The 72,089-nt window shown below is 37.4% G+C and overlaps 4 protein-coding genes, 2 long non-coding RNA genes and 1 other non-coding gene across 18 annotated transcripts; 5 read left to right on the plus strand and 2 right to left on the minus strand.

The window, feature by feature from the left end:
• Window positions 1–2,986: 2,986 nt before the first annotated feature.
• On the plus strand, window positions 2,987–4,984 carry LOC110929587. Of its 9 annotated transcripts, none has more exons than XR_002587271.2 (6): window positions 2,987–3,523; window positions 3,642–3,702; window positions 3,784–4,085; window positions 4,170–4,273; window positions 4,378–4,512; window positions 4,617–4,984. It is a non-coding gene; the product is annotated as an uncharacterized LOC110929587 (long non-coding RNA). The 9 variants fall into 9 exon arrangements; XR_002587267.2 differs by having other exon boundaries at window positions 2,988–3,523; window positions 4,383–4,512; XR_002587265.2 differs by having other exon boundaries at window positions 3,784–4,273.
• Window positions 4,985–11,943: 6,959 nt separating this feature from the next.
• LOC110927964 lies at window positions 11,944–14,718 on the plus strand. The gene is made up of 3 exons (XR_002586036.2): window positions 11,944–12,073; window positions 13,071–13,157; window positions 14,331–14,718. It is a non-coding gene; the product is annotated as an uncharacterized LOC110927964 (long non-coding RNA).
• Window positions 14,719–15,778: 1,060 nt separating this feature from the next.
• LOC118490767 lies at window positions 15,779–15,977 on the minus strand. The gene has a single exon (XR_004890010.1). It is a non-coding gene; the product is annotated as a U2 spliceosomal RNA (small nuclear RNA).
• A 3,256-nt stretch (window positions 15,978–19,233) lies between these two features.
• On the plus strand, window positions 19,234–20,406 carry LOC110932001 (uncharacterized mitochondrial protein AtMg00810-like). Its single transcript, XM_022175369.1, has 2 exons — window positions 19,234–19,854; window positions 19,981–20,406. Exons 1-2 carry the CDS (start codon window positions 19,234–19,236, stop codon window positions 20,404–20,406), a joined length of 1,047 nt encoding a protein of 348 aa, XP_022031061.1.
• Window positions 20,407–28,597: 8,191 nt separating this feature from the next.
• Window positions 28,598–33,097, plus strand: LOC110929585 (pentatricopeptide repeat-containing protein At5g65560). 2 transcript variants are annotated; one of them, XM_022172742.2, is made up of 3 exons: window positions 28,598–31,644; window positions 31,733–31,796; window positions 32,603–33,097. In XM_022172742.2, the coding sequence occupies exon 1, from the start codon at window positions 28,840–28,842 to the stop codon at window positions 31,543–31,545; it is 2,706 nt and encodes a 901-aa protein (XP_022028434.1). In that variant the 5' UTR covers window positions 28,598–28,839; the 3' UTR covers window positions 31,546–31,644; window positions 31,733–31,796; window positions 32,603–33,097. The 2 variants fall into 2 exon arrangements, with proteins under 2 accessions (XP_022028434.1, XP_022028435.1); XM_022172743.2 differs by having other exon boundaries at window positions 31,736–31,796.
• A 4,770-nt stretch (window positions 33,098–37,867) lies between these two features.
• On the plus strand, window positions 37,868–42,849 carry LOC110929584 (heat shock protein 90-6, mitochondrial). Its single transcript, XM_022172741.2, has 20 exons — window positions 37,868–38,120; window positions 38,614–38,799; window positions 38,902–38,975; window positions 39,157–39,282; window positions 39,358–39,451; window positions 39,534–39,617; window positions 39,693–39,836; window positions 39,932–40,045; window positions 40,157–40,216; window positions 40,301–40,375; window positions 40,445–40,549; window positions 40,671–40,811; window positions 40,911–41,003; window positions 41,088–41,165; window positions 41,261–41,515; window positions 41,595–41,697; window positions 41,792–41,966; window positions 42,056–42,161; window positions 42,257–42,346; window positions 42,456–42,849. The coding sequence occupies exons 1-20, from the start codon at window positions 38,004–38,006 to the stop codon at window positions 42,648–42,650; spliced, it is 2,415 nt and encodes an 804-aa protein (XP_022028433.1). The 5' UTR covers window positions 37,868–38,003; the 3' UTR covers window positions 42,651–42,849.
• Window positions 42,850–43,449: 600 nt separating this feature from the next.
• LOC110929583 lies at window positions 43,450–46,569 on the minus strand. 3 transcript variants are annotated; one of them, XM_022172739.2, is made up of 3 exons: window positions 46,469–46,569; window positions 46,222–46,290; window positions 43,450–45,673 (listed from the first exon to the last, which is right to left on the minus strand). In XM_022172739.2, exon 3 carries the CDS (start codon window positions 45,656–45,658, stop codon window positions 43,805–43,807), a length of 1,854 nt encoding a protein of 617 aa, XP_022028431.1. In that variant the 5' UTR covers window positions 45,659–45,673; window positions 46,222–46,290; window positions 46,469–46,569; the 3' UTR covers window positions 43,450–43,804. The 3 variants fall into 3 exon arrangements, with proteins under 3 accessions (XP_022028431.1, XP_022028432.1, XP_022028430.1); XM_022172740.2 differs by having other exon boundaries at window positions 46,377–46,568; XM_022172738.2 differs by lacking the exon at window positions 46,469–46,569 and having other exon boundaries at window positions 46,222–46,367.
• Between the last annotated feature and the right edge of the window lie 25,520 nt (window positions 46,570–72,089).

Consider the following 72,089-nt stretch of genomic DNA (forward strand, 5'->3'; position numbering starts at 1 on the left):
GAGACTTACCGTCAACATACTGATGGGCCCCGCCCACCAACTATTCGGGTCTTTTGGCTTCCATTTTTTCTTTTATTTCCGCAAACATTCTACGATGTAAGCGCACCAGTCGCACTCTTCGAAGTTTGTATCAGCCGTTAGACGTTTCAAAATTTTGTCATTAATATATCCATTCATTTGTGACGTAGCCATCGTTTTCAGGAAAAAAAACATGAAATCAATGCGGAAGAACATCATGTCATCATAATTGTCTTGTTGGATCTCGTTGGATATTAAAGTTGGGGATACGTAAAAGCCTGGGGGTACCTAGCATGCTATCCCTTCAATAACGGGTGTAGTGTCTCCGTGGCTCAAGGTCCCCAAAGCTCAAACCTCCTTCACGAATACCTAACAGCTTGCCGATCAAAGATGCGGTGACAACCAGTTTGGTCTTTCCCATATTCAAAGTCAGATTATTAGCGTCAAATTGTTCAACAACATGATAGCCGAGCTTTTCAGGGATGCCGTCCATAACAAATCCCAGTAGACCACCTAAACCCATTTCCCTGATAGCTTCTTCCTGCCTCCGTGACATGCACGAAATTGCATTGTACAGCTGCTTTGGCGAGGAATGCGTCTTTAAGCTCGGTATTTCAATTGTTTATACAGCCTTTCGTCTCCTTTTGTACCCAGCAGACCCATCAGAAATAGTCACAGTCTCTTTACGTTCTTTATCGAAGACTGCGTGTCAAGAAATCGCTTTGGAATGTAGCTATCATCTTTCGAGTTTGACGACACATCGTCATCCATTTTGTTATATATCCTTCTCTTCTGTCAACCCTCATTCTCTACAACATTCGTGAAATCATCATTACGTATAACATACCAAATAATAAAAGCAAGATGTAACGGACCCTTATTTTTGTTACCTGAACTGAAGTATATCACTTTAGATGTCTCATCAATTCTCTGCTTCCCACGACTAGACCGGCGGGTGGTTGCAACCATGTTTCCTGTACATTAACCAGAACAACAAACCGTAATATATAATACCAATCTTACACTTAAAACGCCAATCAATCCAGCAAAAACATCAAATGTTTAATCCATTCAACACCTTCATCACATCAAACCCTAGAATCTGATATGCACCCACAAACAACCCCCTATTTTTGCAATAATAACACCCTTGTTTCCAATCAGACTAACAAAGACAGAGACATTAGTAACTATAGTAATAATAACACCTAACCTCTTTTTCACCAGTTGAACGTGGTGCAGCAGCGTTTTCCTCGGAAAAATTGACGATCCGCTTTCACTTGATCAACCGACGCGCCAATTTTTGTAGGTATGTACGTTGATCTGGTAGTAGGGGGTAGGTCGTAACAGGTGTTGTAGCTGCCTAGGAACTCGTCAACACCGGTTTACTCTGTCCGATTGGATTGGGTCTCATGTGATGGGGAAAACAAAACCGGATTTATGCTTCCAGATCATGTATAACTCACCGGGGAGAGGGAGGTAGTGTATGGGAGGGAAGGGGGGGGGGGAGAATTGACATCTGATATGCATGCAGAATGAAATTAATGACGATGTGAAATTTCCCTCATAGTAAATTACCAAAATGTCCTTTATTCAATATAAAACAAAAAGTCATTAATGAGGTTGAAATCATCACTTCTTTTTTGTGTCTTTTTATCTCAACCATTAACACAAAGTAGATCAATGGTCTCTATTGGTTCCTACGGTTCTCACAACTCCACGCGGCTATTAGGAATGCCCATGTAACCGACGCAAGGTCCAGGAAGTGAAGTTTTTCATCCGAGGAGCCAAGTGTGAAATATGTCTTGTGTTTGCCTTGACCCCGCGAGCGACCTAGGTTACACCTGTTTGGTCGGCACAAGATTGGAAAAGCTACCAAATTAGTCTGTTAAGGGTATGGTCTCGCGCATGACCTGCTTGGTCGGCGCTGGATTTGAAACCATACCCCTTCAGTTACATATTTTTTTGCTAGAACTTTGTTTATCTCAAGGTATAGTTAAGTGTCACGGAGTTAGTCCTTCAACTCGCGTGCGGCTCTTAGTCACCGTGCTAAGATCAGCCTTGACATCAACCTTGCAACTCGATTCAAATGACTTGAACAAAGGAACAAAGAGTGTGAGCAAAGAGAACACTTAGATTGCTTTTAGAGAACTCTTACAAGGGAACTTTGATACAACTTAGAAGGTGATTTACAAATGAGCCAACATCACCTATTTATACTAGTTGCTTATGGATCTAGATTATTCCTAATCTAGATATTTCTAAGTATAAAATATACAAATATCTAAGATATTTACATGGATTAATCTAGAATGGTTAAGGAAAAATATCCAAATATCTTGGATATTTTCCTAAGAAATCTCACTACAAAAAAATGCCATTTAATGGCACACACTTTTAACGGCATTTAGTTTTTGCCACTAATTAAGGTTTTTAGTGGCACTTTACATATGCCATATTTGTTTGACTCACACCATTAGTGGTATTTAACTTTTATTCCACCAAACTAGGTTTTTGGTGACACTTTACTTACGCCATATTTGTTAGGGATTTTCATGGCCCAGTTTTGACATTGTTTAGGTCAAACTTTGAACTAAACCGTTAACAATGACTAAATCGAACCATTGAAAGATAACCGGACCGTTTCTAATGGTTGGCTCCGATTTGGTTTCATTGTTTACCTTTTAAGTTTCTAATGTTTATTGTTTTACAAATTTAGTAGAGCAAGGAAGTCCTGATGAAAAGTATAGTATTTGCCTTCATTTGAAACCAGGTCACCCCAATATTACATGTTATTGAAGCGTACCTATTTCGATGGCCATAAATAATATTTATAACAACTATTAAAAGAATAAAACCGTAACTTAGGTTTCTTTTGCGCATTAAAAAATACCAATTATATATATATATATATATGGTTCCCATTAAGTCTAACCACCATCCAAATCAATATCCACCGTCGGATCATGCTGAGATAAAATCTCAGCCGTTTAAACTCCCAAAAATAACCGCTCTAATGGCGGTTCAGGGCGGTTATTTACGGTTTCTCAGCTGGTGGTTTTACTCCACGTTTTTTCTGCCCATGATCTCTGCATGTCGGTGGTTATCTCCCCATTATCTCCCATCTAGCGCACCCACTCTCCCTCTCTCTCTCTCTGTAAGTTTCACCTACAATAATGGTATAATGGGCAGTTTCACTCTCTCTCCTATTCATGAGCAATTAGAGAGAGTTTGTTTTTCTCTTAAATAACTCATCTAATTCCCCATTTTCAAATTCGCAGACCCTCATCCTATTTCCTCCCTCACGTCACCGCTCCACCCTCTCCGACGACCCCCCCCCCCCCCCGATCTCCCTACCCTCGTCTGCTATTTTGGATTGTGGTGTGACGGAGGGTATAATGTTGGGAGATTGAAGAGTTTGATAAGGTCAGATGGTGCTAATTACACTGCCGAGTTAGAGGAGTTGTATGCTGCTACCCAATGTGTCAAATTCGCAAAGCCTTAGGTAATTTTCAACATCTATATGGTTGAATTGTTCCCATTTGAGTTATAAAGTATCGTAAGAACCCCTATTAAATGTTCTTTGGTGACTTTTTGATACTTTTCTTAAACCGATTCACCAGTTCTTCATACCAAATACTATCCCGATGGCATTCCCGTCACAATCATTGATACTCCATCCAGGTTAGAATTTATATTCAATCGATTTAATATCTGATTGATTAGATTCAGTTTGTTAGAAATTTGGATGATTTGTTACTGTAGCATCACAATCCGTTCACAATAATGGCAGTCGAACAAAAGAAGCACGGACTTCGCGATAGGCTACTTATCTAGGTTAAGCTTTGTTTCGATTGTGACAAGGTCCGTGTATCACTCTCTCCAATTTTTTTATTTTGTAGCAGATTAGGTTTACTTTTAGATAACTAAGGCTTTGAAATTTCCTTTGTTATTGATTTTAGAGATTTGTTTCGACTAATGTTTCCTCTGTTGTGTTTGTTTGAGAATGTGAGTTGAAGTCGTGTTTTAACTTTCCTCGAGTTGCTTATTGAACCCTATTTATTCAGGTACTTCAACCATCCCTGCCTCAAGTTGCTTGTGAATTGTATTATATTTGCAGGCATTAGCTAATATGTATATTCATGGGTTAGCGGATTTGGAATCCAAACCATTCAAAGAGCCGATTTTAGAACTTGAATTTGATTTTGAAAGGCGAAGGTCAACTAAGAATGATGTAAGAGAGTTGATTTATTGAGTATGTACATCTACTTTCATTAATGTCTATTACAATCCATTTATATTTTTAAGATGGTTTTCTTACCTAGAATTCTATAATTGAGTAATCCATATTCATATTAGTACAGCATGGGAGGTTGGAACTTGGAATGATTATTGGTCTGTCTTTGGGAGGTTTCCTTGCACATGTTTATATCTTCAATTGTCATCATCATCATCAGATGAAGATGCTTTCTTCACTTCACATGTGACGTCCCGGTGTGTACGATTTATAACCATTTTTTTGTTTACAAAATTAGAATACTTTTTACACTTTGTAACTCACAATTAACATTGTTACGTTTCCGATTGATTTTGTTAAGAAGGCTGGTTTGGATAATCAGATGGAGTTGAAGGTCAAGACTGTTTAAGCATCTGCATATCTTAACGGAACGTTCTGCTTGTAACAAGAGGTATGGTCTAAGCAGATGGGAAAGGTACATAAAAGAAGTTGGGTTATCGACTGGTTACAAGTATGTTTTCAGGATCATCAAGAAAGATTGTATGTTGTTAAATTCAGTAGCATAGGTTACAACAAATAATGGTACAGTTAAAACCGAAACCTTTTAGGCATTTTACCTTCTGAACTTTGCTCATGTTTCGATGAATGGTTATAAACATGTTTTTTTTACTTTATATGTTGGTTGGCTTGTGTGGATTAAGTTAATTCTATGCTATAATTCCAACTTGACTTTGTGTTAGTCAACTAGCTTCATTAGCATGGATTGTCTCAAACAAAAAATAAGAAAAAAAGATTTTTTTATGCTACCATAGTGCAATATTAGCTATTACTTATGATCTTTTAATGACTAAAGTTCGAATGCGGGTTAGTGGTAACCCAGGAGCCAAAGAATATCAACTGAATGTATCAAACGAGTCATGTAGTTTTTGGTCCATACTAAATGGGTCAAACGAGTGAGCTTTAAACAACGGGTCAAGCATGTCACGTTTATAAAATAGGTAGAACTGTCATTTTCTTCTACAAGGGTCGAATGGGTTTATTCTACTAAATGGGTCAAAAGGGTCAGGTCCATAGAATTATTTCTGTTGTTATTGCTAAGCTAGATATATAAAGGAGCATGGCATAACAATATAAGTAAAATTGTGAGACAGAGTTGAAAATATTATAAAACAAAATTAACATTTGAATGTCAAAGTTTAGTTAAATGGTATGACTGTTACTCTCAAGTTAGTCAACCAAATAAAAGCTGAGTTTAATTTTAAGATTTGAACAATTGCGTTTAACACTTCTATGAACAATTGATTTAATGATGATGAGACTTGCGTAAAGAATCAGGCAAAAAGTGTGTCAATGGTGCAAAGTCCCTTAGTCTCAAGTTACGTGTGTTCGAGACCTGCTCAATTTGTACAAAAGTGAAGTGGTTGCGAGTATAAAGAGGAGAATGCTGCAGCTTATTATAATGGCATCAACCTGGGCGATATGGAAGGCGCGGAATAGAATAATCTTTTCAGGGAAGCGGGCCACTGTCGATCAGATTTTCGGAGATAAACAAGCTATGTCGTTTATGTGGGCAAAACATCGGGCGAAGAGGCAAGGTTTAGAATAGGCGAACCGGAGTAATTTCAATTTTTAGTTTTTATGTTTTCTATTGTTCTGGGCGATTTTTGTTTTGAGGTTGTGCAGGTTGGGCCACCAGCAGCTTGCTGGTCCCTGTTGTGTATTTTCTTTTTTGGTGTTGAATGGAAAAGTTTGCTGTCCAAAAAAAAAATTACATCTATTTTATCCTCATTTATTAAATCAAGTAGATGAATTTAGTCATTATGGTGCCTTATTAATGTCGTGATGTTGGTTTGTTGTTTTATGCCCTCAATATTAGTTGAGTTTAGTCATTATGGTGCCTTATTTTGAGCTCCTTTTGACTGTTTGACTTCTTAGGGTGAACGGAGTGGGGGCGGTAAACCCACTAGGTACCGACCCCCCTCCATTGCCAACGTGTTTACCGAATGAGCTTTACCGAAATGGGGGAGGAAATCGGTGAAGGTTCACTGACTCGGTGAAGGGATGGAAAGGGGGAGAGAGAGGGTGTGTGGTGGGGTCCATTTCTTCTCAACCAATCACACATTTTTCTTTTTTTTTTTTAAATAGTTTACCTAAACCCCATTAAGTTTAGGTAGACCACCACCAACGTTTTTTAGCATTAGGTAAACAATTGACATGACACTATTTGATTGGGTGATTTGGGAGTTTACCTATTCCAAGTGTTTAACCACTCAATAAGTTATTTTTGTAGTATTTTGATAATATGTTGAGAAGGAGTTTTTGTGGTTTGAAAAGAAGAAAAGTAAAAATTAGATGGTTGTGACTTTTTCAAAAAAAAAAAAAAAAGAGAGAGAAGAGAAGAAAAGGAGAAGCAATCCCAAACACTCTTAATATAGATTATCTTTGTTTGTTACATTGTTAGCGTAACCCGTCCACCGGACGGGTATTAAACTAGTTATATCGTGGTATAGTTTGGTTTTTTACGACCGGTTTTTGGTTGAAACCATAAACCAAACCGTAACTGCGAAACCAAACAGTTAATCGGTTTAGACGGTTTCAAGCCATACTGTGAACACCATAATAGTTCGAGATATTCGACCATGGAGCTGCTCTAGTGGTAATCAGAACCATCTCTTGAATTCTATTTGTTATTCTTGTTCTTTGATTGAAAGTTATGTATGATTTTGCAAAATATTATTGTAATTTTATTTGGAATTCTACTTGTTCCAGATGTATGATAGCCTTCTCGATAAGCAAACAATTCGTTCGTAATACCTTCAAGCTAGGTTTTCAAAATCAACATTCTTTTTTGTAGGTTAGATGTGCCTTGATATCTGCTATTAGAGGAAATTATGAGGCTTGTTTGGCCTATGCTAAGTAACTGAAGAAGTTGTGATGAACCAACTTTTCAAGTCAAGCTTCTCATCCATTGCCAAGCCTTTCAATCCCATCAGATAGCTATCATTCAAATAGGTAGCTATAATTCAAATAATGTGATTCTAAAATTCATTTAAAGAACTACTATGTATTGGTGATTGAGTTAAATTAGATAATAATTAGTTTATATCTAACAAGGTTTTGTTGAAAGTATGAACAACTTATGCTCACAAGCTCTTCGATAAAATGCTTGAAGAATATAAACCACTGAAAATTAAGATTATTATTTTAAAATCAAATTACCACGGATGTGATTTTATCAGGTTGCAATAAAGGGGACAGAAATCTGATTTGTGATCAAGAAGCTAGTTCAAAATTGTGTCTAGGTCGTTAGTGCACTGGAAGTAGAAGAGCGTATCATGATTTAATTAACCTTTTTATGTGTATAGTTCCGATTTGTCATATGACGAACTTAAAATCGTTGAAAGTATAATGAAATTGAAACTTTATTTGTTGAAATTTAGGGAAAGTTCAGTTTTAGTTGGCCTTTTATTTTGATGTCTTATGCTCATGGAGCTTAGTGAAAATGACAATGTTTTGAATCTGTTAAGGCATGTTTCTCAAACATTATGACTATTAGTTACACTTATGTAATGATCTGCTTGATTTTTTTAATTTGAAACATATCTTTTTTGCTTGTGATAGGGTGTGCTAGAGGCAATAAGGTGTGCTGGATATCCAATAAAAAGATCTTTTGATGAATTTTTTGAACGGTTTGGATTTTTTTTTTTTTTTTTGAAACTTATGTAATTATGCTCTGTGTTTAATATCCTAAAAGGTGCAATGAATTAGGACATAATGCTGAATCATGAAACATACTAAAGTTCAATGTTAATAGAAAAGATTAATTAGAAGGTAAGTAATAATACGCAATACATTTTATATAACATAATATATATGTTATTTTTCATCATTTTTCAAATAGTAATCATTATTTAAATATATATTTCATATATTAGTTAAAAAATATACGTAAACAATGGGCTTGTTTAGAATTGCGAGCCGGCTAAAGCTCGTTTACTAAACAAGCTTATTTTAGGCTTAGGATCGGGTTCGAGCTTGTTTAAGCTCGGCTTGTTTCGAGGTTTTTTTGAGCCGAGCTTGAGTAGCTTGACTTGTTTACACCCCCTAGTTATGAGGCACTAAAGATGAATTTAACATAACTACTTATATGTAGTTCTAAAAGGTAAAAGAACTTAATCATATTACCTATAATTTTGTACCTTTCATATAGGGAAAAGCAAGGTTTTCTTTAGGGGGGACAAAGGGCTTGCTCTACCATATACCAAGGTAAAGTGTTTTGGGTGATAATCAAACAATACTCACCTCAATGTTCAATTTTTCATTGCTTCTAATGTATTTTAATGTGGTTAGAATCCAAACAGCTTAAACTCATTTTTAGTGTAGTTATTTTCTTGGAACAATCTATTTTAATCAATTTTATTATTACCTATTTTCATTATTAATTTATAGTCTAACAATCTGTTTCTTTGGTCTTCAGCTAGTTTTTTCCGATACTATATACTTGGTCGATGCAATGGAGGATGGAAAATAATTGTGGAAGACTATAAGTCTGCTCTTGGATCTAGTAACATCAGTTAAGTTATTCGTGATTGCAAACTAGATTGTGTCGTCTTTAATGTATTCAATTCTCTTATGACATTTTCATCCAGTAATTCAAAATGTTTGTGTGATATCCTCTAATTACTTCTATTTTGCTATGAATAGGTGTGAAAGGAGTTGGACCATTTGGAGCGTGGTTTTCTTTAAAATCGATGTCGCACTTGATAACTATGTTTCTTTAGAAACAAAACAAAAAAAAAAAAAAAAAAGAAAAAAAAAAAACATGGCTAGAGTTGTTGAGGGTTACCAGAGGTATTTCATTAACTTTTTTTTAGTAATTTCACTCCTTATTGGGTCAATCAAGTAATTTCACTCTTTATTAGTAATTTACATCTTAACATATGTGCATATAAGTTGATTATTGCAGCCTTTCAAGAGGCATGTTGAGATGGGAAGAATCACTCTCGTTGGCTACGGAAATAAGTTATTGATCAAAACAGGGTATATTCATTGTGTTACTAGTTTGATTTGATTATCGACAACTGTTGTATGTTTATTTAGGTTTTTGTGTTTGTGTTTGTATGTGTGGTTTTAGATTAGTTAAATGGTTGTTTAAGGATTGATTTGATTGTTTTGGAGTTAAGGGGACAGGATATTGGGAGTGTTTGATGATTCAGGTCATTTTGATTTTGAAAGGTAGTAATGTTAAACTGTTAATGTACTGGTTAATTTCTATGAGTTAGTTAGTACTGATTATGAGGCTGAATGCAAGTTTTGACATTTCGACCTTTTGTGTAGGTTGATTTCTACGAGTTAGTCAGTATTGGTTATTTGGTTATAAGTAGTTAGTACTAGTTATGAGGATGATTTCTATGAGTCAGTTAGTACTGCTACACAAGTAGAGATGATTACCGAATTGCTAAATTGATTAGGTTTACAAGGTATGTACCATAGTGAGATTAACTAATCCAGGATCTATACCTCCATCCATGATTAACAAATCTTGTACTTAATCCAAACCATACTTTTAGGGTATACATATTTGAGGCGCGCAGGAAATTTGTTAGCCTTACGGACCGACCGTAAGCCGTAAGTCCATACGGTTCGTAAGGTCGGTTTTCGCGAAAATCTTATAAATTAAAGGCAGCCGACTAGGGTTTGATATCATTCGCATAGCATACGGCAAAGGATCATCTTGGGGCGATTTTGGAGCATTGTGAAGCTGTTTTGAAGTCTTGGAAGCTTTCGGTTCAAGTTTGGAGCACCTTGTTTGTTAAACACTAGTTTTTCGTATTTATTTTGCTTTGAACCGTGATGTCTTCTATTTTCAGACTTTATTCAGTGATGTTTATGAATATTATGAGTAGCTAAATCAGTAAACTACTTAGGTTGAGATGAACTAGTTGATTGTGACGTTTTGACTCGGTTTTGGCTATTTTATGCGATTTACATAATCTTGTCTTGTGGTTGATCTTGATATTGCATGTTGGTGTGGTTGTATTGATTGTTGATTGTAAATTCAGCGGTTTAGGCACGTAGAAATACACCCTAGACTTAGGATTTAATTCGAATCGTGAATTCTTAGGGTTTTCTGTTTGAGTCTTTGTTTAGAAATAAATCAAGTTAATCAATTATTAAAATCAACAAACTAAAACTTGCATCCTCATCTAGTGACTCGAAAGACGATTTAGGTGTGCTAGGTTATTAGCTAATTGTTGTTGGGTAGATTGGGTGACCGATAGCTCGGGCTCATTTATTTCTTCGCGTTTAGGGTTTCCTGGATTTCAACTTTCAAGAGTTGGTTTGCTTCGCGAATTAAGGGATTTGGGTATGATAGTTTTCATATACTTGATATTCGTGGGATTTGGTGTCGATAGGTCGAGCCGGTTCGTTCTAGCACTTCGCATTTCGTCCCTATCTTTCGGTTAATCATCTCTAGCGGGAGGTTCATTAGGTAGATTAGGATACTTAGCCACTGCTGTAGTCAGAATAGCGTTGCATGATTCTAGGGATTCGACACCTAAGTAGTTCTTTCTCATCATATTTAACCTAAATTCAGCTCCCGAGATCGTTGCGTGTTACGTTTGTCAGTCTTGTTTTGCCATTCTCATAATTAATTAGGTTCTTAGATAATCATCAAAATCAAACTTAAAATTGACTTTGTATTCGATAACGGTTCAGTATCTAGGGTTTGCTCATAGTGTCCACGGATTGATATTCGGTCTTGCCATCTACACTACACCGCGACCAGTGCACTTGCCGATTGTGTGTGGTTTAGTTTGCGATTCCATTTTTAAAACTTGTCTAATTTTTGATATACACATTTTCACACATCAGACCTCTATGCTATAAACCTAGGGGGAGATTGTTGGAACCTGAAGGTTTATACATAGAGGGTTACAAATAGATCAGGGTTGATTATGTAAACTTTGTTATGTTTGTGTTTTTGGGTTGATATCTTTTGTATTGGGTCTAAGGGTTTTGACTGGGCTTTAGGGGTTTCGGCCCACATGTGTGTTAGTATATAATTAACTCTCATTCTTCATGATGAGTTTGATCAGTTTTGTGCACTCTCTAGCCAGTCGAAACCAAGCATAAGGAGTTTTGTATCAGTGATCTCATCTAATTGGTGAATGCAAGTTCTATTTTGATATTTATTATTTATCTAGTTTCGGTTTGATTATCTCTTGAATCATTTTGTGTTTGTTTTTCGCACTCACACAAGATTAGGATTGATATCATTGAAAGATCCCTACGGGACTTACAATAATGCATTAGGACAAACAAAAAATATCATTAGGGTGTTTATAATCCTGCTGACATTGAAAACACACCAGCTCTCTCTGAGGGCAAGTCTTGGAGTTTAAGAAAGCTAGGACGTCGGTTAAGTAGCAGTCGAAAAGTCCAACGTCATCAATGTAACGCCCCAAAAATTCGAATGTTTATATTCACCATATGTTCCTATATGATATATCATGAAATAAATAGCTAGGCTATGTAACCTAGTTAAGTGTATGGCAAAAACTATTAAAGAAGGAAAGTTGTGCCAATTATGTTTTACTATCAAACAAGAGGGACTAAAGGTAAAGATTTTGGGGTGGAGTTCTAATTAAAAAGAAAACTTTTGTGTGTGTATGTGTGTGTTACGTGATATGGAGAAAAAGAGGGAAGAACATCCTCTAAAACATAACCACAAATTCAGCAAATTAATGGAACAATTGATGGTTTATCTAGTGCATGAACATCAATCTTTGATCACCTCTACTTGCTAAGCATAAGGTATGCTACAATTTATGATTTGGTGATTATTGATGAAATGGGTTGCGTTCAATCCGTGAGTTTATGTGAAATTAGAATGATAATGAATTAGAATCATCTCATGAAACATGAATCATGCTCGAATTTTGGATTACTTTGATGTTTTAATGAAAACCCACTTGTGGAAGTAATGTTACGAAGATGATGATGTTGCATGTGCTAAATTGAGTATAGTTTTGATATGTATGAAGCTTGATGTTGTAGATTATTGTTAAATGAATATGATTATAATGAAAGTTATGTGAAAGTAGTTGAATATGATGAATGAAAGCAAGAAATAGGTAATAAAGCATGAATGGGTTGTACATTGTGCTTAGATAGTAGTACGTACGCCAAGTGTTTGATGAAATGTCTAGGTGAAATTAGAATGTGAGATTATATGAAAGAACTTGATAAATATGAATGAAAATGATGTAATTAATAGTAAACTAACATGAATAATGTTGGAGTTATGTTATACTAGTTACCTTGGATGACATTGCCAATTGTAGAATCACAAAGCATTAGCATGTGAAAGTATGTGTATGCGAATGTGTATGTGTATGTGTATATAATTCGGTGATCATGTAAGTGTATATGTCGTACAATACAAGTATGAAATGCGTAGGACGTTAATACAATGGTCAACCATGTTAAGATGAATACATGTTCATAAATCAAAAGTGTGTAAGTAAGACAGTTGACTTTCTGAAAGTCAACAATGTATGAATATCATGGAATAACCCTTGGACACGATTGTTAGAGTAGAGAGTCAATGTGTTATGTGCTAGATGATTTATGTGTTATGCATGATGATAGTTGAGTTGTGTGGATTCGAAACGAGATGACTATTAGTATATGTCTTATTTATACGGCATTTGACTAACGAAAGTCAATTAATCTATGAATGGAAAGAAAATGAATATTTGTATGTATGCTCACATAAGCTAACAATGTTGTGAACGTAATGATACGTAAGGATGGAAATCTTATCAATTGACTCAAGCATGGATGGCTATCGGGTCAAGAGGAAGCAAGGAGGCAAGCATGAACATGGATGCTAAAGGTTAGTGATTTCCGGAATCACTTCTTATTTTGTTTAAGTGACGTTATGTATAAGTTACTAAGTGTGATAATTGAAACCAAGCAAGGATTTGCAAATAATGGAAATGTTAGGATTAGAATGGTTGTAATGGTCGTACGATAATAACCCGGTGAAACCTCATCATAGGGGGCAAACGGGTCAAAACTTTTAGTCGAAAGATTTAACTAAAGGATATGGGATTTGGGTTGGAAAAGGTAGGGAATGAAGTGAGGATTTGAATAATGATTATTTCACATCTTAGAACCCCCGAAACACATGGTTAGAGAGGTGAATGAACAAACTCATACATAAAGCGGTTCGCCTTGGAATGCAAAGCAAGTAAGTTTGAAATTTTAAAGATTTCATATAATGATTAATGTTACGGGATGTTATGGGGTATTGCGTGGTGTTACGGGACTTTACGGAACGTTGTGGAATGTTACGGATCAGTTCGGGTTGGAATGGGACTTGGAAACGGATCACTCAAGCCGAAAATAAGCCAAATCAGCGTCTGAAAGATGGGGGAGGCTTCCCCGACGCCCCCTAGTGCGTCGTCGACGCGGTGTGTTGTTTCCGACGCGTTATTTGACTGTCTACGCTGAAAATCCCTGGTCTAGAAATGTTGTTTTCGTTGCTTTGACCCACCGTGAGTTCCGTACCTTCCGAAACTTGTTCCGTAACCTATAAGGAGTCCCGAAATGCATTCTAAACTCACTGAAGAGTGTTTATGCAGTGTGATGAGCGTGTACGTATGTACGTGTGGGAAGGAAATAAGTCTAGAGGCATGTATAAGTATGGGTATGGATTTACCTACATGTTAGCAATGGAATCCATAGGTAAGCACGTTTAGAATTAGTACGCACGTAGGTCAATACGTATGAGACTTATTTATATGAATGACTGTGACTAGGATGTGTTAGTATTATCATATGGGAATGTAAATGGTATGCAAGAGTTTGTATGTATGTATGTATGTATATATGCATGTATGTATTTAAATGTGTGTGTATGAATATATGTATGAATGTACGCATGCATGAAGTAGGACTTATAGTTCATGAAAGAAAGGGGCCTGTATATATGTATACATGATTTCAATACGTTTGAGTATTTACGTTACTAGTGGTGTGCCTTGAGAATGAAATGAAAATGCAGGTATATTATTATATCCTATGAAGATTTAATGATTTGGATGCGAGATAGTACTCGGAAAGATAATCGAAAGGATCAGCATGAATAGAAGAATGCGGAATGGTCATTTAATTGCGTAGGTTTGGATTATGAATGATGTTACCAAAATATTAATGATGTGCATGTATTTAGTAGTTGCAAGTTGCACGGAATTAACATCACTATGGAAACTAAGAGGTTGAAGATCGAGTCAAAGAGTAAGGATTGTACGGGAAGAGCGGTTTCACAGCTTATATTTATGAATTACATTTAACGCGTTAATCAAGAATGAATGTTGTAAATCCTTTCTAGAAGTGACTGACAAATTATAAATGGACCTTCAAGTATGTCATGTAGACAATATAAGAAAGAATTTTTAAGTCAGTATTTCCGCTGCGTCTCTTTTCAGTTAAAAGATGTTAGGGTCTTACAGTCAATTGTTTTCCTCCATGTACAATATGCAGTAATTTATCCTCAACAAAGACCATCACGCCTGGCTCCATATCACCCACTCTGGAACAGAGCTAATAATTTGCTTGATCACCACCTCTCCATGTTATGATTTCCCGATCATGTATTCCTTCATCACCCTGATCGTGAATTGAGAGTCTTAAATATCAGATTCACATAAACAAGCCTTTAGGACTCTTAAACTTTGAAAATGCATCTGACTTTCATCTACAGTTTAAAAAGGAGGAGATGGAAGTAACTCATTGTCGAAATAAAAGGCACATAGCTTTTCAGAGGGGCCCTCATCACAAACAATCCAATGAACATGGCCATTCCGAAATGGACCATGGATGCCATCAAGCGAGTAATGGATATTACCAAGACTTCTCTATTGACCCTAGCTAGGAGGGGGGGGGGGGGGGGTAACCTCGGCTGAGATAGTGAAGAACGATTTAATGGTATATCCCCTTGGAACATCCATATCACTTTGTATTTCCTACTATCTGTAACCCAACTCCAAAACCATAAACGATTATGGCCTAACCTTCTCTATAGTCTTGATGCCTAGGGAAAAATCATATATTCTCTAGTGATTAGATTGCATATGAAAGTCTCGTCACAAAACCAACCAAACTGCCACAAACACAGCAAACCCTTGACAGAGCCCACTTCAAGTATTTGGGAATCTTTGAAAATGATGGCAAGATTTAGATCAAGGCTCATGATGCAATTGATGATGATCAGGTTCATCTTACATCACCAACCACTTCAAAGTGTCTGGTTCATAGTAACCAGTTGTCATGTCCTTTTTGGATTGATGATGAATCATGAGGCCTGCAGGTAATCTTGAGGGGTGAAGATTCACAAAGTAGAATTCGAAGCAAGATTCCGCCATTTCTGCAGTGAATGTTCATCTTCAGTGGATTGACAACAGCACGAAATATAAAGAAACCAGAAAACATTTGTTACAATCGATCTGAAGTTAAACTTTTATTTACAAGGCAGTAGTGACAAACCAAGGCAACGCTCAAAAACCCCCCCAATAGCAAGCTATATTGTGATGAGCCTTTCCCCATAAAAAATAAGATTAATATCGAATGAGCCAATGACTCATATATCAGATATTAAACTGATAAGAACAGATACTACACTTGATCTTAGCCAAAAGGCCGAGAAAGGTATGCTTTCTACCTTATTGGGCCTTTGTTTATATAGGCACTCCCTTCATGTTTGTGCTCTTCATTCAGCCGATGTGGGATTAGTAAGTATGTTTTCATCTTTCAGATTATATCTAACTAATAAAACTAGCGTTTGAAGTACTGCTAATTAAGTCCCTATAAACTGTAAAGATCATAAGGCCGGACGGGGCGTCCCGTGGTGAGGCCACCACCACGCGTGGTGGGCCATGATACACCACCGCCGGTCGATTGGTAACGAGTGATGGATTAAACACGTTGTCCACACGACGCATGAAGAAGTTTGATGTTACGGTTGAAATTGTTGGGTTGTGAGTGAAGTTGTTGGAATGTTGGGTGTGGTGAGTGATGGGTATTTCCACTAAAATCCATCACTAGTGATCAGGGGCGGACTCACATTGGTGCCACCGGGGTCCCCGGACCCCAATCTTTTTAAAAAAAATAGTAGATTCGGTATATTAAATTGTATATGGACCCCATAAATACAATTAGGTGGACACCATAGAAATAAAAAGAAAGTTGGTGTAGTGATAAATCTCCCTCTTTTCCACCAAGAGGTCATGGGTTCAATCCTTAATAAGCCCATTTTTCTTATTTTTTTTTTTTAAATCTAGTTCAAACCTCACTTTAACTCGACCCAACGAGGACCGACCCGAAAATGGACCCCATTGAAATAAAATCCTGGGTCCGCCACTGCTAGTGATGGAATAAAGCTTGATGATGTGACGGAACTTGATTGGATGTTGTGAGTGATGAGTGGGTGGTGAGTGATGGACGCCCCTACCCCTAAGGTGTTCATCAACTGATCCACAACACTCAAAATCCATTTCTTAAGGTACCTGACTTGACTCAGGCTTCATCCATAACTTACTGTTTCGAACTAGATATTGTTGAAAGAAGTATAAGTGGGATTCATACAAATTAGTTTTTGTGCTTTGATTTCTAAGACCCCTATCTACCCGACGAATTCCAGTCCAGCTGTGTTTAACTTAAACAGATATAACCTAGCAAAAAAAATTAAACTGGATCAATTCAGAATGATTTCTCTAATATTAAACTAGTACTTAGAGGAGGAACTAACAATTTATTTCTGTTCCACTAGAATCTAAGTCAACAGTGAAAATAAGGTAACTTCATATATATAATTCATTGAGATGAAACAAAGAATGAGTACATCATTATCATCATACTCAGTAAATCTCACCAATAAGCAATAACAAAGCTAAAGTATGATCTGAGGGTAAGGTGTAGAGTAGAAAACCTTGCATCTACCCCGTATGAATAAAGAGGCTGCTTCCAGTGAGACCCCCGGCTCGATAGGAGTTTTGCATCAAACGTTGGACATAAGGCACATAACACTCAACAACTGAGACAAATGCCGATTAGTGCATGTAGCCCCTTGTCTTTCGGTCATCAACGCCACCACATGATACATGATTAACCATCCCCCTCTTTTAACGTTATTTTCACGAAATCAGTAAAATAACGTTAAAATTAGTGTATTTTCACTTTTGCCCCGAGCGCCCACACATATTAATGGAATATTACAAAATATGCCTTTTGTATTTTAGGACATTATCTTGTATTTATGATTGTAATTACCATAATGTATATTTATACCAATAATGAATGAGAGATCAACAACGATTGATTCACATCATTCTACATGGTATCAGAGCCATTAACCCTAATTCTAATTTTCCCTTGCCGCCACCTTCTTTCCTCTCCTTTTATTTTCTTTTTTTTTTCTTCATCAATCATCTCGGCAGATCAATCCCTCCTCTCCATTCATCATCATGTCTTCGACTTCTATTCACCCTATAGTCACTGTTTCAAATATTAAGAATTCATCCCTATTACCCTTGATATGAAGACGGGCCATTACAACGTTTGGTCCGAATTCTTTAAAATCCACTGCAAAGCTTATGATGTTATCGACCACCTAAAACCCAGACCACAACCCGCGACCTCATATACTGACAAAGAAAAAGAAGTCGCCTCCTCCAAACCACTAGAGTCATGGGAACGTCTTGACGCCATTGTTCATACGGTACCATCTCTCAAGATCTTGTTTTTACGATCATGAAAAATAATTTCACCGCCTATGTCGCCTGGTGTACCCTAGAAAACCTTTTCCATGATAACCAAGCATCCCGAACCATATATCTCCAAAATAAATTTCCAAACACCCATCTCGATCAATTTCCTAACATGTCCGATTATTGCCAAGCCATGAAACCTATTTTTGACCAACTTACAAACCTTGGCTCGAACATCACTAAAAAACAACTTGTCCTACTTGGCTCAAACATCACTGAAAAACAACTTGTCCTACAAATCCTCACGGGGTTGAATGACCAATACGAGAGCATCTCTCTCATCATTCAACAAACCGACCCCCTCCCGGATTTTTTCAACACTCGCTCCCGATTATGTCAAGTCGAAGATAGGAAAGCCACCCACGCCAAAATTGCGGCCCAACAAGCCGGCACCGCCCTTAGTGCAACCACCTATCAAACCCGTTCCACTACCAGTAAACGCTCCACCAACCGAACCGAATCTGACAGGTCCCGTGGTTGTGGCCTCAGTCGCGGCATAGACCGATCCAATTTTGGTCGAGGTCGTCCCCAAAACACCTACCCCGCACCATTTGGCCCAAACTCTTACTGGGCGTTTCCCCCTTGGGCCGGCCCAACCTCCCAAAACTACTCCCTTTGGGCACAATGGAATCAGCCGCCACCCTGTCCATACCCATTGAGCCCTGCCACTAACCCCACATCCCAAGGCCCACCTCCTGGAAATGGCATCTTAGGCCCAAGACCGAGCCACTCATCCTCGGCCCAATCCTACAACACAGGACATTGCACAGGCACTTTATAATTTGGCTCTTCATCAGAATGATCCGTCTTAGACAATGGACACGGGCGCGTCAGGTACTTCATCACATCCCAAAGATGCCTTGTCTAACCGGAATGGTTTAATTCTATGTCCAACGAGTTTAATTCCTTAATTAAAAACAAGACTTGGGAACTTGTCCCAAGGCGACCAGATATGCATGTTATTCGAAGCATGTGGCTATTTCGCCACAAATACAGGTCTGATGGCACTTTGGAACGGTATAAGGCACAGCTGGTATATGACGGTCGTAATCAGGAAATTGGCATGGACTGTGGGGAAACCTTTAGCCCGGTTGTAATACCAGCTACTATTCGCACGGTTTTATCTCTAGCTCTATCTCAAGCATGGTCGATTCGTCAACTGGACGTCATCTTCATGGGAACCTTACAGAAACGGTATACATGTACCAACCTATGGGATTTCGTCACAGGGACTACCCAGATCATGTATGTCTTCTTAAGAAATCATTATACGGTCTCAAGCAGCCGCCTAGAGCATGGTACCAACGGTTCACAGATTTCATCATTTCCATTGGCTTTATTCAAAGTAAATGTGACAACTCTCTATTTACATATCATCACTGGGGTGATATTGCATATTTACTTATTTATGTGGATGACATTATGCTAACCACCTCATCTGACGCACTCCGCGTGTCTCTCATGTCCAGCCTCGCGGCTGAATTTGCTATGAAAGAACTTGGACCTCTCAATTACTTCTTGGGTATAAATGTCACTCATACCGGTGACAAATTGTTTCTGTCTCAACACTCTTATGCTTTGGACATTATTGCTCGTGCAGGTATGCAAACTTGCAACCCCGTTGCCACTCCTGTTAACACAAAGTCCAAACTCAGCGCCATCTTTAGTGAGCCCTTCCATAATTCTACGTTGTACCGAAGTTTGGCGGGTGCCCTTCAGTATCTCACCTTCACCAGACCTGACATCAGCTATGCAGTTCAACAGGTTTGTATGCACATGCATGGTCTGAAAATAGATCATTGGAATGCCCTCAAACGAATAATTCGATACATTCAGGGAACATCGAGTTTTGGTCTTGCGCTTTCTTCTTGCGCAGATGTTTAACTACAGGCTTACACTGATGTAGACTGGGCTGGATACCCCGATACACATCGGTCCACCTCAGGTTACTGTGTTTACATGGGTCCCAATCTTTTATCCTGGTTCTCTAAACGCCAGTCGACTATCTCCAGATCAAGTGCCGAAGTAGAATACCATGCAGTAGCAAATATAGTTGCAGAAGTCTGTTGGCTTCAGAATCTTCTCTTAGAGCTTCGCCGCCCGTTGAAGACGGCAACGCTCGTTTATTATGACAACATTAGTGCTATCTATCTCTCAGGAAACCAGTGCAGCATCAGCGTACCATGCATATTGAGTTGGATATTCCCTTTGTCCGAGAGCATATTCAGCGGGGCGACATTAGAGTTCTCATACATCAACTCGGTTCCAAATTGCAGACATCTTCACCAAAGGCCTGCCAAGGATTTTGTTCGATGAATTTTGTTCCAGTCTCAACATTCAGCCACCTCTTGGTTCGACTCCGGGGGTGTAATGGAATATTACAGAATATACCTTTTGTAGTATAGGATATTATCTTGTATTTATGATTGTAATTACCACAATGTATATTATACCAATAATGAATAAGAGATCAACAACTATTGATTCACATCATTCTACACATATGTATGTTATATGTGCATACCGCAAGCGAGGCGGCAAACAAAGAATGGGTACAAGCCATCCTAAACTTTGTGATATTTTATATAAAAGGTAGGATACAACATTAAGACGAGTAACTATTCAAGGTCTAGTATGGGCACAAGAAGCCCTGTCCTATTACAGAAAAAAAAAAACACGTATGGACCACTAGGTATAGTTATTGAAACTAAACTTGCAAAACCATGTTTAACTTAAAAGACATTTACCCATAGGTGTGGTGTCATGCACGAAAATAGAAAACATCGATTAGATATGAATTTAAAGACATACTGGACACACCTTACTCATCATGCCAAACACATATGCAAATAAACAGATATTTGTATAAATGAAATACTAGAATGCGATTATGCGTACCACTGCAAAAGGGTTACCAATTACTGATGTTTGTTCACCTAAGAAGCTTACCTATATCCATGGTAAATCCGTATTAGTGCCAAATAGTTTCAAGCATAATTAGGGCTGCAAACAAACCGAACGAACATGAACAAGGCCTTGTTCGTGTTCGTTTGTTAAAAGAAATATATGTGTTCATGAACTGTTCATGAACACTTACCAAACGAGATATTATTGTATTCAGACAAACAAAAATAACATTCATGGATGATAGATCCCCTTAATCAAACATGTGTTTTCAAAGATGTGTAATGTATCACTTGTTTCCCCAAAGTAGCATTTATTTAGTTTTTAAAATTTGACCACATGGCAAGGACCTTTGAGAGATTTTATCCAGCATGCTTTTGATTAACGAAATTAAACCAGTTTATCTCACTCAGTTGTCGATGGTAATGATCAGCTGCAATAATCCCTCTAATCACTTTATTATGTATTATAGCAAATGAAATTACAATGCAGAATCAATAAATCAAACATCCGCACCAAGAACGTCTAAATTATAGAGTTGATGATAAGGGATTAAAGAAATACAACAGAAAAGGGAATGGGGGAAATTAGGTTAGAGAATATGCAAATGCATGTAGGAAATGACGCCTGATGGATTAATATTGTCACGACCCCTGCGCCCGGTTTGACCCGGTTCAGGAGCCAAGGGACAGAAAACCCGTGGTATTTTTGTTTACAGTGGAAGTCTTAACAGAATTCCCATCTGCCGTTTCGACTGTGAAAATCTGCCTAAGGTTGGTTAAAGGTAAATTAAGAGCTTGGCAGAACGAAGTATTTATAAAACTTTGGTCTGCACCAGAGTCAAATAATACTTTTGCATAAACGTTGTGAACTAAGAACGTACCAGCTATGACGTCCGGAATTAGTTCGGCTTCCTGCGTAGTCAATTGAAAGGCTCTTGCATTTTTCTTAGTAGTTCCTTCTGCAGGTTTTGCCTTGGTATCTGTTGGTTTAACCAATTTAGGGCATTCTGGTCTGAAATGACCAGTTTCTCCGCAGTTGAAACAGACTGTTGTTTTCTTTCAGCAATTCTCTTCACGATGTCCTGCAACTTTGCAAAAGTTACAGTTTTCATTACATTTTCCAAAATGTTTCTTTCTGCAGTTCCTGCAGAATGGCGGAGTAGATGATTGTCCAGTTCCTCTTTTCTTGAAATTACTATTATTACCCACACGAAATCCTTGGGTAATTTTCTGAGCTAATTCCTTCTTCCTATTTTCCTCCCGCGTACGTACTAATCCGTCAGTCAGAGTATTAGCTAACTCTACTGCATCATCAATCGTGCTGGGTCTCACAGCTTTGACAATATCACGAATCTCGCTAATCAAACCCCAGATATAGCGAGAGATAAGTACTGGTTCTGGCGAAGCCAGAGTAGGTACAATTCTGGCATACTCAAGGAATTTTGAAGTATACCCTCGACAATCCATATTCACCATCCGGTGGCTCAGAAATTTATTCGCCATCTGCTCTTTTTCGTATTCAGGGCAGAATTTCCTTTCTACCAGACGTTTAAATTCCTCCCAACTCATGGCATAGGCCATGTCACTTCCCTTAGCTTGCAATACTGTATTCCACCATTCTAATGCTTCTTCCTTGAAAAGGTGAGAAGCGTACATGACTTTATCCTCCTCGGCACATTTACTTATTTTGATTACTGCCTCGGTTTTCTCTAACCAACGTAGTGCCGCAGTTGCCCCTTCATTGCCTGCAAATTCAACTAGTTTACAGGCAAGGAACTCTTTATAAGTGCAACCAGGTGTTGCAGCTTTCATTCTTTTATGTATCGGGGCTTGAATTCCGTTATTATTATTACCGCCTCCATTGATACTATTACTGGCAGTATCGTCATGCGTACGTTTACTAGGGTGAGCTTGCGAAGGCTTAACAGGGCTTTTTACTGCAGCGACGATTGCTGGAATAGCATTAACTATTCCCTGAGCAACGATGTTTTCTATGTCTTGCCGGTTTAGGAAGTGATCCTCATTATTGTGTTCCGATTGGTTAGCTTCGTTAACTGGTTCATTAACAGTGTGTTCCATCTGGATGTGTATCAATCACGAACTATTATTTACTACAAACACTTTGGTACATTGTACAACCAAACTTTATTTAAAATAGCAAACACAACAAACTTATAGATCTATTTTACAACTGAAATTCAAAGACATACTATTATTTTATTTTAACTACAACGGTTATACTCTATATTTATTTTATTGCCTCGTACTTATTTATTTAACTTTCATGGTTCATCTAGGTTTGGCAGCTTATCTTAATTAAGGATCGAGATTTGCTGCTGTAGTGGCTAACATATAAAGATCTGACCATTTTTTCATCTAATTCATCTTCCCATGGCGGGTTTTTACCTATTTCCTGAGACTTTTTATTAATTATCACTTCTTTCGAATTGGATGTCCCTATTTTCTCGTGACCTTTTCTAATAATCCAATCTCTCTTCTTGGGAGTAAGTGGGTTTTCATAGTGTGCCTTACGAATAAATATTCCTTCATTAGTATTCACTGAATATCTTGAGGAATTTGATTGGGACGAGGTTCTCTTATCCTTTTGGGCATGATCTAGTTGATGATAAATATCCGAAAGCTTTTGCTTACCCATTCTGTATATTAACAAGTAGTTAAATAACGCAAAAAAAATCAATAAAGGAACACATAATCACACAAACATGTACAGCCAAAACTGTCGTCTTTGCGACTATTTGATTTTATATAATTTTAGTAGTATGCGTCCATACACACTGATTATCTTACAACGCTTTATTTTTAAACTATTTTACTATTATTATACACTACAACCACACCATCCCATGCAATCCCTGTTAGCTGGCATTTCAGAAACGACGTTCCCTCTCGTCGTACTTCCAGGAGATCTGTTCTCCTACCTCCCGAATCCTATTTCCGGCATCCACCATCTCCTCGCCATAGTGGCGGAGTTCAGCTAAGTTTTCATAGCTCATTGGTGGGTTTGGGACAGGTTCCGGGTTGAATTGAGGGAGAAAGGTGTTAGGGCTATTCATAATGTTCTGAAATTGCCAGTCGGCAGTCCACCACTCCTCTAGTGCTCCTGGTAAAGGTCTAGGGTGCATAATAGGGTCTGAAATGGCAGGTTCTAGGTTAACAGGCAGTAGGGCTTCTGCTGGGTAGTTAAAGAGAGTTTCATCGGCAGGTCCGATGATGTCACCTAGTGCCAGTTTACGATCCAACTCTTCTTCCCAAGATAGTGGTTCCTGGTTTTGCCTGGAACTCTCCCCAGTTTCTATTCCCTTTCCCTTATCTTTTGGATCTTCCTTTTTCATAGTTTTCTGTGTTGCTGGCTTCTTTCTGCGTACACGCCTCCAACCTACCCACCTATGTCTCTTTTTCGCTACTTTTGGTTTTTCCTGAGGTTGGGCTTTAAATACCATAGGCTCCTCCACATCTGCCTGGTACCCAGTAGTAATACTGGTGATATCCATATCTGTACTATGGATTGAAATATTCTGTAGGGCTTCTGATAGTTCGTTCATGCTGTTAGCACACACGAAGACGCACACAATCCTAAGTTAAAATTTTGTAAACTAAAAATTTCACAAAATCACATAATGGCAATTTGATAAATTAAGTATTTCTAAATACTTAATTGGCTTAAACCGGTGGCTCTGATACCACCTTTTTCTGTCACGACCCCCGCGCCCGGTTTGACCCGGTTCAGGAGCCGCGGGACAGAAAACCCGTGGTATTTTTGTTTACAGCGGAAGTCTTAACAGTATCGTTTTAAACTTGAAAATGCCAGAGTATTATTTATTTTATAATTCGGGATAAACCCCGTAATATACAGTGGAGGAATTTCATAATTTCTTTATTTTACAAAACATGTTTATTTATTCATTTATTTGAGCCACTATTTCAAGCTTGAAAGTGCTCCATAGCACTTGTTCCTGATTCATAGTAGGTCACCTGAAACATGTTGTAAAAATATTTTGTCAGCGGGGAAATACTGAGTGAATCATTCATTTTGATAAAATGACCCATTGTTATAATATACAGTATTAAGAGCGATTACAATGTTTATATATCAACCAATTACCCAACGATATTTGTCACTCGACTCGTTTCTGTGACTATGGTCATATCACCCATTGGCTAACCCGTTGTCCAATGGTGATGATTATCAAGTAATGTATACAAAACCCCACATACCGGCTGTAATTGAAAACTACAAAGACTTAATCCCTGTAATTATAACTTTGAAAACAAACATAATTTTGAAAGCAAGTTTGATAAAAAAAAAAAGAGAGAGAATGACTCACATTGCAAGTTTATACAGGCAGGGTTTTGCCTACTGATAAGCCGAATAACCTAGTTTAAACAACAATGCACACGAACCAGGTTAGTAACTAATACAGCATTTACGATAACTCACGAGATACAACCCTCACAACGAATGACAAAGGGCCATACTAAACATCCATCGAATTAACGACGAATGACAAAGTATAACCCTAATGCGGGCAGCACTTAAACATCCATTGGATAGTTTCAATCGATCGGATATTTAATCGTAGCAGCGATCGAGTTAATACCCGATATTGTGGCAGCACCTCACTATATGAAATTATGATTTTGAGCAGCCTAACTTCGTATTTTGAAAGTTTCGTCGACACAGAATGAAAGTCCCTGAGCTAGGCTATTTATAGCCTGAAATTGGGTTTTACGCGGCCCGCGTAAACCCACACATAAATCTCACGCGGCCCGCGAGGCCGCCTAGTCTAGGCGTAGGTCTGGTTGGTCACAAGTAGGGTCACCAGGTGGTCAACACGTGGTCCCGGAATACTTATCCGGTCAAATATAAGTTGGCGCGGCCCGCGTAAGCATCCTTTAAGTTTTACGCGACCCGCCTAGAACCCTAAAACTTATCCGGTTGTTCATTAAGTTGTAGCGGCCCACGTAAGGTTAAGCTATCCCTTACGCGGCCCGCCTAAAACCAAATTTTCTTGTTTTTCTTGGTTTTTCATGTACAGTAGGGTTTTAGGGGTCCGAGTTTATATTTATAGGTTGGTTAGGGACATTTTTGAAGGTCCTTACAAATATTATTCTAAATATTAAAACGTTGACAATTTTGGTTGAGGAGCTTCCCTTAAAACAGATTTCACGCCTCTACCAAAGACGACGCGTCTGTCTCCCAAGATACAACAGCCGAAGTAGTCTGTACTGCAGGAGATGGCAACGCGCCCGAGGTTACACCGGATTAAATTATAGTGTTACAACTTGTGAAAAATTATGATACGAAGGCGATCAAATCGTATAGAGAAAACATATCTCTCTAAGTACCCAACACATGGGTCTTCAGGTATTTCATCTTTTCTAAGAACTCTCCATGTATTGATGAATTTTCCTTATATCATGTCTCTTGTATTTCTCTAGTGTACTTTTCATATGAGGCACATAGTGTTCTAAATATCCAAGAGTCATTTAAAGAGTTAAGAGTCTCAATAATTATATACTTAAACTCTAATAAAACTCATCAAATGTCATCAAGAGTTTCACCATATGAAGAGTTAAGATTCTCAATAATTATAGACTTAAACTCTAATAAAACTCATCAAATGTAATCATTAAAACTATACTTAAGAGTTTCACCATATGAAGAGTTTAATTAGTAATTATAATTTCACTTAATTATAAATTAACTAAATATCCATTCATTGATTTTCCAACATTTTGTTGATATTCGACGTTTGGGTCTTCATAAATACAAAGAAAAGTCTTAGCCAAAGCTATTTCTTGTTTGGTTGAGGCCATCTTTTTGAGAACTTTCGTATATTTATATAATGAGGTTTTCACTATCATCCAAATCTTCTTCTTCCTGTTCTTCATCCATATCTTCATCATCATTAGTCGGGAGCTGGCTTTCTTTAACATAGATTGGTTATGGTATGGTAGGTTTTGGTAGCAGGCGTTTGGGTAACAATATGTAATATAGTCAAATGGTGGTTCGTGTTGTGTGAGAAATGTGAACTGACCTGGTGCAATTTGAATAGGCATGTTTGGCGCACGTGGATGCTATGGGCAGAATCGTGGATATTAAAAACGGTTGTGGCAAAACTGTTTCATTTTGGCTCAAACTTGAACCACCCTTCGACTTAGAGGATTTGCATATGGCCTTTGATTTTTGTTTTGGATCTATCTAATTATTAGAAGATATTTAAGTAGAAGAGTAGAAAATAGTTGTTGGTGAAAAAAAAAATAGATTAGAATGATGAAAAAGGAGGCTCCAGTTAATTTCTTGACTGACCCATTAGAGGGGAGGTCCACTTTACGCCCGGCGGACATCTTTGTGTTTGGATGGGAAGGGGGGAAACACGCTTGTGTAGACCTAACTGGAGTCTCCCCCCTTGTCGGGCTCAAGGACAAGGGCTTTGTCGTAGGGCAAGCGGTGCTCAAGGCGGAGGCGAGCAAAGTGGCAAAACATGAGAAAGCCTGCCTGGAGAATCAACATGTGTTTGTCCCGTTTGCGTTTGATACCTTTGGTGGTCTCGCTCCTGACGCTGTGCGACTTTTGAATCGGGTTCAAAAAGTCGTTAATAGTAATTCTTCGTCGCTAAAGGTTTCAAACTTTGTATTTATTAGAATTGGTTTTTCTATTCAAAAGGGGGTGGCGGCGCAACTTGTTGCCCGACTACCTGCCATTGCTTTGTAATTGCCCTTTTTCGTGTGGAATGATATTTTAATCAAAAAAAAATTTGTAGTATAAAAAACTAATATAATTTTCTCTATAAACCTACGGTACAATTAACGTAAAAAATTAAAGGAATATTGGATTAATAATTCTAACTATTCAATGTTGGTCGTCAACAGTCCCAACTTTAAAAATAACCACTGACAGTCCCAACTATTAACATATTGGCCTCCAATGGACCCTGACTAACAGAACCCTAACATCGTTAGTCTCCGGTCGCCAGAAACACGTTTTTGGCCAGAAAACTCAACCTTTTCGTCTCAAACCTCTTTGTAACTTTATTACGGATCTTTAAGAACATTTTTCTAGTAAAAGCCTTTTTATTAAAGTCGTCAGAAAACTCCTTTTCCGTCGAAAAACTTCTTGTTTGCCGGAAAACTCAACTTTTTGGTCGGAAAACTCAACATTTCCGTCCCAAACCTCTTTATAACCTTATATCAGACCTTTAAGAGCTTTTTTCTGGCAAAAAACGGTTTTCCGGCGATCGAAAACTAACAGCGTTAGGGTTCTGTTAGTTAGGGTCTATTGGAGGCCCATATGTTAATAGTTGGGACTGCCGCTGATTATTTTTGAAGTTGAAATTGTTGACAGCCAAGGACGAATAGTTTGAATTATTAAAATCCAATATTTCAAAATTAAAATGGTCAAAAAGATAAATGTTATCTCGTCAGCTTCAACATTTGGTTCGCTATCTAAATTTCTCATCCCGATCCCCATCTTGAGCCAATTGCGACAATGCTCCGCCCAACCTGATGAACCCGAATCACGAACCGAGAACACCCTTTCCCCCTTAACTTAATTTCCAACCGGCAAAAACACATGACCCGGACATAAGCCAACCAACTCATATCGTGTAAGACTATCCTACACACATTTACAAAGGGGGATTCCAAGTGTTGTTTATGAGCACCTCCTTCCTTCAGTTGGTTGTCTAGTTGATGCACTAAAACCGGAAGAAAAGAAGAACCTCAACTGATTCCTTCACAGCCGTCTGCCCAAATCTCAAAACAAAACCCTAGCTCGTTGGGTAACAGTCTCACGAGTGAAGCCTCAATCTCTCATTACGAAATGGTAAAACCCTTAAACCCCAAGTCTCTTTTTCATATCAGAAAATACCCCCCTTTATTGGGTTCTCTCAAATTTTCATCAAAATCCAATCTTTATGCTAACTCTACATACCCTAATTTAGTCAGTAATGTTTCAAGAATCTTATCTGATCCTCATTGGTATAAAAACAAAGAACTTAAGCATGTTAGTCACAAAATCCAGCATACCCATGTTGCCAGAATTGTTACCTCCCATAAAAACATAGATGTAGTTATTCGCTTCTTTTATTGGATATCAAAAACTGATTGTTACAAGCATGATTTGAATTGTTATAAGCTGATGTTAAGTAGGTTAGTTAGCGAAGGCCGGTTTAGCGATACGGATCACATTACTGTTTTGATGGTGAAACAGTGTGGGAATGAGGATGAGGTTTTAGGGGTTGTTGAGTATTTAAACGGGCTTAGACGTAAAGGGCTTGGTTACAGTTTGTATAGCTCTAACACGTTGTTGATTCGAATGGGGAAGTTTGAAATGATTGAGGCTGCGCGGGATTTGTTTATGCAGATGGTAAGTTATGGGGTTAAACCGAATTTGTTAACGTTTAATACCGTGATTAACATGTTGTGTAAAAAGGGGAAGGTTCAAGAGGCGAAAACGTTTCTTGATCAGATGGGTGAATATGATTTGTGTCCGGATGTTTTCACTTTCAGTTCTATGATTCTTGGGTATTGTCGGAATAGAGATTTAGAATCTGCTTTTAACGTGTTTGACCGGATGGTGAAGGAAGGGTGCGATCCGAATGCAGCGACATACACTAATCTTATAAACGGGTTATGCAGCGTGGGTCGGGTTGATGAGGGGTTGGACATGCTCAAGGAAATGATGGACAAAAACATTGAGCCGACTGTTTATACGTTCACGGTCCCAATCTCTTCGTTATGCGCAAGTGGGCTCGTGAAAAAGGCTATTGATCTTGTAATTATTATGAGGACAATGAGTTGTTCGCCAAATGTGCAGATCTATACGGCTCTTATAAGCGGGCTTTTCTGTGCCAGACAAGCCCGATTAGCAATTGGATTTTACCATAAGATGTTAAAAGATGGTTTGATTCCGAACACGGTTACTTATAATGCTTTGATATATGGGTTAGGCGAGATAGGGCGGTTTGATGCTGCTTTTATGATTTTTTATTGGATGGAGGAGCAACATGGTAATTTGTCAAATGTTGTAACATACAATGAAATCATTAGAATCTTGTGCTTGATGAAAAACTTTCAGAAGGGTATGGTTCTTTTGAGTAAAATGACGAAAGTAGGCCCTTTGCCAACGGTTGTTTCGTATAATATCTTAATTATCGGATTCCTTAAACAAAGGGATGTAAATAACGCAGTACGATTATTAAGCTTGATGAAGGCAAATGGATGCAAACCGGATGAGTGGACTTACGCTGAACTTATTTCAGGGTTATGTCAAACGGGTGATCTTGATGGAGCGTTGACTTTTTTCCGTGAAATGGTTGACCAAGGATTGACACCTAATAAGGTTCATTTTACTAGTTTAATAGATGGTCATTGCAAAAAGGGGGAGGTAGAAGCCGCACTTTTGTTATTGGAAAAAATGGAAACGCATAATTGCAGGCCTGAGACTGAAACTTACAATGCAATCATATCTTGTTTATCGAAACAGAATCAGTTGAGTGAAGCGCAGAAGGTATGCGAGGAAATGGTAGAGAAAAACGTGTCTCCGAACGTGATTACTTACACATCTTTAATTGACGGGCTTTGTCGAAATGGCAACGTTGATTTTGCATTCAAGATTTTTAATGAAATGGAGAAAAAGAATTGCCTGCCGAATTTATTAACTTATAGTTCGTTAATTTACGGGTTGTGTTTGGAGGGTAGGGTAGATGAAGCAGAAATATTACTTAAAGAAATGGAAAATAATGGAATCGTTCCCGATCATGTGACATATACTTCATTGATTAATGGATATATTTCACTATATCAAGTGGATCACGCATTTTCACTTCTTCAAAGTATGATCAAAAGGGGATGCAAACCCAATTACCGAACTTTTTGTATCTTGAAGAAAGGTTTAGAAAATGAAAGCCGGACACATTGCAGATCAGATGAGAAAGGGTTGACTTTCGCTGATCTTTTCGTTAAAATGTCGGAACACGGTTGTAAACCGACGGTTGACACTTACAGTGAAATAATTGTTGGTTTGTGTAAAGAAGGAAAGAGTAGCGAGGCAGTTGAATTGTTCAACAACATGAAAGCAAAGTTTATAAGTTCGGATATGAACATATACGCTTCACTTATAGTTGTTCACAGTAATAACTTAAAAGTGGAAACCGCTTTGGAGTTTTTTAATTTGATGACGGTAGAAGGGTTTGAACCTAATATCCAATCGTATAAAGCAATTATTTGTGGTTTATGCAAAAACGGGCAAGTGAGTAAAGCTCGTGAGTTATTTGAGAAGATGCTGGATCAACGATGGGATGCAGATGAGATTGTTTGGACGGTCTTGATTGATGGGGTTCTTAAGGAGGCTGATGTGGATACGTGCGTGCAGTTTATTCAAATAATGGGATCGAAGAATATTAATCCTAGTTTTCAGACATATGTAATGTTGGCAAAAGATATTTCAGCAGCAGCCAATGAGAGTTGTGATATTCATGAGGTTGTTGATAAATTGAAGCAATACAGAAGTAAGTCAACCGGTTAAGGTTTCTCTATATGAAAAGTTGTATATAAATATGAGCTGGCACCTGTTTCCAGCTATGCAAACTCTTGGCGATGAGCCGAAGATAACCGGTTTATAAAGGTATGAATATGGTTCATTTATGCATGTTGACTTTATGATAATGCTTCTAGAAAAACATGGTCTAATCAGTTGGTCAAATTTGGTACAGAAGTTTCTGGATGAAGCACACCAACGAGTTTTGGAAAGATGTGATAGAACATGATCGTTTTCAGGTGAATACTGAAGTTGCTGATTAGATTTATATTCCCATTCTTTTAAAGTTCTGAATATATGGTGTATATTAATTTTTTTTATTTATGTTTCAATTTATGTTCTTATTTATGTTTATTTTCTGTTCTGGCATAATTTGTTGAACGTAATGATTGAAATTTATAATAGAAGCGTAATGCCTAAAAGCACTTGTATAATAAAAAATTGTCCTGATATGGTACTCAATACTTTTTTTCGTTTACATATGGTCATTAATGTTTCAACTTATGTTACCTGCTTAATGGTGACATGATGTTTATCTAGGGGTGCAAACGAGCCGAGCCGAGCCCGAGCTCGACCAGGCTTGAGCTCGAGCTCGTTTAACATATGAAAGCTCGAGCTCGAGCTCGGCTCGAAGGTAATTTTTCAAGCTCGAGCTCGGCTCGGGCTCGACTCGTTTAGTATTTATTAATTAATTTATATTAATTATAATTATTATTATGCATATAATTTAGTTATTTTTTATATTTATATAAATGGTAATTATTATTATTATATAAATATATGTTTAATATATTAATAAAAAATATATAAATAGAAAGCTCGTTTAGGCTCGCGAGCCGGCTCAAGCTCGATAAGAGAAGCTCGGGCTCGGGCTCGGGCTCGTTTAGTAAACGAGCTTGTTTTTAGGCTCGGGCTCGGGCTCGGGCTCGTTTAAGCTCGGCTCGTTCGAGCTTTTTTTCGAGCTGAGCTTGAGTAGCTCGCGAGTAGCTCGGCTCGTTTGCACCCCTATGTTTATCGATTTTATCAACACGTTTTCCAATTGCAGGATTCAGAGATTCGACAAAAGGTTTACTTGTAGAATGGAGAGAACTTGGTGTTGGATTTATTTCTACTGATAAGCTTGCTCTCAGGTTCCAATTTTGTAGCAAGATGAAGTGTTTCTTGCCATCTACGAATGTGAGGCAAGTTTATCGGTTTTTTGCTTTAGTAGATACATTCTTTAAACCGTTAGAAGCCATAGTAGAATGAGGTTTTCTTTACTGATAGTTTTACATTAGATTTTTCTTTGTTATTAAAAGCTCAAGCATGTTCAAATAGATCGAGTAATAGCTTACAACTACAATTTTTTTATCTTCTGCTGCTTCACATATGTTGTGAAGCTGTTTTGACTTTTAAGGTCAACCATTTTTTCTTCCAGAAGATGATTTTGGTTGCGAATTTGCGCCGAAGTTATTTGTACTTGTTAGAAACTGTTTGTTATGTACCAAATATATGAATAATTTGCAACAAAGTGATCCATGGCTATTGTTGGATTTGTTTTTCATTTGCGTTTTTATTGATTCTCTATATCTGAAATTTATGTTCTTTATCTATTGGTTTTGACTCTTGAGATTAAAGCCCTTTTTTAACTACCAACAAAAGCCCGATTATCCGGGTAAACCCAATGACAAAAGGCTACCCACGCCCGTGAACGAAGACATCGCTTGTGACCCGGCCCGCCAGTCCGCCACCAGCCCACCATTCCAGAGGAAACCCACCGCCTGTGGCAAAACCCCTGGCTTAACTTAGAGCAATTTTGCTCCAAGCGAGACTCGAACCTGGGGCTGCCAATACACCAGAAGGTCATCAGCTCTTGATGTTAAAGCCAACAAGGGTCTTTTGATAGTAAAGTCACAAAATATGCTTCTACACTTGTGCTAGAAAAAAAAAAAGTTCACCTATACTCGTAAGATATGCTGAATCTTTATTGCGTTTTTACTTTTTACTTGCGCGCAGGATTTTTTATAATCACCTCGGACTTGTGATACACAACATTGTATATTGTGTTAATTTCTTCACTGCGTATTGATCTCGTTTTTTACTAGCGCACACTGGACCTTTTCTACATCAACTCGGACTTAACCACATGAGATACACAACGGTGTATAGCGTGTTAATTTGTTCACTACGTATCATCATCATCATCCAATGTCCCTTCTATGGTATTGGTAGTTAGCTCTTATTTTCAGGTATCACTAAAACATCCTTATTCAGACACAAGAGAGATGGATGAGCAATATATTTTGAAAGTATAATGATAATGAAAAACAAAAGAAATACTAAAATATTTTGCAAGTCTTTATTAGAAGGGTTGTGTTGTTGTAATGTTGTTTGACCTTAGTGAATGACTTACCAACTTTATGTTGTTTGTATTCTACAATTTCTACTTATTAGGCTAAAGGGTGTGGGGTCATGGTTGGGACATGATTCGCCACCTAGGAACATGAATGAAAGGCTACACACCATGGTTTGCATGGATTAAACTATGTCAACAATGGTCCTCCTTTCCAGTTTTCAGAAATCATTTCCTTTTTCTTTAAATAAAGATAAATTAAAATAAATAAGGGGCTAGTACTTTGGGTCATGACCACACCCTTAGACTAGAAGGTATGGTTTGGATGGGCTTGGAGGGGATGAGCCGCCACATAGGCGCCACGTAGGAGTGGCTTGGAGGGGATGGACCTAGGGGGGTGGGGGATGAACCCCTTTATGTATATATATGTATATATGTATAGGTATATGTGAGAGGAAAAGGAAGAAGGAGGCACGGCGGACCCGGCTGTGGGTCGCCGTTTGTGACGGAAGCCGGAAGAGGGGGGCGGTGTGGGGGTCCGGCGCCGGGCCAAGCCGGCCCCCATACCTTCTAGTCTTAGGGAGTTAGGGTAATGGTTTTGGATGGTGGATTAGAGTTGGGTGACATGACACTGATGTGAAGGGTCATGGTGGTTATGAGAGTCATGATCACACCCTATAGCCTTATATGTAAAGAGCATGATTTGGGGAGGGTGGCAACTCTAGGTCTACATGGCACTTGGTAGAGAAGGTGGGGTCCACGGTCTACTAGTTACCATGTGTCTCTGACTTGCTATATGATCCAACCAACATATCTTTCTAACATCTTTAAAAACATCTTTCTCTGTCAGGGCCGGATCTAGGGTTTTTTTTGGGTTTTGAGGAACCTTCTTGGTTTGAAAAAAATTAGTGAAAATCTACTAAAAGAAACATCTTAAAAAAATTATTGGATCCGTCATTGTTTTCTGGTGTTCACATGATCCGTCATTGTTTTCTGGTGTTCACATGTTTGCCTTATGACATGTAAAAAACATCTACATTGTGTTAATAATGAGGGGTGCTCATGGTTCGGTTTGAAACCGTCTAAACCTCTCATCGGTTTGGTTTTAGGGTCCGTTATTTATTTATTTTTTGGTTGGTTGGTTTTAAAATCTTCAAACCGTGGTGATCGGTTTGGTTTATGGTTTATATCGGAAACTGGCCGTATCAAACCGAACCAGACCATAAGATGCACTATTAGATGTTTAAATATTTTATTTCATATATAGTTCATATGCACCATTAAAGTTCATACAATGGTCATATTTTTTTATGTTTTTGTTTCTAGTTATGTAGTGTAAATGTAGAACCTCTATAGTGTTCAATATACAATTTTATTATTGTTTTGAACTGAAACTGAAGTTATTCAAAAAAAAAAAAAAAAAAAGGAAAAAGAAAACTGAAGTTATTCATTTGTGATTAAAAAAACCAAATCAACATTGAATTTTGGTTAATTTGAACCAACTTTTACCATGTAAAGAAAGTAATATAGGCAACATTTTTAATAGACACCTTCATCAAAAGCTAGATGCATATCTAGATATTTCAGTTCTATTTAATGTCGGGATTAAACCGTGTAATCAAACCGTAAGTAACGGTTCGGTTTGGTTTTAGTTTCCAAAGGTTTGGTTTCGGTTTTTTATGATGGAAAACCGTTAACGGTTTGGCTCATAGTTTGACCTAAAAACCGGACCACAAACACTCCTATTAACAATAGAGTAAACTGCCAAAATGCTCCCCGAGGTTCGGTCACTTTTGCCACTTTAGTCTAAAACTCAAATCTTTTGAACCTGGGTCACGTGGTTTCAATTTTGTTGTCATTTTCATCCAAAAGCAAAAGCTAATCAGATTTTTCAGTTAACATTTAGTTTGTTTTTTTTTTTTTTTTTTTTTTGTCTTTTTCCTCCCTTTAAATGAAAGGCAAAATAGTCAGATTTTTTTAATTTGTTATAATAAAACGTTAAAAGACTATTTTGTCATTCATTAAAAGGGAGGAAAAAAAAAAAAAAAACTAGATGTTAACTGAAAAATCTGATTAGATTTTGATAAAAAAAAAAAAAGCTGAATGTTAACTAAAAAATCTGGCAAGATTTTGATTTTGAATGAAAATGGCAATAAAATTGAAACCACAGAGATCCAGATTCAAAATGTTTGAGTTTTGGACTAAAATGACAAAAGTAACCAAACCTCAGAGACCATTTTGGTAGTTTACTCTTAACAATATAATGCAAACATTCACATCATGCCATGCTTAGTTGTGCATTATATTGTTATTATTTGTTATAGTCTTCATAGCATCTTGCTTCTTAACTTGCCGTAAGGCAAGAATGATGAACCATCAATAACTTGTTTTATGTAGTGTTTGTATGAAGAGTTAGAATAGTTGAATCATGAAGCCTATAAGGTGTTTCTAACGATGATGTGGAAATATCATATCTTCGGCAATGAATACACGGTAAACATAATAATCATTATCAACATTATCTTCATTTAATGTTATTTATTTATTGCAATTAGGGACGTTCAACTGAGGCATAGAACTTGCTCGAATGTACTATTTTTTTTTTTAATAACAAATGTTATTTGTGTGTACGTGTATATTTTGAAAACAATAAATTTACATGAGCAATATATAAGTTTTTTGGTTATCGTTATAAGGGTAACTTGTTTAAAAGATTCTATATTAAAAGTATGGTTGTAAAAGTCTCGTCTACGCTTCGAGTATTCCCCGAGTACTCGCTACAAGGTAGGCTGCTGAGGTCTGAGTACTGATCACCTAGGTCAATAACTTCCCGAGTAATCTCCGCCCAGGCCGAGTATTCTCAAATCCGACTAGGAAGCGACTAGCGACTTTTACAACCATAATTAAAAGTATTTTAGTTTAAGGGATAAGGCATTTTAGGCTAGAAATAACCTTCAAAAAAACTGTATTTTCTCTATAAATTTGTTCATGGATGGTTAACTTTACAAAACAAACACACCTAAATTACAAATCAAATTTTAATTTTTGTGTAAATTCTTATTCCATTACAATCCATAAAACGGACACTACCTATAGTTTTAGTTTGACGATTTTTAACCTAAACTGGAACGGAAAGCATAAGTTAACTAGTTTTTTATTCAATTTTTCTCGGTTAGTCAATTAATTATTTTTATTAACACATTGACATCATAGAATGAAAAAAGTATCAATCGAACATACAAGCTTAATCACTACTATCGTGCTAATTTCCTAGTATAACCAAAATAATCATGGACATAATCGTTCCTAAGGCGATCATATTTTTATTAACTTATAAATAAATGGTTATTGACACAATGAGGAACAACTATAAAGACTAATAACTTATGTCACATCTCTCTCACACACATCATTAACATATAACACGTACATTTTGATAGTTGATACTGTACCAACTTGACCATTTAATTATGGTTTATGAGGCTATTGACCTTCAACGTGATCTTTGTATCAATCATCTTTTGTATCATTCAACTTAAGTAGGTTCAACACGTCTAACCAACTATCAACATTTTGTACCCAAACTGAAATGATAAACTTTTTTATTTAGGTCTATCCAAATCTAGTCATTTTTTACTTTGATTTCAATTTCTTATATTTTTTAGACCGTAACCTGCTAGAGTATATTGGATACATAATCTCATTTTCATATCATTTGATCACACCATTGAGTAATGTTATATTTTATAAAATCTTCATCACATTAGCAATTAGATTAAACCACGTAACGAAATCAAGCCATCAAATCAAGTTCGAATCCGATTCCAATCACGTTTACCGCATTGAGCCTTCGGACGGCGATTTTTCCTGAAACTAAAGATAATGGGCTTGGGCACGTATGTAATCGCGTTTAGCTATTGGGTTAGACTTTTATTTCGTTTGCTTTAAAAAAACAAATCCAATAAAAAATTTAGGATGTTAACAAAAGATGAACTGATCTACCGGTCTGAACTCTAGAACCAGTAATCTCCAGAAGCTTCCATAAACCCTATATTTCTTCAAACCCTACCAAAACCCTTTCCGCCATCACTCCTTTAGATCTCACCGCACAAACATGCACCGGCTATCAAGGCGTTCTGTCAACACTCTCCTCCGCTACGGCGCCCATCGCCGCCGTGATGCCGTCTCTGCGGCGGCGGCTTCTGCCGGTTCTCCCAATTTCAATGAATCGGTATAACTCTTCTCAATCTATTTACATTTCTACCATCAATCAATATCTTTATGTATATATGTACCACAGTTTTTGGAATTGGTATTACTCTGAACCGATTGTGAGACCTTTTATATTGATATCCTGTTGATGATTTTGCAAATTAGGTATTTGTATCAATTAGGTCACACGTAGGCATGAGATTGGTACCAGTACCGGTACCTTAACGCATAGTACTAATACTGAAGTTTAGCTAAAACCTAAACCGAATACTGTATATGTTAGGTATGGTATGGTATGGTACCGTTAGAAGTCTCGAACCATTATCGTACCACACCACATAAATCGCTACTGAAATTGAGTTAAATGAAAAACCGAATACTATATCGAATATCTTCGGTCGGTACGGGTATTGTATGGTATATATGTACGGCACCGGTATTGGGTGTGAAATTTTTCATCCCTATGTAAGAGCATACTTCAATTGTGTTATTGAAGTATTTGATGTTAACAGGGTGCAGAGAGGGATGCCAGTGGTAGGTGGTATTCAGTTTTAACTACTGCGTCATCCACTGGGCCTGTTTCCACAAAGTCTTTGAAATTAGGAAACATGATTCCTTCTGGGAAGCGGTTTGAGTCGACGGCTTCAGACGTTCAGACACCTGAAGCACCTGTGGAGAAGTATGAGTATCAGGCAGAGGTGGGCAGTTGGTGACTATAGAGTTTACTGTTTCTTTTAATGTAAATTTGAATTAGTTTTTTACAGTGATTGTTTGGTATCATGTGATATGTTCTGCTGCAGGTAAGTCGGCTTATGGACCTTATTGTTAACAGTCTATATAGCAACAAAGAGGTGTTCCTTCGTGAACTTATCAGGCAAGTTTCTAAAATTTTAAACAAATTTGCAATGTAGTCGTTTTTTGTTTTAACTCTTTATCTAGTTTATAAATTTTTAATGTGATTGAAAATTGACAATTTGTGAGTGCATGTGTGTTCTTGTTTATCTAATTTGCATATAATCTAACAATGTGCACATAAAAAAACTTTTATATTTCAGCAATGCAAGTGATGCGTTGGACAAGTTGCGATTCCTTAGTGTTACGGAGCCACATCTTTTGGAGGGTGCCCCTGAACTTGACATACGTATTCAAACTGATCAAGAAAATGGAATAATTACTCTGACGTAAGATTTGCAGCTTCTAAGAATATTAGTTAAAACTCTACATGATTTCTTTTCTAACGTGCATGCTATATTCAGGGACTCTGGCATCGGTATGACACATCAAGAAATTGTTGATTCTCTAGGAACAATCGCCCACAGTGGAACCGCAAAGTTTCTAAAAGCTTTGAAGGTGGATACTGACATGCTGTTATTAACATAAATAAATTTTATACTTTACACCTTGTTTATATACAAACTTTTGAATTTGACAGGATAGCAAAGATGCTGGTACAGACAGCAATTTGATCGGTCAATTTGGTGTGGGGTTTTATTCAGCCTTTTTAGTTGCCGATAAGGTATGCCGTTTTTGAATTGCATGAATTTTTACTGTATATGGTCTTCTTTCGGCTCATCGTTTATGTTATTAACAGGTGGTGGTGTCAACAAAGAGTCCTAAATCCGATAAGCAATATGTTTGGGAAGGAGAGGCCAATTCTAGCTCTTATATTATCCGAGAAGAAACTGATCCCGAGAAATTTATTCCTAGAGGAACCTCAATCCAGTTGCATCTCAAGGTCAACTATGCAAATCATTATATTCTATTTTATTTCTATTATCTCTTTATTATCGGTCTCACTGAATTTATCATTCTTATATTTTTTGTACTCAGCGCGATGATAAAGGTTTTGCTCATCCCGAGAGAGTTGAAAGACTCGTAAAGAATTATTCTCAGTTTGTCTCGTTCCCAATTTACACATGGCAAGAAAAGGGCTATACAAAAGAGGTACTTCTGACTTATCAGACTTTTGTATATTCACATATTTTTATGTTGGTAAATGTAATGTTTGGCTGCCATTTTTTTCTTGTTCACTCATTAGTGTTTCTGTTGTCACAGATTGAGGTTGATGAGGATCCAGCTGAGGCCAAGAAGGACGGGACTGATGACAATGTTGAGGTAAGTGAAAATTATATAAGTTATGAACACATGTTGCACTCAATACAGATCTAACAACCATATCATGGTGTTCTATTGTAACAGAAAAAGAAGAAAACTAAAAAGGTTGTCGAGAAATACTGGGATTGGGAACTCACTAATGAGACACAACCTATATGGGTGAGTTTTCTTTATGTGATGTTTATTTAAGTTTTTGTAAGGATGTGCATCTCAAGGTCTTTTTTGCAGCTTCGAAACCCTAAGGAAGTTACAACAGAGGAGTATAATGAGTTCTACAAGAAGACATTCAATGAGTACTTGGAACCTTTGGCATCTTCACACTTTACAACAGAGGTGAAATGCGATATTTTGATTTCACTTATAGTTTTGCTTGTTGGCATAAAGCCATAAATATTGTAAATGTGGGTCCCATGTGAGCGAGATAACATTTTGACTTTTTTTTTTCAAATTGCAGGGTGAGGTCGAGTTCCGGTCAATTCTCTATGTTCCTGCTATTACTCCAATGGGGAAGGAAGACATTGTGAATCCAAAAACTAAGAATATTAGACTTTACGTCAAACGTGTCTTCATTTCAGATGACTTCGATGGAGAACTGGTAAGATTGGTCTCTTACGTATTTTGTTTGAGAAAACCTTTCTGGTTTTGACTTAATTTTTAACCGGTTAATAATATCTGTTATTTGATGTTGGATTAGTTTCCACGATACTTAAGCTTTGTCAAAGGTGTTGTCGACTCTAACGACCTTCCCTTGAACGTATCACGTGAAATTCTTCAAGAAAGCCGCATCGTAAGTACATCTGGCATTCCTTCTTATTTTAACAAGTTGTTTGGGGATACAGTAAATACTGATTTTAGTTTTTATACTTGAAAGGTGCGGATAATGAGGAAACGGTTGGTCCGGAAGGCATTTGACATGATTCTTGGCATATCCGTGAGTGAGAACCGAGAGGTAAAGCATCTTTTTTCTTATGGATTGAAATTCTTATCTTTAGTTTAATTATATGATTAATAAGAAAGAATAACCCTTTTTATGCTTTGCTTTAGGACTATGAGAAATTCTGGGAGAACTTCGGAAAGCATTTGAAATTGGGATGCATCGAAGACCGTGAAAATCACAAGCGTCTTGCTCCATTGCTTCGATTCTTTTCATCACAGAGTGAAGAAGAAATGATCAGTTTGGATGAATATGTTGAGAACATGAAACCTGACCAAAAAGATATCTACTATATCGCTGCTGACAGTGTCACAAGTGCCAAAAACACACCATTTTTGGAGAAATTATATGAGAAGGATCTTGAAGTACTAATTCCCTTCTTTTTATTTTTTATTTTTGCTGTTAGTAAAAACCGCTACTTAATAGTTACGGGTTTCTTTGCAGGTACTGTTCCTCGTTGATCCTATCGATGAAGTTGCTGTCACAAATCTTAAATCATACAAGGAAAAGAACTTTGTTGACATCAGCAAGGAAGACTTAGACATTGGTTAGTCTTTTAATTAAAATATGTTTTTTTATTCAGTAATGAGCAATAGCACAATTTTAACAACTGATGTCTTATTTTGCGTTGAAATTACTAGGTGACAAGAACGAGGAGAAGGAAAAAGAGATGAAGCAAGAATTCGGACATATTTGTGATTGGATGAAGAAACGATTGGGTGACAAAGTTGCGAGTGTCCAAATTTCAAACCGCCTTAAAACATCACCATGTGTTCTTGTATCTGGAAAGTTTGGTTGGTCTGCAAACATGGAGAGGTGATTTTTCTTCATAATCAAGTCTTATATAAAGACGTCTTTATTTTATTTTATTTTTTTGTTAATGTAGTTTTCTTGTAATTATTTAGGCTGATGAAAGCACAGACTGTTGGTGACTCATCTAGCTTGGACTTCATGAGAAGCAGAAGAGTGTTTGAGATCAATCCTGAACATCCAATTATCCAGACACTAAATGTATGATTTTATTTATTTATTTATTTATTTATTTTTGATACCACAAAACTACTGTTTGGATATTTAAATCTTTTATCTGTGCAAAAATGATGCAGGCTGCTTGCAAGAGCAATGGTGAAGATGAAGAAGCTCTTAGGGCTATTGATCTTCTGTATGATACTGCATTGATTTCTAGTGGTTTCACTGTGAGTCGTCTATCCTTCATGCCTATACTGCATTTATGTAGCGTGTTAAAAGCTAATGACGCCTGGAATTATTAATGACAAAAATTTATGGTATTTCGATTTGATGCAGCCTGAGAGTCCATCTCAGCTTGGTGGAAAGATTTATGAAATGATGAACATGGCTTTGTCAAACAAGTGGTCAACTGAACAACCAGCTTTCAACATGCACAGCTCACAGACACCAGAGGCAGAGATTGTGGCTGAACCACAACCAACCCTTGAAGCAGAGGTGGTCGAGCCGGTTGAAACCACTTCTCAGAAATGATGCCTGCAGATGGAGTCAAGTTGAAACCAGGGCTCAGAAATAATATGGCTAGAGGGGTTCTAGTTTATTAATGTTTTGGTTTTTAGCAGTTTGAAGGGGGAAAAGAACACGAATGTAGAGTTACAATACTACTTACCAGAAAGGGAATTTGATTTTGAATGTTGGTTATTATTGCATGAGCTAGATATATCTTATTCAAGTGTTATGTGGATTTATATGTTTAATTGGGTACCAAGTATACAAACAGATGATTTTTAACAAAATAGGAAGATAATTCTGTTTTTAAAAATTAATAAATAAATGGATTGTGGGTTCTGACCCAACATTTATCAGGTTACCAAAGCTTGAAAGTCCTGTTTCGGATCTTGTTCTAGGTCGTAAACGTTGAAGAAAGCAAACAACCTACTTATCCACCAAATTGACGTGCGGAATCCATCAATGAAGTGTGTAATTATGACGAGTAAACAAACGTAAAATCCAGCAGAGCAGCAACGTGTTTACAAGATTTGACAAAGCTCCAAATGACATGACCCTTTAAAATGGCGCATGACCGCTCTATTTATAGACATAGAACCAGCGCATGACCACTACAACGCATCTCTCATGCGCTGCACAAGACACATGCGGCATTACAAAACAAACACAAAACTCAAACTCAAACGTTACACAGCACTAAGACATGACAAATCAAATTGGCTAAGCAGTCCAATGTTTATCAAAGGTTTGTTTTATTGAAATATCTAGAATGCTAAAAAGGACAATAGGGCATACATAACATGTTTGAAAATTGAGAAGAATAAAGGTCAAATGATTTCTTTGGTTTGGTCCACTTGAACAGTTTATTACATATTAACAAAAGGTGGATAACATTAAGAAGAGAAAAAAACGAAAGATAATATTCATGCTGCAACGTGAGTATAGTACAACCCGTCAACGCATAAGGGGTATTAACTTAATTAGCAAATTTAAAAGGTAACTAATTCATAATAAGTAATTAGTACAAGTTTCTCACCAACATTTGAGTCATCTTAAAACCAAATTGCGCTACAGCCGCTCGAGATCTCACCTTGTGATCATCCCACTCGGTTCCAGCTACCTAAATTTCTCACCAATTGCCACCATCACTATGTGTTTCGATCTATACACTATTAGTGTTACACACTTAAATGACCAAAACGCCCTTCCGCTTCACCCTTCTTTTCCTCTTCTTCTCCATCCGCATCCGCTTGAAGAAGCTGTTCCGGTGTAGCAGCAGGGTCAAGATCCCAACACCCGTCTGGCAAGTTCAACCCTTGACCTTTTAGCAAACAAGCGGGAACCTGGTGCGAAAACCGAACCATTTCTTTTCTCGGAATTACACGAACCGCGCTCTTGTTAGGGTTTCTTTGATACACAGTCTTGTACCCTTCTAGCTTCGCCAAAGGTGTCACACACACCCCAACTTTTTCCGAATAATCATCGAGAATCTCCACCATTTCGTATTGTTGCATTGCTTTTTTCGACTTTTTATTCCGATACACAGCCCATATATCGCCTCGTTTCGGGTATATTTTAACCGACCCTCCTTTGCCAACATTCTCCCTTCCCAAAAGATGCGAAAAAATGTTGACTTGGTCAACAAACACAGAATGCGCAACCTTGAAACTTCCACACGATTTATTAACTCCAAATTCAGCGTCGGGTTTCGAGTTCAAGTAAGTGATATGAAGCTGAAACGGTTTCACCGAGATCACCTGGCGAACCACGCAATAGAGACGGGGCATCCCGTCTTCTTCATCATATATAGCCCATATTTGCTTCGGCTTAAACACTTCCTCAGTCCGATCAGTATCAAAATCATGGAAATCCGGATCGGGGACCGTTATCGCCATCAAACTACTTTTCTTGACCGTTTTCCCGTTCTTTTCAGCCTTCAAAGTCGAAGCCATTTTCATTTCTTTTAACTTCCCACGAATTACCGATCTAGCCTTTTCAATTAACAACTTTCTTGCATCAAAAGCGGGAGCAACCGAATACTGTCTCGTTAATACATCAACCCCGCCATTTCCATTTAGATTATTCAAATCCGAATACGGTTCAGTTCTTAAACCCATTTCCCCATTTTCGATCTTTCTTTTCTTAGGAGGCCGGCCCATTGGGCCCGTGTTCGATCTCACCTGGTGTTTCCCGTTCGACTTTTGCCTACTTGTGTTACCCGGTTTAGATGGTAAACCGTTAGGATCCAAAGTCGATGAACCAGAATAAGTATTCCACTGAAACGATACGGTCCCTGCGTACTCGTATCCTTGTGTAGGATGAACAACCGACGAGCCGTTGCCCGTAAAACATACTGACGTACTTGGTACATATGGACCCGTGTTATACGCATGGTTAGCATAACCGTTTTCAGACGTATACGACCATGGGGCGTAAGTAACGGGAGCCGCACCCGTTTCAACGGCTACAAAAACCCCACGACAGTTCTTACAAGAAAGTCGTTTATTCACATATTTTCTAAGATACTCGTACTGAACACGACACGATGTACACACAGTCCAAAACGTATCAAGTCTTGGAGAAGTCTCGGAACCCGAAACACCGGAAGTATTATAACCAGCAGCCGACAAGTGTTTATTTCTTTTCGCATCGTACGAGCTTCTTTTCACGTTATCAGATAACACAGCCCACGCTTCAGAGACGAGTTTGAACGCTTCATCGGCTCCAACGGTTTTGTTTTTGTCGGGATGAAGAAGAACGGCCATCTTTTTGTAACGTTTTTTCACTATTGATTTGTCTGCAGATGGATCCAGCCCGAGAACCGAATAGAAATCAACTTCTCGATTCATATTCGTCGTTGTTGCAGCAGCGTATATCTCGAATGTAGCGACCATTTGGGATATACCTTCCAATTGAGGGCATAAAGTTTGAGCCCGTAAAGCAAACTGCTTCGCACCCGTGAAATCTTTCATCAAAAATAGCTTCTCCGCAGTCTCTTTAGCCCTAAGAGCTTCTTCTATGTTCGGATCCATCTTTAACGTTCAACCCTACAAAAAATTACATCTAAATAATGCACAAAAATAGTATTCCAATTTCATAAAAAATCAAAAAATTCCCAAAAAAAATCAAAAAATTTCCCAACTTTAGCATAAAACTACAAATGCAGAGTAAGATTTCAAAGAAATTAGTGAAAAAAAAACATCCATTTAAGTCACATGCATATGGTAACTTGACTAACTTCAATCATCATCACCAACAGTTTGCAAAAATAACCAAATCAAACTAATAATCATTAACCCACAACAAATCTTCAACAAAACATGCTAATTACAAGCTTAATTACAAAACCCCCAAATTAACACAGCTACAATTTCAAGAAATTCAATTTAGGTCAACAAGTTTTCAACTTCAACTCAAATTAACAATCAAAACACAAAACCCAACTCAAATCCGAACATAATAATCAACAAAACAGTAAGATCTCAGCTCCGATCAGCTAAAAATGTAAGCTTTTGAAACTACGAAAACCCTAAATAAATAATAAAGTATTAATACATTATACGGTATAAAAACACAAAATTGAAATGAAACATACTTGAATCTGCATCCAACAGCAACGGAACAGCGACTAGATCTCAAATCCGTTTGTAGCTTTGCTTCAGATCTACGATCAACGAGGAGCTTAACTTTTGTAAATTTAGAAAAAGTGAAAATAAAAAATAAACTTAACCTTTAAATAAATAAATATACCTTGTAATTAATTATTTATACTAAAATAAATATATTAGGGTATTGGGTAGATTTGATAATTTAATTATTTAAAAGTTTTTATTATTTAAAACCTTTTAAATAAAAGCAAATGATGAGTTCCGGCAGTGGGCGGGAGGTATAGAATATTCCGATCGTATACACTAGTTGAAATATAGATTTATTTAGTAGTGTAAATATGTGAATAGTAGATGTTTTGATTTATAGAAGATTAAAGTTGTAATGTAGTGTTGTATTTTATACTTTTGAATTTGTATTTTGGTGATGTATAAATTAAAATTGGTGACGTATAAACCGCTTACTAAGTTTAGATATTGTGTATAGGTTTTTAGGAAATTGTTACTCGGTGATAATTAAGTTATGGCGTTATCTATAAGTGATTGGACTTTTGTAGAGGCTGTTGTTATTTAATAAGGCATCGTTATGGATTCCGTTGATATGAGTTAAAGGTAAATTTTTATTTCTATACCGTTACGATCTAGTAAGTTTGCATTTATATGATTGATCGTATTTTTTTCAATTTAAAGACGAGGAGGTTATAAGAAAAAATAAACTTACTTGTTTAGAAGTGCTAATAATTATTTTATTAGACAACATTGCTGGTAATGTTGATCTCAACTTGTTAAATTCTTAATACGAATACATTTTTTAAGATTTATGAATAGAACGTATACTTTTTTTCTAGCATGGAAATGAACTCATTTGTTTTATTAAAAATGTTAATAACAAGAAAATATACAATAAACTTAAATTCAAAAGTCTTGAAATACTATAAATAGAAATTTAAATTGGGAATAGGTCAAATAACATAAAAAATAATTTTCTGAAATACAAAAACATTGAAATAATAAAAGTAATGATCGGTCTATTTGTATGCTAAATTTAGATGGAGACTAGAACCTTCATATTCTCAAACCTAATTGTCACATTGTGTATCATGTGGAGTTTTTAATGGTAGGTTTTAAGAAGCTACAACTTTTCTGTATTATTTGAAGAGTTTCGTTTGAAAGCAAGAGTAGTTGTATATACTTTTTCTAGAAGTATATGGTATATGTGCACATAAAACATTAAAATACACATGTCACGTAAGTTGTATAACAAAAAAATACTTTTATATTTATTAAACGGTGTATTTAACTTTTCGTAGAAGTATATGGTATATGTGCACATATAAAACATTAAATACACATGTCATGTAAACTACACAATAAAAAATACTTTTATATTTAATAAATGGTGTACTGGTATATAAATTTACTGTTATAAAAGTTTACTAGTAAGAAGCTAAACCATAAAATATAATTGTAATATAATAGATGAAGAAAGAAAGGAATTACAAATGCAATCAAACGAATTCAATCTAAGTCTTTATACTCTTTCAAAATTATGCTTATAGCCAATTGATATATGTGATTTGATGACATGAATGCTTATCTTTATTTATATAAGAGTTTGTCCACAAAAATTTACAAGAACAATGAACATGCATGCTTTTTAACAAACAGATGATAATTATAATGGTGTACAAGATTTGAGTTGGTTGTTCTACTACTCGAATCAGCAAAAGAACATCTAGTTCCATATGTGATGATTGATGAACAACAATCATGTTCCTACGCCTGGTTGTAAGGTTTATTAGGGTATACGGGGCGTCTTCCGCGGAAGGCAAGCGGCGACTTGTCACCGGGCGGGAACACCGCCGCCAACCCCGGTGACCACCCGGTAAACTTAAACGGGGGAGTGTTCAGCGATAAGGTAAAAGAAGAGAGAGGGAGGGTTAATTGTGGGTCACACTCTCTTCCACCCGTTCACACTTTTATCTTTATTTTTTTAAATAAAAAATTGTTTGGGTGAAGTGGTGCCAATGTTTGAATGTAAAATAAAAAGTGGAGAGAAGAGTTTACATGACAGAGTAGGATTGACTGCGGTGGAGAGGAGACTACTCCAAAGGGTGGAACACGCTTTACACCCTTAAGCATCATTAAAGGGTTATTTTTCAAAGTAGACTAGCATTTGATATCAGGTATTGGTACCGAACCGGTACCACTTTTCCCGTTTTTCGGTACCGGTACCGGTACTCATTTTTCCCGTTTTTCGATACGGGTAACCACTTTTTCCGTTTTTCGGTACCGGTACTTTCGGTACTAAACGAGTACCGTGCTCATCCCTTACATGTGTTTCTTCTTGGTGGCCTAATTACATGTGTTTCTTCTTGGTGGCTTTATCGCTCTTATTTAATGAGACATTATCATTGATGTCGTTTATCAGTTAAAATTAAAATATTTATATCATACGATTACGATATCTTAAGTTTAGATTAATATGACAGCTGTTTAATGTAACAGGGGTTGGGACAGCTGTTTTGTGAAGCTTTCAAGGGGAGAGAGACTGTTGGACTTGGAGATTGTATTTTTACTTATTCAGATAAGGATGGTGGATCCTTTGGGTTTTGACTTTCATCATCAATAGATCTTATATAACCCAGCACACAGACATTTTTTTCTTAATCTACATACATTTTTAGGATATATGAATAGAACTTATACTTTCTTCTATATATTGGTATATAAAAAATGAACCCATTTGTATATAATAAGAGATGTTACAATATGCTTAAATTTAAATAAAAATTAAATTTTGATGAAATACAATAACATTGAAATAATAAAAAGTAATGATCGATCTATTTGTTTTTTTAATGACCAACAAATCAATTAGATACCATTAAAAAGTAATATTTTTCTACATCTCACACTTCTTAGACCTTATCAATAGTTTTGTTATTCATGAGATTTATTGGATATGACTGTTGTTGTACCACCAAAAAAGCTAGCAAGTTGTTAGACAGAGTATACCAAGCAAACAACAAAACAATCACTAACAAACAAAAATTAACACAAAGGCAAAAACTAATTAAAACATCTTAGATTGAAAGACCTCCACTGATCCTAAGTGAGAGAAGTATAGGATTCCTCACCCACAAATAGTCCATGGCTTTTACCTCCTCAACAACCTTATTTAAACAAACCGACCCTTAGTTGAAAACTTTATTATCAGCCGCATAGAGGGGTGGATGTCTGCACCATTAGTCGATAACCTGCCAAACCATCTGGGCAAACCCACACGAGAGTAGCAAATGCTTCATCCACTTCTCTAAAAAATACACCAAATTGATTAAACATTAATTTCCACCTCTAGAGAGAAATCCTGGTTGACAATCTATTCAATTGGACCCTCCAAGCATGATCCCCACCTTTTTTTGGCACCCAATTATTCAAATCATAAGATAAGATACATGAATGCATGTTGCATATCTAACAAATCTATACACATATATGTTATATTGTACTCAACATAACTTTAAACTAGATATTTATGAGAATATTACTGGCACACAATACTGATTTTATCATGCATGTGTTTATATGTTTTTCTCTACCGTTTTATACTCTTCAAATACATATAATAAAAATTGTCAAACGAAATTGTACGAGGGTGTGAAAATAGTTCTAGTTAGCATGCAGTCATTGGATTCACATAATGGAGTGTTTGATAAAATGCCTCACTAATCTTATAAACGTTTTGTAATTTTACTTCAAAAAAATTTTAAGCAATTGAAATGTTATACTCAAAGTTGTTGTTCAAATCCCGATTTAGTTATTAAATAAATTTACTTATAACCAACCCATATATGTGATTTGGTGAGGGATGATCTTTATTTACTAGAAATGATGAATTCACATGCTTTTTAACAAACCGATCTCAATCATAATGGTGTACAAGAGTTGATTTGGTTGTTCTGCTACCAAAAGTAATAAAAAACCAATGACTTGTTCCATATGTGATGAACCACGACACGGATGTTCCTACACCCCTTATTGTTGAAAGATTTATTAGCCGACATTAAAGGTTTATTCAAAATTGTGAATATCACAGCATATGCAATTATTGATTCGTGTAAAGTAGTCATTCTCCGGTAGGTTTACGCTTGAAGATGATTATGTGACTTCGACTCCCATATATATCTTTGTGGGGTATAATGATCGTTTCTTGATGATACACATTCTATTAAGTTGATAAGCAATCGAGATGTACATGTGTAATGACTATTCAAATGTCTTCCCACACTACAAGTAAGCAAAAGTTGCTACCAAACTTGTTGTATGAAACTGTTTTTAAAGTTAACCATAAAGATATAAATAACATTAATGTTCTCTTTATCATTTGTTTTTAAGAAAACCCAAAAAATATTATAACAATACTATATAACTTTTATTTACTTTTGAAATATTTGGAGTTAAATTTTTAAGTAACCAGTGTTATTATAATCCTATGAAGAAAAAAAAGGCAAATTAAAAGGTTAAATAGTTAAAATTCTTAAGAAAAAGAGAAAAACACATATTAAATAACATCTTGGTGTTGGTTCTATAGTAGCTAATATAGTCTTCAATTATAAAAAAATGCTACAAAGAATCAAGAAATTAAGATTTAAGTTTCAATTGCTAATGACATGTCAAAAGAATAAAATGTGATGTAGAGATCACAAACCTGTGACTATTGACGTGGACGTATATAGATAGCATCTAACACAATGAAAATCGGTTGTTGAATTGGTGATTCAGTAGTGTGATTTGATGAAACGCCCTCACACGTAATAACTTAAAAACGACGCAGCGGAAAAAGAGCCTTAAAAATTTCTTTCTCTATTAGACACATTTCTTACATGAAGACTCATATACGGAATGTCAAACATTAACTAAAAGAAATATACAACATTCTTTTTCAATTAACACTTTAAGGCGTTACATAATTAAAGCTATGTGACCGTTCTTTTCCGTACAATCCTTGTTCTCGACTCGATCTATGTCTGCTTTTCTTCGTTTGTGGTAGAAGAAATCTGTGTAGTACCTGTGGACATCACATACAACTTAACCATTAGTCGTTAACAATATCATACGACATTATTCTCATGTAATTTAATATCAAATTTAATTCAACTATCCTCTCGTATTTTCTCGTTCCGAGTTCGACTTCGATACCTCATGAACCCGATGTTCTTTTACCTGCATTACATTTAACTTCAAGGCACACCATTAGCAAACGTCAATGCCCAAACATAATGAAACCATTCCTTCATACATTTATAACATCTCGCATTTATATATGTATGCTAATTCCTATGTGCATTCATAGCATATTACATCCATACATGCATACATTCATAAATCATACATGTACACATACATATATACGCACACATTCGTACACGCACACACACATACGTACAAGCTCTTACATACCACTTACATTCCCATATAATTTTACTAACATATCCTAGTCACAACCATCCATATAAATAAGTCCCATACGTACAAACTTACGTGCATGTTCATTTCTATTCATGCTTACCTATGGATTCCGTCACTAACATGTAGGTAGATCTATACACATACATATCTCCAAACTTAATTCTTTCCCACACATACTTTGAGTGAACGTTCATGCTCATGAGTGAACATTTCAACTGTTGAGTGAACATTCTTGCTGAGGAGTGAACGTTCCAACTGTTGAGTGAACATTCTTGCTGACGAGTGAACGTTCCAACTGTTGAGTGAACATTCTTGCTGACGAGTGAACGTTCCAACTGTTGAGTGAACATTCTTGCTGACGAGTAAATGTTCCAACTGTTGAATGAACATTCTTGTTGACGAGTGAACGTTCCAACTGTTGAGTGAACATTCTTGCTAATGAGCGAACGTTCCAACTGTTGAATGAACATTCTTGCTGAAACGAACTACAAAGAAAACAAGGTTTGCCAGCTAACTGGCTCCCGCGGGGCACGACAGCCCCTGCCCCGGGCGGTCGCGGGGCGCGACATCTGGCGCGTTGCTCGACGGTGAAAATGAATTGCTGTCGCGTAGCGTGACAACCCTATTTCGACAGAATACTTCCCTTTGCTGCTGCATAAAGTGCCCAGCTATGTTTTCAACCAAAACTCAACTTGAAACTTACATAACTTTTGAGCTAAGCGTCCGTTTTGTGTAATTCTAGTTTCTGCGCGTCCGTAATTTAATTACGGATTTTTTTGTAACACCCCGTGTTTTCGAATGTCAAAGTCAAAGTCAAAGTCAACTTTGACTTTCTTTGACTGTAAATAGTCTATTTTCAGTTTTATTTGTATTATGTGGAGTAAGTGTTGTAATCAGGAAGAATCGAAGTAATCGAATGTTTACCAACGCGAACCGATTTACGACTGTGAATAGTAGGAAGTAACAATGCGATAAAGTTAACTAATATATAATCAAACCGATCTAACTATCATCGAAATCGAATCTCAAATTACGCGAATTTTGGTTGTTATACGTGTGTGTGTGCCTTATGTGTTATCTGTGCGTGTTTACCTTATGTTTTGTGCTTTGTGCGGTGATCAATCGAAACTCGAATCGAAACTCAAAACTCAAATCGAATACAATCGAACTTGAACTACGACGAATGGTAACATTGGGATAAGGTGAATTATAGGTGATTGTATGTTAGATATAGTAGTTGACACTGAAAGTAATTTGAATAGGAAACTCTATCGTACTCGCTCGAAACCGAAATATCGAAAATCGTCGCCCGAAACCTCGAACCAGGCTGTTGATCGATCAGGCTATCCACCGATTGAACAGCCCAGCCGATCGAACAGGCTGTTCGATCGAGCAGGCTGTCCGATCGGGGAAGCCTGGCCGATCGGCCAGCCCTTTCCTCTTTTGGAGCCTATAAATAGGGCTGTCATTGTCACTCTTTACCACTTTTGGAAAGTTCTGACCGACCAGCTCGTGCTCCTCATCTTTTCTCAGATTTCTTCCGATTTCGGTAAGTTTTCATCCTAAATCTTGTACTTTCTTGATCAAAACATGCTCCTACACCTTTCTATCTTTCAAATCTTGATTTCTAACCGTGAAATCATCAAGATCTAAGCATTCTAGGATGATGTCATCATGGTGTTCTTCAAGAACATCATGTTTTGACCTCAATCCACCATGAATAGCTCGGATCTAACCGATTTCCACGTAAACAAGTCAAGATCTATCAGAGATCTAAACATTTACATGATGTAAAGGATTGAAAGGAGGATTTCCAACTTTCTTTCAACTCTTTTACACTCAATGCCTTCAAACTGGTAGAAACGGAGCTTGAGCTAACCCACTAATCATTTCGATGGTTGTGTGATTCAAGATTCGGGTTCTATCTACGAGGTTTACCGACTTCGGGTTAAACGTTAAACTGACGTTCCGAACCGTTCACCGGCCGGACTTGGGTGATTCCTGTCCGAGCAGGAGAAACAAGTAAGAACGAAAGTGTCATAGTTCAACTCGTTGTCAAACTACCTCAATATAACGTCAAATAATCAGAACAGCCAAGTGTTAGACGAACAGGCCGACCAGGTCAGGATTCTGACCGAACGGTTAGGCTGTTCGAACGAACAACCCAACCGATCGGACATGTCAGCCGATCGACCAGGCCAGCCGATCGGCTAGCATGTGGCCCCACACTTTTGACAAACTCATGAGGTATGGTATTGAACGAAGTAATGACCGATCGAACGAGCTGTTTGGTAGCATTACTCATCGGATCATGAGATACTATGCTTCAATACTTAATCGATTTTTTAACTCGTTCGACGCATTCGGGTGCCACCCGATCGAACATGCTATCAGAACGAACAGGTTGTTCGATCGAATACGCTGCTCGATCGAGTGACAACCTGCTGAGGACTACTACTGAAGTTCCTAACCGATCGGTTAAGCCGACCGATCGAATAGACCGTTCGATCGATCGACCTGAAAGGTAAGTACACTTCAGTGTTCTCAAATGCTACAACAAAAACTTCAAAAGTTCAAACCATCATACACAAACACATCCTACTCAAAGGAAGAAACAATCCACTCGAACAGTCCAACCGATCGAGCCTACCGGCCGATCGAGCAGGCTGTCCGAACGGATTGTCCAGCCGAATGAACAACCCACTCGATCGAACCTGTCGTTCGATCGACCAGGCTGTTCGACCCACTTAGACTTGTTTCCATTCTACATGTATTCATCGTTATGCTATGGAACTGTTCAGGCTAACCCTACTCTCAAGCGCTCCCTTCAATCCATCAATCAACCGCTGTGAGTATACTCGATCCCTTTTTGCTTTTAGCACTTTTGGGTGTTACATACGTTACTTATCAAAATCACCATCGAACACACTACGCAAATATTTGAACGCTAACCAATTTGCATGTATTACGTGACTAAATGAATGCTTGTTGATTGTGTTTACACGTGGAATGCTGTCTACCTGGCTTAACGACGTAGTACTATAGTTTGGACTCAGCACCCGTTCACACGGGGTTTGTTAAGGACAATTACTTGCATTGATTACGGTGGTAATCATGTATTGCGAACCGTCTCGGACGGTCAACCCGCAGTCATTGGTATCGATAGATCCATGTCGATAATTAACATGCTTCGTTTTCCTCTGTGTACGTGCTGGTTATGCGTAAACTATTCGAACTCTATATGCTATTATCAAACTTGTATGCTCACCTTTACATTTATGTATTGACTGTATTTTAACGTATGTGGCAGGTGTTTAAAATGTTTGCTTGCTAGGAAATCGAGGCTAGAATAAAGCTCTAGAGGCCCCCAACAAATAGTTGTCTGTCAGGAAAAAGCAACTAGAGCATAGTTGTCTGTAGATCTTGTTAGGCTGGGTCTTTAGGAGCATTTGAACAATATTTAGTTTTGTTATGCTTAAATCTGAGTTGTCGGAATAGAATTTCTTGTTTGGATATTATCTGTAATAATGTACTTGTTTATTCGGGACACGGTATGGGACGTATCTTTAATTGGATTATATAAATAGTTGTTATGGAAACTTCTGAACAATCTGTTTCGCTCAGCGCCATGCCCCGATGATTCCGCCATCGGTTGGGATGTGACATGTTTACCATCCTAAATCACATCAAAAGCTGAATTATAAGAAAAAAGGCTTAAAGATCCTTCATGCCATTATTCGACCCGTTCGATTCCACTATTTTATTTCCGACGTAACTAGCTACTTTCAGCCCCGACAATCAATCCTACCTTAGCATTTTCATTTATTAATTAATCATACATGACCTTCTCACATTTATAAGCATTAAATAACTCCCTAAACATACTAATAAGTGAGTCGGAATTCACTTACCTTAAGCGTGCGTATTAGAGCTTACTTCCTTCCTCATCTCGCCGCGCTAGCCCTCCATGCTTGAGTCAATTGATACGATTCCTTTCCTTACATGTCATCACGTTCGTATCAAAGTTAGCATATATGATCATAGATACAAACATTCATTTCCTTTTATTTACACATTATTTGACTTCCATTAGTCACATTTTCGCATACACGAGACACATATCAATAGTTACCTTATTCAAATCTCACGCAATCCGATTACCATCATACATAGCACACAAATCATCTAGTACATGACACACTAATTCTCTACTCTAACATTTGTGTTCAAAAGCCCATCCATTACATTCATACACTGTTGACTTTCAAAAGTCAACGATCTAACTTACATGTATACCTTCAAATTGTTATTCTTAATAAGGTAGACCATAGTAATAACATCATGTGCATTTCATACTTATGTGGTGATGCACATACCACATGGTCACCTAGTTATATCCACATATAATCACATAGTAAATCCTACATATGCGAATTCGTCATGATCCTACCAATTGACCAACGCATTCTAAATTAACCCATTTACATAACTCCACCTTCTTTACTCGCTAGTGAGTTCACACGCTTAATATTTTGTACATGCTTATTTACTAGTTATGATCAAACGCCTAATCCCATATACGGTGTGCATCACACCCTCAAAGCATGTAGTACAACTTTCTAATGCAAGTATCTTACCGTATCATCTTATCACACTAATTTCCCACTTGTAATCCATCTAAAACACATTCCTTTTGCAAACCTATTATCCATTACATCATTATCACATTCTACATATAATTATCCATTGCTAGCATACAAATTTCACTTATCATTTTCACCTAAGCATTTTATCGAACACTTGGTGTGCATACCACTTTCTAAGCATAATGTACAAGTGTTTTGAGCATGTTTTTCCCAGCTTCATCTCATGAACCACCACATTCAAACAAGACCTCATAATCATCAATTTCACATCAAGTTTGTCTATCAAAATCTATCATATAATACCTTGCTCATCACAAAATCACAATATAACATCTACAATTTCTTCATGATCATCCTCTTCACACTCATGCATGGGTTTCATTCTAATTCATCCAAATAACTAAAATTTAACCATGATTCAACTTCAACATATTAGCATTAACAAGTATTCATTCTAATTTCAACCAATTTCACGGATCTAAGTTTTAGAACATACCTCATGATCCCCTTGTGAAGGTGATCATTAATCCATGCTCGGTTATGAATTTAAGCTTCATCTAGCCTTTCAATTTGATGATCTTTCTTGATTAGGGTTTGGCTTTTTAGAGCTCCTGAACATTCACGAACACAAGTGTGTGTTTGTGTGTGTGTTGATTTCTTTTAAGTTGATAATTCAACTTTCATTTTATCCCAGTTTAGTCCCTCGTGTTTGCCACTAAAACATATTTGACACAACTTTTGTCATTTAATATTTTTTACCACACACTTAACTAGGTTAAATAGCCTAGTTATTTATTTCATGCTATGTCATATAGGAACATACGGCAAATATAAACATTCGGGTTTTGGGGTATTACATTTGAGTGAATCTTTGAGTCTGAAGTCCTCTTATGTTGTTAGATTGTTAGAGGAAGAAAGAAATTAAAGGTAAAGTTGTAGATGTAGACACAAAAGAGACACGTGGTTTCCAAATAGCATTGTACAAACAATATTACTCAATATACAACATACAATAGCTCAAAAGATAGGTTATGAATAGAGTACAACCATAATAACCATAATAAGCACAGTTATTGTCACACCCCCAAAACACCACATGCAGAAACACCGCGGGATGTGTGACGTACCAGGATCCAACCACTAATCACATTGAACTAATATAAGCATTTAAATAAAACATTCCATTCATCTCATAATTTAGTTCTAAGTCAGAAGTTGAAATCAAAGTAAACGTTCAGCGGAAGCATAAAGTATAATCGTTAATCAACTGTATCAAAACAAGTGTTCACAACCAATGAAATATGTATCCAAGAGTCTCGACCCATGACCACTCTAGCATTCCCAGATAGCAAGTCCATAACCAAGAATCTAACGACCTGCAAGCATGCAGACAAGTGTGTCAGACGACGCTGGTGAGTTCAAAGTTTGTTAACACGTTTTAGTTACCAGATATGAGTATAAAACATTTCAGAGATTAGATGTTGTTATTAGCTCGATTACCACAGATGGCTCCAGATTATTTGCCCAAACCCCAATGCTCTATCACACATTGGTCAAGTGGTTAAGGTAATTAGTTCACGACCGTCCTCCCCGGTACGGTGTGAGGGTGCCAAACCTAATAGCGCTATTAACTAATAACCCCGTTGCCTCCCCGGCAACCAATCGGTATATGATAAGACTTAATGATAGAAATGAGTGTAATAACCAACATCCCAGGTTTAACATTCCAGTCAAACCCAATACCCGACATTCCTCCCTAGAACGTTACCCGATATCCCTCCCCGAGATGCATGCTTGAAAAAGGCAGTGAACTCACCTTGGATTTGCTTGGTATTTATCAAATTACCCGTTCCAGTTAATCAACCAACCCTACCATGGTTAACAATATTATCGGTTTCGTACTCATCCAAGTCACGTAATTTTCACAATTTGCATTCGTATTATGGATCTCATATATCACCCAGCAGTTACTCATACAAGTCCACACTCATGTACTTGACACTTAATAGCATTTAACAGATGGATTTGTTATTCACATAAGTTAGTTCACGTTCCTTATTTCTCACTAAGGTTGTTAACATGCAACAGATGTAATCGTATGACAAACACATTCATCATTATATGCACCATGAACTAGTTAAACTCTATGTTCTATGAACACTGTTCTGTTTGTTCAATCCACGGCGAAAGACCCTAATGACGAAAGACTATTCTTCACCGAGAATGCAGGTGACGAAAGACCTTAGTGTTTCGTCGAAGTCTGGTCGAGAAAGACCATGTTCTTCGTCGAGATGTCTTTCGTCGCTGCACATAACAATCAGTAACAGTTTCTCCTTAATCTCAGCCGCCACATACGCTAACACTTTGACAGTTTCACGTATCATCATACAATTACCAAACGACTTCCTATTAACACCAGTTCATAGAACAAAATCAGCAAACCACATAATGAATGTAAACTTATACAGATCATCGAACCTTTATCATACACATTCTAATTCCTCAGATTCAGTACCAAGATATCAAAACCCCTTTTTAACGACTAACCCTACTCATAGTCTCACTGTTCCAAATCTAATCAGTTTGTTATTGCAAGTCATTTATCAAAACCTTGTTATCATGCAACCCTAAAATGAATATCATTCGTATCGAAATACTAACTAAGCATTAGATCATGCGTTGGTTCCACGATAAACACATCAAGCACACATGAACAGGAATCACATAGAGGTTTATACAATCATGAAAGTGTTACTAACCACACGATGATTGTACATAAGGAAAGATCGATTGAGGCTCCCAAGCAATGAGAACGGTTGCCGTCTAACAGAGGGAGAACATTAGGGTTTGTGTTTACGGTTACGATTATAAGAGGTTTTATAATCTGAGCGGTATGGGCCTCAAGTGGACCTGGGCCGAAGGTCTTGACGAAAGACCTTCTTCGTCGTGTTGGGTGACGACGAAAGTCCTGAGTTTCGTCGAGTATAGCAATGACGAAGGACCTATGTTTCATCGAACTTAATTTCGGCGAAAAACCATTTTCGTCGAGGGTTCATGACAAGAGTCTTAGTTATAAAACATGCACAATTAAATCCAATAACTATCAAGACTCTAGTCTTTCAAACAGTTACACGTTACATAACATAAAACAAATTACCAAAACAGAATTGCGACATAAGTGATATATAAATGAAAGAACTTGAAATCTCGGGTTGTCACAGTTATGTTGTAAATTATATAATTATATAATATATAATATAATGCCACATACTCTCATATAATTATTTTTTCTTTTTGATGGCATTTTAGTAATTGATTCATATTTGAGTGGTATTTGTAACCATAAAACAAGACAAAATATTATTTATTTTTTTGGGTTTTAACCACAAAAGTTGTTGTTCTTCCACTTTTGCCCTCTCAAATTTGTTAGTTTTTTTTAAACCTATTTAATTTAATCCTTACCCCTTTATCTAATAAATTTATATTTAACAAATTAAATCGCTTTACAACACAGCCCCCGAACTTTAATAAAGTTACCACTTTAAGTTTTAAACCAATTTTCCATTACGACGTCATCATTTTTTTTACATGTTTTATCTTTTTGTATTCAAATAATTTGAGTAGCGCACATTAGTTAGTTTTATCTACGATTCGACATTAATTTTCGTTATTTTTAAAACCCGCCAGTTGTTTTAAACGTTTTTAAACCGTTCGACACCATGTAAAAGTATATCGTTTTTACGTGTTTTTTTCTCCACGCTTAAACCAACCCGTTATATGATATACTAAAAAAGCAACCTTTGGGTAGTTGTTTGTTCGAAGGATGTTGGGATCTTGGGGCCATCAAGATTGTGTTTGTTTGCATAAAACGAATAAGTGCAGCGGAAATGAGTAGCAAACTTTGTAAACATAATCAAAGGAAAGTATAGATTGATAAACAATTGCTATTTCATTGAGTCAAAAGATTTACAATAGAAAGCAAATGATTACAGCAAGCTTACAATCTAAACTCCCCCTCAGCCTGATACACCAGAGTTGGTTGCACAAGATGAAAGGATTGAATTGAGGAGAAAAACTCACTCAAAACGATCAAGTATAACAGTACAGAATACTGTCATATTTATAGGCAAACCAAACTACTGATTTACCTCAGCTGACGTCACCATGATAGTGACATCTAACGACCTAACAAACTACAAATACTGTTCTATACAAACTACTGACATGTAACATCTGATAAGTAGTAAAAAGAAAAACTAAGGAAAACTACTGCTTCACGTTCCACTGTTGTAGCCTGAGCACAGATGTTGAATCTTCAGTGCATTCTTCAAAGGTGATCAGTTTTGAGAGAGCAGTGCTTGAGTCTTCAGCAGTACTTAGGAAACAGCAGTAGATAGAGCATCAGTGTTTGTCTTCAGCAGTCGTTGGATAATCATCAGAGTTTGGTTTATCAGTTGTTGTAGTTGAGCAGCACTTAAGATCCATCAGCTGTTAGATAACTACTGTCAAGGGGAGAGCATAGGATAAACTTCTGCTTATTGATGGTCCACTAATGAGATCCGGTTTTGGCTTTACATTATTTGTTCCTCTGTTAGGGTTCAATCTCAACAATCTCCCCCTGGAACAGATAATGCCAAAACCCTTCCTTATTCAGGACCTTTATTACTCATCAAGAGTGCCTTAGCTTGTTCTTTGAATACGGCTTCAAATTCCTTTGCACTCTGGTCATCCTCATCCCTGCACAGTGAAATTTCAAGGAGATCCTGCAAATCTTCAACACTTAGGCCAAGTGCTTCTTTCCTTGATATATACTTCACCTCACCATTGGCTCTGACCAAGGTCAATACGTGGGTCTTTTGATCAGTCATCCACTTTAGTATTTTTAAGCCTAATGGGTTTCTTGGGAGAGATTTATTTTCAGATGAGTTGAGGGATGATGGCCTTGAAAACACATGCAAACTTTCAGACATTCTTTTGAAAGCTTCTTCAATGACTTTGTTTGCTGCAGCTATGTCTTCTGTAGTTTCTTGTCCAGTAAGCTCTTGTTTTTCCTTTTCTATCATGCCTGTTGCAGTGTTTGGGGATGCAGGACTGTTTAATACCTTCTTAAAAAGGTTTTGAATTCTTGCTGAGCTATCTTCTTTTAGACCCATTTTCATGATGGTATCTTTGAGATACTCTGCTTCCTTTTCTTTGACCTCCTTGTCAGACAGCTGTTTACCTTCTTCTTGGTTTGTCACCAGAGTAAGGTTGTCTGCTGATTTTAGCATTGTTTTGAGGCTTTCAATTTGTTGTTCCAGCTTCACCATTTGTTCTCTCTTCTTCCTTTTCTTCAGCCTCTCATAGGCTTCATCAGTTTGCTGCCTAGACCATTTTGATATGGCTTCAGCAGTGTCCACCTTAGCATCCACTAGCTCCTTTTTCTTTCCTTTATATTCAGTAGTGAGGTCAGCAATGTGCTTTTTGTATTTACTCCAGTTTGGAGCATTCTTTTTCTTTGAAGGATTATTTTTGATTCTTTGGATCCTTTCAGCCTCATGCTTTAAAGCTACTAAAGGCCATTCTTTAAACTGTTGTTCTTCAGCAGGATAGAACTTTTCTTTCATGATGAAGGCTAGAAGTTGTTCTCCCAACTTCTTCTTCTGATCAGCCTTTTCTTTGTCTAGCTCTTGTGCAAATTCTTCCATCTGCTTAACCTTTGCAAGGTAGAACTTCAGTCCATTAGCAATGCCTTCTTCGCTTAACTTTTCTTTTTCACTGTCAACCTTAGCTTTTACTTTAGCTTGCCTTGCCTTTATCTTGAGATAATCATTAATATCTTCTGGTGCTATGTAGCCTATGAGTGAAGAGAATTTTCTTTTTGAGAGATCTTCTTCTGTATAAAATTGCTTCATCTCATTTTTAATGGCTTCAAGTTCCAGTGGATACTGTGCAGCATTTGGATCATGTATCCCTTCATTGGCAGTGATTGGCTTTCTTTTTCTACTAAAGAGCTTAGGTTGAGATATAGGAAAGGATAGAGCAGTGGTGGATGGTTGACTAACAACTGTTGAAACAACTGGTGTCTCAACTGCTGTTGTCATTACAACTGTTGATGTGTCAGCAGATGTCTTCTGCTTTTGAGCAGGGGATAGAGGATGTGATGGTGGTGGTGACTCATCATCAGGAATGAAAACCCTTCTCCTTTTTAATGGAGGGGAGGCTGGTGATGTATTGGGTGGATCAGTGGTTTGTGACTGTGACTGACTGACAGTAGTTGAAACAACTGGTGTTTCAACCACTGTTGTCATTACAACAGATGTTGTAACATCTGCTGTCTTCTGCTTTATGGCAGGAGGCAGTGGTGGTGATATGATTGTAGATGATGATAGTGGTGGTTTTTGTGTTATAAACACAGATGATGATAGTGGTGGAGCAGTAGTTGTGGTGGTGTGTGTTGAAACAGTAGTTGTGTGTGTTGGAGGTGTGTGTGTTGATGAGATGGCAGCTGTTTGGCTACTGACAGCAGTTTTTGTAACTGCTGTTGTATCAGCTGTTGAAGTTTTTGAGGTTTTGGGTTTTTCTGGTTCACTGTATATCCCATCTTCTATACCTTTCTTTTCAGCTTGGTTTTCTCCCCCTTTTTGGCATTATCTGCCAGGGGTGTATCCATGAAGAAAATGGTAGATGGACCTTTCTCACTCTGAGCAGTCTTTTGTATGCTAGCTTTTATAGCCTTGATGTCTGCTTGAGTGTCTTTGAACCGAGATTCCACCATGTTGGTCAGCATTTGTACTTGATTAGCATGCTTTTTAGCAGCCATTTGTTGCTGTTGTTCAAGCATGGGCTGGAAGATATTCCAAAGCTCATTTGCAGCAAATGCTTGTGGAACAGGTGCTTGAGCAGGAGGAACAGTTGATTGGGCTTTTTGAGCTTCTAACAGCTGCTGCACCGTATCTTTTATCTCGGCAACAGAAGATTCTAGATTTTCAACTCTGGCCGTCAATTCATTGTATTTTGAATCATCACCTGAATTAACAGGATCATCTGAATCCCCACCAGCAGTGGTTGTATTAATGTGTGACTTAGGAGCTGTGGCCCAAAAGTCATCCATTGATGCCCCTTTTTCTTGGTACTGGGGACTTCTTTCTTCAGCACTCGATAATCCTTTGATGTTACTAGCAGTTAAAGATAACTTACTGGTGGTTACCGATGTTGCTATTGAAGAAATTGCCTTCAAGGGAGTCTTAGTAATGTAACAACTGTCCAACTGAAGATCTGTTGATCCATCAGTTGTAGTTGTTGCTCCACTTGAACTACCACCGAGAGTTACTTGTAACTCAGGGGGTGTAACCTCCTCAGCTGTTGCTGGGTTAGCAGAGGCATGAGCATCAGACCCAGTCACTTGTGGAGGTATGCTCTCAGTAATAGGTGACAGAGAGGAACTGGTTTGTGTCTGTGCCATATCAACTGCATGCAACAGGGGTATTATTGATTGTGGTAATATGATTGGTGAGGGTATGGGTGTTGAAAGAGACATGTCCTTGGGATCAGGACTGTGGAAGATGGATCCGAGTGGATACAGAGCTTCATAATTTGGTGTCCCTGTGCTTACAACCTGATCCTTTTGTGAGGATGCAGGAGGAGTTTTAGGCTGGGGTTGAGATCTTTCTTCCATTTGCTGTGAGGAATTAGCAGCAGTGGTTTCTTGTGACTTTTGTGTTGTCACTGGCATTGACTCTAGGATCTCATCTTCCAGAGTTGCCTTTGGTGTGTGTCACACCCCAACCGATGGCGGAATCATCGGGGCGCGGCACTGAGCGAAACAGATTGTCCAGAAGTTTTCCACAACAACTATTATATAGATTCAGTTTAAATGACACGTCCCATACCGTGTCCCAAATAAATAACAAGTTATCACAGAAAGCAACAAGACAAGTAATTCCATTCCGACAACTCAGATTTAATTATTACAGACAAAGGTTTATTGTTTCTAGACTCCCTAGCCTTGAATTCATCACCATACACCTAAGCATTCTAGCAGCTTAAACACCTGTCACATACGTTAAAATAAAGTCAATACATAAAATGTAAAGGTGAGCATACAAGTTTGATAATAGCATATAGAGTTTAAATAGTTTACGCATAACCAACACGTACTCAGAGGGCAATGATGCATGTAAATTATCGACATGGACCTATCAATACCAGTGACTGCGGGTTGACTGTCCGAGACAGTTCGCAATACATGATCACCACCGTAAATCACGCAAGTAGATTGTCCTTAACAACCCCCGTGTGAACGGGTGCTGAGTCCAAACTATAGTACTACGTTGCTAAGGCAGGTAGACAGCTTTCCACGTGTAAACATAATAACAAGCATACATTTCATCACGTAATACATGCAATCGGTTAGCGTTTAATTAGTTTGAATAGTGTGTTCGTTGTGATTTTGATAAGTACGTATGTAACACCCAAAAGTGCTAAAAGCCAAAAGGGATCGAGTATACTCATAGTGATTGATTGTGGATTAAAGGGAGCGCTGAGAGTAAGATTAGCCTGAATAGTTCGATAGCATAACGATAAGTAACGCGGAAAAGTAAACAAGTATGGATGGATCGAATGGGCTGGTCGATAGAACGGCAGGTTCGATCGGACGGCCTGTTCGATCGGCTGGTATATCCGATTGGACAGTCCTGTTCGATCGACCGGTTGGCTCGATCGGCTGGACCATTCGAGTGGATTGTTTCTTCCTCTGGTGTGTTTGTGTTAGAGGATTTGAACTTTTGAAGTTTTTGTTGCAGTATTAGAGAACACTGAAGTGTTCCTACCTTTCAAGTCGGTCGATCGAGCGGTTCGCTCGATCGGCTAGCTCACTTGATCGGCAAGCTTACTCGATCGGCTAGGAGTTTCAGGATTAGTCCTCAACTGAATGTCACTCGATCGAATAGTCTGTTCGATCGGCTGGCATTCCCTACTATGAACAAGTGGTGAAAACGATTAAGTGTTGAAGCATAGTATCTCATGATCCGAACAGTAATGTTTACCAATCGAGTGACACGTTCGATCGAACACTACTTCGTCAATACTATACCTCATGAAATTTTGAAAGTGTGGGACCCTGTGCTAGCCGATCGGCTGGCCCGGTCGATCGGCTGGCCTGTCCGATTGGCTGGGCTGTTCGAACGGCCTAGCCGTTCGGCCAGCATTTCTGACCTGGTCGGCCTTTCGTCTAACACTTGGCTGTCTGTTTATTTGTCATTCTTTCAAGGCAACTTGACAACGTGTTGAACTTTGATAACCTCCGTTCCTACTTGTTTCCTTGGCTCGAACATGAATCACCCAAGTCCGGCTGGTGAACGGTTCGGAACGTCGGTTTAGAGTTTAACCGATTTCGGGTTACCCTTGTATATAGAATCCGGATCTGGAACCTTCTAATCTATTTGAATGATTAGTTAGCCGGTTCAAGCTCCGTTTCTACCGGTTTGAAAGCATTGAGCGTAAAAGAGCTGAAAGAAAGTTGGAAATCCTCCCTTCAATCTTTCACCTCATGAAAATGTTTAGATCTATGATGGATCTTAACTTGTTTATGTGGAAATCGGTTAGATCTAAGCTAATCATAGTGGAATGAGGCCGAAACATGATATTCTTCAAGAACACCATGATGACGTCACCCAAGAACACTTAGATCTTGGTGATTTCACGGTTAAAATCCAAGTTTTGAAAGATAGAAAGGTGTAGAATCAAGTGATGATTAAGAACGTACAAGAATTAGAGTGAAAACTTACCGGGATTGAGAGAAATCTGAGAAAAGGTGAAGAATAGGAGCTGGCCGGTCAGAACTTTCCAAAAGTGGAAATGAAGACAAGGACAACCCTATTTATAGGCTTCCAAAAGAGGAAAGTGGCAGCCGATCGGCTGGGAGCTCCGATCGAGTGGGCTGCGCGATCGGCTGGCCTGTTCGATCAGGATGCTTCCTGTTCGATCCGCCACACACTTTGAGCATTTTTGCGACGATTTCCGACGTTTCGATTTCGATGGACGATGATACGAATACGATAGAGTTTCTAGTCAAATTACTTTTAATCCCAACCACTATATCTAACATACAATCTTCGTTGAGTCACATTTCGATGCCGGTTTCGTTTTGAGTTTGATTGCCTTTCGAGTTTCAATTCAATTTTTGATTGATTTGCTTGATTACCACACCAAACATAAAGTAAACACGCACAAGTAACACATAAAGCACACACACACGAATAACAATACCACAATTCGCATAATTCGAGTCTCGAGTTCGATTGATTGTTAGATCGGTTTGATTGCTGATTAGGTTAACTTTATCGCATTGTTACTTCCTACTATTCACAGTCGTAGATCGGTTCGCATTAAACCACATTCGATTACTTCAATTCTTGCTGATTACAACACTTACTCCACATAATACAACTAAAACACAAAATCGACTATCTACAGTCAAAGAAAGTCAAAGTTAACTTGGACTTTGACTTTGACTTTGACATTCGAAAACACGGGGTGTAATAGTGTGGGTTTGGTGGGTTTTCTGGATGTTTTTCTTTTGGTCTTTTTGGTGGCAGGTGTTGGTTTCAAAGCAGTGGGTGTGCTACTTTGATCACCTGGAGCAGTGGGCTCAGTAGTGGTTGCTTGAGGATCAGTAGCAGTTTCTAAAACCTGCTCAGCCTCCTTTGTTTTTAATTTTATTGGTGCCATCATTCTTGAAAATGTTTCAATTGTTAAACAGTTTATTTTGAATGAGACACCTTGTTTGGGCAATTCTGCATCTTTCTCAACAAACTTTTGTTCAAAATAGTAGCTTAGAAATCTTGGAAAGAGCAGAAATGCTTTATTATCAACGTTCTTTACCAAATCATCAAATATTTCCTGGGAGTAGTTATAGTTTTTGTCATTTAAAATTGCATACCCCAGGCATTGGATTTTCGTAGGTATCTCATTAAAAGACGTTTTTTTATTAGAAACACACATGAACAGTGTGTGGAATAAAAATCTGGGTGCAGAAGGGAAGTAACCCTTTTGTAGGGTATCCCTATTTGGTTGTTCTGCATAGCCCCTGTTCATGAAATCCTTTACCAACTCGTCTTTTGTAAATGAGGTTTTTCCATTTAAATCATCGAGTTTAAAGGTTTCAGAGATGGATTTTGGTGAGATGTTTACCTTCTTACCCTGTATCGAGGAGTTGATGGCGGCGATGATATCTCCTTGTTTTTCAAGGGTGGCATTTTTCCAGAACTCTCTCTGGGTATCAAGGTAAATAAGAGCGTCTGCTGTTACCAAAGTTTTGTACTTTGATGCAGAAAGGATGTCAAGGATGGAGTCGAAAGTGTGGTTATCAGTAGGTTTTGTGAGTATACCTACATAGTTGTGTGGAGCTTTGTAGCGAATCTCCGGTGTTTCAGCGGCCATTTGAGTGGCATCTGCTGTTGTGGAGGAAGATGATGGTTTTGATTTTGATTTCGATTTTGGTTTCGTCATTTTGGATGAAGAAGATCGAAGAAGTTTTTGGAGTTATGAGAAGGAAACTGCTATGAGAAGAGAACTTTTGGAATTCAATTCGACAGTAAAACCCTGTTTGGATTTAATCAGGGTTTTATTTAGGGAAAAAGTGATTGATGATGTGGCAGCGGTTATTTTGATCTGAAGGCTAAAAACTGACCACGTGTCAAACATCTGATGGAATGGTAAATAATGGAGGACAGTTGTTTTGACAACTACTGATTGATCAAGTATCAGTAGTTACAACGGTAATAAAATGAAACAGTGGATGTAATGTGTGGATGAAACAAAGATTTTAAACATCAGTGTTTTGGAGAACAGAGGTTGACACTTTAGCAGTGGACAGACTTTAGAGAGCAGATGTTAAGGCACAACAGCACTTTAGAAACAACAGTGGTAGAAGATAAAATTAGCTCAACAACTGATAGTGCAGCAGTATTTCAACTTTTGACAAACAGTGTTAGCATCTGCTTGTTCAGATGTAGAACTTGATTTTGCTTTGTGAAGGCACAATATCTTATCTAACATCTGTTGAGCATTTGAGATGCTATTCTTAACAAAATACATTTTAGATGTAAATTATCAAGATTAAATTGTCAGCAGTTATCTTCATGGAATTTTGTTCAATGATTTGCCAAATGTCTATTGTTTTAGACAATGGTTTAGCATCCCAGATGATGAAAACATTTCTACTAGAGCTGCTCATTTTGTGTCTAATTATTGGAACTAGAACATGAGTATCTCAGTAGTCTAAGTCAATTTGCAATCAATTTTTGATCTGTGAAAACCAAACTTGAACTTAACATGACCTTGATATGTGTGTCATTTCCTTTTGATCAGTTTTAGGGATAGTAATTACACACAAAAATAAGGTAATTACATCCAGACCAGAGATGAATTTTTACAAAAAAAATGAGTAAAAGATCATAATATATTTTAACAAAAAATACATCTGGTTTTTATTTTAGAGGAAAACACCTTAACAAAAATCAAAGGAAGTTTTGAAAATAATCAAAAGGATCCGACAATTTTCCAGTAAATTCATAATCATATTATTCTCAAGTTATTTTGACCATTGTTTGAGTCATTTTCTTGTCAATTGATTGCAAATCCCTTTTAAGCACCATCACTGAAGATGCTATTGTTACCAGAACAATTCCTGTATTGATGAATGCACACAGTTGCAAAATGACCACTGATGATCTAATGTGAACCTCAAGAGTGTTTTATGCTTATACTCTTTTCTTTTGATTTCAAAAGTTTTGAGATAGCAACACTTTGAGATTTGTTCATTTTTCTTTTCCCTTTTTACCCTTTTTATTCATATGTTCAGAGATACTCACTAGGAGATTATATTTTGAACATACTTTGTCCATAATCACTTTGAAGCAATGTTTTGAGAGATCTGACCATATTTGATCATGTTTTATTACAGATCTCACATTTACCTATGATTAGGACATTTTTGACACCTTATTTTCTCAATGTGTTTTGGACAAAGTTGATTTGGTCCTTTTGAAGGTACTCAACTTGCCTTTGAGCACATGAGAGATTTTGCCTAAAGTTTTATTTCCCCCTTTTCTATGTCAGCAGTATTCTAGTGTTTTGGATGAACACAAGTTTTGCTGAACTGAGGTACATACTTTAGTGTTTATTGAAAACATCACAAATATCGAAACAACAATTGAAATCAATTTTGAAAACATCAAACAATCCCATAATTTATCAGATATTTTACAAATCTGAAAACTATGAGTGACATATGCATGAAAACACTTGTTGTGTGAGATTTGTGTGTCATATGACATCTTGGTTGATTTAGAGAGTTTTTGAATAACCATTTTGACCATGATTCACTCGTTACTCTGTTTTTCAACTGAATACAACCAATCCTTTAGTATCAATAACTTTTGAGCTGAACTGTTATGTCAAATTGATTGTTAGATCTAATTTGACTGTCCAGGCTCTGATACCAATTGTTGGGATCTTGGGACCATCAAGATTGTGTTTGTTTGCATAAAACGAATAAGTGCAGCGGAAATGAGTAGCAAACTTTGTAAACATAATCAAAGGAAAGTATAGATTGATAAACAATTGCTATTTCATTGAGTCAAAAGATTTACAATAGAAAGCAAATGATTACAGCAAGCTTACAATCTAAACTCCCCCTCAGCCTGATACACCAGAGTTGGTTGCACAAGATGAAAGGATTGAATTGAGGAGAAAAACTCACTCAAAACGATCAAGTATAACAGTACAGAATACTGTCATATTTATAGGCAAACCAAACTACTGATTTACCTCAGCTGACGTCACCATGATAGTGACATCTAACGACCTAACAAACTACAAATACTGTTCTATACAAACTACTGACATGTAACATCTGATAAGTAGTAAAAAGAAAAACTAAGGAAAACTACTGCTTCACGTTCCACTGTTGTAGCCTGAGCACAGATGTTGAATCTTCAGTGCATTCTTCAAAGGTGATCAGTTTTGAGAGAGCAGTGCTTGAGTCTTCAGCAGTACTTAGGAAACAGCAGTAGATAGAGCATCAGTGTTTGTCTTCAGCAGTCGTTGGATAATCATCAGAGTTTGGTTTATCAGTTGTTGTAGTTGAGCAGCACTTAAGATCCATCAGCTGTTAGATAACTACTGTCAAGGGGAGAGCATAGGATAAACTTCTGCTTATTGATGGTCCACTAATGAGATCCGGTTTTGGCTTTACATTATTTGTTCCTCTGTTAGGGTTCAATCTCAACAATCTCCCCCTGGAACAGATAATGCCAAAACCCTTCCTTATTCAGGACCTTTATTACTCATCAAGAGTGCCTTAGCTTGTTCTTTGAATACGGCTTCAAATTCCTTTGCACTCTGGTCATCCTCATCCCTGCACAGTGAAATTTCAAGGAGATCCTGCAAATCTTCAACACTTAGGCCAAGTGCTTCTTTCCTTGATATATACTTCACCTCACCATTGGCTCTGACCAAGGTCAATACGTGGGTCTTTTGATCAGTCATCCACTTTAGTATTTTTAAGCCTAATGGGTTTCTTGGGAGAGATTTATTTTCAGATGAGTTGAGGGATGATGGCCTTGAAAACACATGCAAACTTTCAGACATTCTTTTGAAAGCTTCTTCAATGACTTTGTTTGCTGCAGCTATGTCTTCTGTAGTTTCTTGTCCAGTAAGCTCTTGTTTTTCCTTTTCTATCATGCCTGTTGCAGTGTTTGGGGATGCAGGACTGTTTAATACCTTCTTAAAAAGGTTTTGAATTCTTGCTGAGCTATCTTCTTTTAGACCCATTTTCATGATGGTATCTTTGAGATACTCTGCTTCCTTTTCTTTGACCTCCTTGTCAGACAGCTGTTTACCTTCTTCTTGGTTTGTCACCAGAGTAAGGTTGTCTGCTGATTTTAGCATTGTTTTGAGGCTTTCAATTTGTTGTTCCAGCTTCACCATTTGTTCTCTCTTCTTCCTTTTCTTCAGCCTCTCATAGGCTTCATCAGTTTGCTGCCTAGACCATTTTGATATGGCTTCAGCAGTGTCCACCTTAGCATCCACTAGCTCCTTTTTCTTTCCTTTATATTCAGTAGTGAGGTCAGCAATGTGCTTTTTGTATTTACTCCAGTTTGGAGCATTCTTTTTCTTTGAAGGATTATTTTTGATTCTTTGGATCCTTTCAGCCTCATGCTTTAAAGCTACTAAAGGCCATTCTTTAAACTGTTGTTCTTCAGCAGGATAGAACTTTTCTTTCATGATGAAGGCTAGAAGTTGTTCTCCCAACTTCTTCTTCTGATCAGCCTTTTCTTTGTCTAGCTCTTGTGCAAATTCTTCCATCTGCTTAACCTTTGCAAGGTAGAACTTCAGTTTTGAGAGAGCAGTGCTTGAGTCTTCAGCAGTACTTAGGAAACAGCAGTAGATAGAGCATCAGTGTTTGTCTTCAGCAGTCGTTGGATAATCATCAGAGTTTGGTTTATCAGTTGTTGTAGTTGAGCAGCACTTAAGATCCATCAGCTGTTAGATAACCACTGTCAAGGGGAGAGCATAGGATAAACTTCTGCTTATTGATGGTCCACTGATGAGATCCGGTTTTGGCTTTACATTATCTGTTCCTCTGTTAGGGTTCAATCCCAACAAAGGAAGTGCTGACACTGAAGAGCCTTGTAAGTATAATTTCTTTGGGGTGTGAGTGGCTAGAGGATTGTTAACGGTGGGAGGCGGTGACG

Source organism: Helianthus annuus, chromosome 3, assembly GCF_002127325.2.
Source record: "Helianthus annuus cultivar XRQ/B chromosome 3, HanXRQr2.0-SUNRISE, whole genome shotgun sequence".
Classification (NCBI taxonomy): Eukaryota; Viridiplantae; Streptophyta; class Magnoliopsida; order Asterales; family Asteraceae; genus Helianthus; species Helianthus annuus.

Coding starts and splice junctions, on each gene's coding strand:
- LOC110929584 (XM_022172741.2), top strand. CDS start 38,004: ATGCACCGGCTATCAAGGCGTTCTGTCAACACTCTCCTCCGCTACGGC. Junction 39,452..39,533: donor AGTTTCTAAAAGCTTTGAAG/GTGGATACTGAC, acceptor TGAATTTGACAG/GATAGCAAAGATGCTGGTAC. Junction 40,550..40,670: donor CTTCACACTTTACAACAGAG/GTGAAATGCGAT, acceptor TTCAAATTGCAG/GGTGAGGTCGAGTTCCGGTC.
- LOC110932001 (XM_022175369.1), top strand. CDS start 19,234: ATGGTCGATTCGTCAACTGGACGTCATCTTCATGGGAACCTTACAGAA. Junction 19,855..19,980: donor TCAGCTATGCAGTTCAACAG/GTTTGTATGCAC, acceptor GTTTAACTACAG/GCTTACACTGATGTAGACTG.
- LOC110929585 (XM_022172742.2), top strand. CDS start 28,840: ATGGTAAAACCCTTAAACCCCAAGTCTCTTTTTCATATCAGAAAATAC.
- LOC110929583 (XM_022172739.2), bottom strand. CDS start 45,658: ATGGATCCGAACATAGAAGAAGCTCTTAGGGCTAAAGAGACTGCGGAG.